The 72,089-nt window shown below is 36.2% G+C and overlaps 1 protein-coding gene across 1 annotated transcript; it reads left to right on the forward strand.

Annotated features, from left to right (window-relative positions):
• The first annotated feature begins 15,550 nt into the window (after positions 1 to 15,550).
• On the forward strand, positions 15,551 to 48,593 carry LOC18431771 (Tetratricopeptide repeat (TPR)-like superfamily protein). The gene is made up of 20 exons (XM_088866386.1): positions 15,551 to 15,700; positions 15,802 to 15,876; positions 15,953 to 15,983; positions 17,377 to 17,496; positions 17,579 to 17,619; positions 28,961 to 29,172; positions 29,683 to 31,913; positions 32,563 to 32,775; positions 32,866 to 33,630; positions 33,752 to 33,987; positions 34,967 to 35,177; positions 35,275 to 35,430; positions 35,555 to 35,712; positions 35,799 to 35,991; positions 45,476 to 45,873; positions 45,966 to 46,146; positions 46,290 to 46,528; positions 46,623 to 47,301; positions 47,643 to 47,715; positions 48,036 to 48,593. Exons 2-20 carry the CDS (start codon positions 15,821 to 15,823, stop codon positions 48,233 to 48,235), a joined length of 6,393 nt encoding a protein of 2,130 aa, XP_088722512.1. The 5' UTR covers positions 15,551 to 15,700; positions 15,802 to 15,820; the 3' UTR covers positions 48,236 to 48,593.
• Positions 48,594 to 72,089: the final 23,496 nt, after the last annotated feature.

The raw sequence follows: 72,089 nt of genomic DNA on the forward strand, positions 1-72,089 counted from the left end.
CAAACTTCCCTTTACGTCGGCCGTGCATAATAATAGGCCTTTTGACAGCTAAGACTAGATCACCGCGGGTGAATGAGTGGACTTTGACAGACTTGTCAAAAGCCCTCTTCATTCTCCCTTGGTTGAGTTCAAGGATCTGCTGAGCCCTTAGCCTCCTTCCATCGAGTGCATCAAATTCCTGATACTGGATCTTAACTCTCTCGTCTTCTGTTATTCCTTGGTTAATAGTGACTCGCAGTGAAGGAATTTGTATTTCAAGAGGTAAAACTGCTTCACCCCCATAGACCAGAGAATAAGGGGTGGAATGAGTAGCATTTCGTGTAATAGTGCAATAAGCCCATAGGGCATCAGGAAGCTTCTCATGCCAGTTCTTCCTTATTGTTTATAATGACTTTCTTAAAACGTTGCACAAAGTCTTATTGAAAGCCTCAGCTAATCCATTCGCTCGAGGGTGTTACATAGTTGAGTACCTCCATTTGAAATTGAATTGGTTAATTAAGCGATCGATGTGCTGACTCCTAAATTAAGGACCATTGTCAGATATAATCTGATCGGGGTCCCCGAAGCAATATATGATATAATGTCGAACAAAGTAGGCCACCGCTGTCCCAGAACCAGCTTATGGGGGACTGCTTCAGCCCACTTAGAGAAATAATCTGTTGCAGCTAGGATAAAAGTATGGCCCATTGTGGAAGGAGGTTCAATAGGCCTTACGATGTCCATACCCCATTGTGAGAAGGGTCATGATGCAACCATAGGGTGCAAAGGCTCTAGAGGCTAGTGAACCAGACTGGAGTGTATTTGGCATTCATGGAACTTTTTAACATAACTTAAAGCATCGACAATCATGGAAGGCCAATAGTATCCCAACCTATGTATTCATTCATAGAGCTTAGGACTGGACTGGTGTAGTCCACAAATGCCTGAGTAGACTTCTTTTAACACCTTATTTGCTTCTTGGATATCGACGCAACTAAGAAGAATGACATCAAACGACCGTCTAAAGAGATCATCTCCTTCATGGAGGGCATACTTGGTAGACATTCGACGTATGCTATTGCGTTCGGCACGATCTTCCAAGAGGCTGCCATGTTTTAGGAAACTGGTCATGAGCTCTCTCCAATCTTCTACTAGCTCAATTTCTGCACACATTGGGTCAAAGAACTCTGGTTCTTGGCTCTAACCCTTAGCTCCTTGACGTTGTGCTATTGCTTTTTCAGTCTTGATTACTTAATTGGCTGATAGAAGTGCTCCAAATGGATAAGGAGGGCACTCGGGGAAGATAGTTCTCTCGTCATCCGCATCAACCTTGGTTCTTAGTTTGATGTGTCTCCATAATGCCACCCAGACAAGTGTGGTCCCTGATGAGGATAATTGAATTGTAGTACTAAGCTTCGAAAGTGCATCAGCCTGTGAGTTTAGCCTCTTGAGGATGTGACTCAGGGATACATCCTCAAACTGAGCCATATATGATTTTGCAATGTCATGATAAGGCTTGAGAATGTCCTTTATCACATCATAAATACTTTTGAGCTATCAGATAACCAACTCAGATTCGTCATAGATCTTGAGCTACTCCAAGTCAAGATCGAAGGCTATCTCCAGTCCAATTATAAGGGCCTGATATTCTGCCTCATTATGAAATCGGCTTGAGCAAGGGAGAAAGAAAGTGACAATATTTCTCCTCTCGGTGTCAGAAATACTACTCCGACGCCTCCTCGATTCAACTGGAATGCTCCGTCGAAGTACAATTCCCACACAAGAGTAAGGTCTGAGCAGAACACTTATTCATCAGGGAGGTTGCTTGATAGAGGCGATTCTACTAGTATAAGGTGTCCTGTGAGAAAGTCAGCCAAGGCCTAGCCCTTGATGACCTTCTGCGAGACTTGTGTTATTTCGAATTCCATCAGCAATAATGCCCATTTAGCAAGGTGTCCAGACAAGCATGGGCGTGTCATGAGAAACTTTATAGGATCAGCTTTTGATATAAGTTTCACTTCATGACTAAGCAAGTAATGACAGAGTTTTTGTACTGTGATGATCAGGGCCAGACACATCTTTTATATCGAGGGATAATTCTTCTTGGCCCCTTGCATCCTGCAGCTGAGGTAATATAACGCAGTCTCTTTTCCCTCTTCATTGTTTTGTGCCAACAATGCTCCTGGTGACTTGTCTAACGCAGTCACATATAGAATGAGGGGTCTTCCCAATACTAGTGTAGAGAGTACTAGAGGGTTGAGTAATAATGCTTGATGTCATCAAGGGCTGCCTGACATAGCAAGGAGATTCATGTTGTCCATACTCATGAGATGCCCCTGGATATTAAAGGGGTAAAAATTGTTCCTTATAAACTAGAACAAAAAGGAATGAATCAAATTACAACAGTAGAAAGCATAACTCATGTAATTGAACAAAACAATTATACAAAACTATATTTAAAATGCCTAGGAAATACAAATTTCTAGAATAGAACCTTCGATTGGTACGGGAGAAAATGTAAAACAAAGTCCTGAAAATCTAGGACAAAAACCAGAGACCAAGAATGAGGAAAAGAACTAATTATGTTTAGGCCTCCTCTGTAACTTCCAAATAAAACTTTTAAGCTTAATCCAGTCACCAGTGAATTTTTAGACCAGCTTACTACCAAATTGGCTCAATTAGCTATTAAAAAAGATGACCTCAAGGTTTAGGACAAGCATTAACCCTACAAGATATAACAAAAGATTATTCGAAAGAGGAACTAGCCAAGATCGCAAAGGGGTTCTAACCTGGAGATAAATAGAATAACCTATGGAACTAAAACGTTCCTACTGCCCCCACAAAAATGTATTACCTTAGACCTTCACCTACAGACCTCCAGTATGAAGAAGAAGCCATAGGAGGAGCAGAATATACTGGTAGATCCATAGTAGAATGGAATATTGACGGAATGTCTGAACATCAGATCATAACTCTGATGAAGCATATGACTATGCATGCTACAACTTCTAAAAACAACGTGAATAGAGACATAGATATTGCTAAAACAATCGTCTCTAGATTTACTTAGCAGCTTAAAGGTTGGTGGGATTTTGTCTTGGATGAACAAACTAGGAACTAGATACTAAATGCTAAAAAGCAGTGGATAATCTATATGAACCCAAAAGATAAAAAAAGAAATTTGGTTGATGAAGATGATGTTGTAAATATGCTGCTTTATACAATAACTTTACATTTTGTAGGCGGCAATACCCTACAACTAGAAAAAAATAAGGATTTATTATCAAACCTTAGATGTCCTACTCTTTCCCATAATAAATGGTATAAGGATGTGTTCTGGTCAAGATTGCTAACCAGAAAAGATTGCAAAGGCAAATTATTGGAAGGAAAAGTTCGTCTCAGGACTTTCTAATTTACTTTTTGAAAAAGACAAAAATAGAATAAGGAATAAGCATGATGGGATAATACCATGGGAAGAATATACCTTGGGGCAACTCTCCTTTGAGATTTGTGCCGAAAGATTGGCTCTATGTAGTGATATTAGGCTAAGAAAACAACTAGAAAAGGACAACATAACAGGGCAGAAAGAATTAGGAGATTTTTGTGAGCAGTTTGGATATGAGAAATTGGGAACATGTTATACCTCTAAAAAGTAGAGTAAGGACAAAAATCATGAGAAAAGATAAAAGGAAAGTCTTTTAAAACAAAAAATAAACCTTTTAAAAAGAATAGGTCCAAATTTCCTAAAGAAGGTAATAAAAGAAAAATCCCTATATGTTATAATTGTGGTAAACTAGGGCATTACAAAAATCAATGCAGAATAAACAAGAAAATAAATTCTTTAGCAGTAGACGAAGAAATTAAACAATATATTCTTCAAATCATCACTAACAATGAAATCTGAAGAAGAAGATAATAGTGATGATGATTATAGATGCAATTATTATAAGGCTATTCTTAATATGAATGGTTTGGGGCTAAATGTACTAGCTAAGGAAGAAAGCATCATCATAGACCTTATCGATAAGATTGAAGATATTCAAGCCAGAAAACAGGCATTAGAACAATATATTAAAATGGCTAAACAAAGCCCTAGGTCTAAACCAATGAATCAATCCCAACAAGAACCTTATAATTTTAAGAATATTATGGATAGGGTCCAAAAAAAAATAACATAAGAAGGGAACCTAACTTTCAAGAACTCTGGCATGAACTAAATGAAGTTCGAAATGAATTAATAGCCCTAAAAAATAGGGTTAATATCCTAGAATTAGTAAATGACTTTTCCAAACAAGAACCAAAATATCAAGAGAGTGAAAAATCATTTGAAGAAATAATGGAAGAATACAAAAACAAACCTTAAGATATGAGACAAACCTCTAAATTAAATTTAGAAGAAAATGCTGCAAACACACTGGTGAAAGAAAATTTGAAAGACTTAGAATACATATATCTGATTGATAGGGTAATAACCCAAAAATGCTATACCCTAATCACAATAGTAGTAAGCAAAGAATATAGCTTTCAAATGATAGCCCTTATTGATTCAAGGGCTGACTTGAAATTGCATAAACGAGGGATTTATACCTACAAAATATTTTGACAAAACAACTCAAGTCCTCAATATAAAGTATTAGAAGCTGCTATATGTAATAAGGATGTGCTCTGGTTAAATTCTTTGTTATGAAATAACAAGGGAAATAGTGTATTAATAGAATAAATATGGTAGTCCCTTATAACTTAAAATTTAAATTTTAAGTTATAAATTACCAACAAAAAAGTTAAAAATTTAAAAATATAAGCAGAGAATTTCTATTGTACTTGATAGCTCCAACCTCAATTTAGTGAATATGACCACAAAAATTACAAAAAAAAAAAAACACCAATAAAAAAGACTCAAGCTTACATGACCGCGCCACTCTTTGAAATAATAAAAAACATTGATTTCATAATCTATTAAAATGCCTCTAACTATAACATAGATGAGTTTATTCCAATAAAAAGCATTAAGTGAAGGGATTATCTACAAAGAGACTATTAATCTTTTGTACATGGAGGTCACAATCATTCCCACTCATTGAATATTAGATTCAAACGTTTGGGGTCAGTTGCGGAGTTTGAATTTTTTTTTTGAAACTTTGTATCTATTCAATGACACTCTTACAACTACTCTTTGTAGACAATCCTTTAAGTAAAATAATAAAGTTATAACAGCTTCGGCGCATGATGAATAAACTCGGATATATTTGTTTCTCTGAGCATCGGTGGTGGCATATCCTCGTAAGTCGTTAAAAAAGAAGAAGAGGAAATGATCAAAATGAGGAGCTTCTAGATATTGCAAACACCGTATTCAAAGTAAACAAATAAAAAATAAAATCTTTTTAATCTTCTTTTCTAAATTGAAAAGTTTCACATAAGAAAAAATAATAATAAATTCCTGGTCTAATTCCATTTGAATTAAGATAAAAGGTCCATTTATTGTCTTAACTCTCCAAACCCAATAATTACCCAAAAAAAACTCCAAACCCAATACCATCATAAAAAAATGCAAACCCATTTGTTGTTTCATCAAAATCATTTCAGGGCACATAGTTAAACCTTCGAAGTGCGACCCTCACTAAACATGTGGTTACAAAGATATCTGATATTCTAGAAAAAAAAAACACAAAACGAAGCATAGAGCACAAAGATTGACTTTGAAATTGATTCATTGCCCTTGTTTTGTTTGAACTTTGAACGTACACTTTTATTGAACCTCCATTTATATATCTACAACTGTTCTTTGAAGGAACAAAACATTCTATTTAAATAAAAGTTATTTCTTATTTTCCTATTTCAATTATTTGTTATTCTTCTATTCCTCCATATCTACGCGCTCTCTCATTGCATAATCATGATGCTCACTTATCACATATAAATGTATTGTATTGCATGTCCATAAAATCATTTAATGAACACTTAATGTAACATCTATAGGGGTGCAATGGACCCAAACCCAATCTCGGACCCAATGGGTAGACCCAACCTGGGTCTGGGTATGGGTCAAAAATTGGACCCAGCTCCGGGTCCAAACCTAGGACTTGAATGCTATTGGGGTCCAAGTACAGGTCCAATCGGGTCAAGGTCTGGGTCTCACATTATATTTGTGGTCTGAATCTAGGTCCAGGTCCTATAATAATTTTTCAGATCTGGGACACGACCCCAAACAATCAATTGCTGCCTAACTCTCCATTGTATAACTCCCAATATGTCACACCCCAAGAATTTACAATACTGATATTCCTGAGATGTGACAGTCAAAACATATATATATTTCTTGATAGGACAAATTTACAGTGGCGAATTCTTACAAGGTAACAAAAGAAAGTTAAGCTAGCACAACAACAATATCTTCTAGAGTTGATCCCGACGAGCACTAAAAATGAAACCGCAGTTATCCTGAAAAATGTTTACCATAGTTTGATGAGTTTGGCTACTCAGTAAGTGATCATCATAATCCTAAAAATAATCATGGTTGAAAGATATCAATATTTTCAAAAAGGAGATCTATTAACAGAAATGCATCAACAGTTTCACTATCAATAAATGCATAATTAAGTATAATCCGAATAATTGAAATGCATATAACACTTTAACGGCAGTGCATAAGTCAAAGGATTTCACAAAATACCCTACTGGCGTCCCAAGTAGGTCACCTATATACCCCATCAGCGTCTTGATGGGTCCACTTAATCCCTATCGGCGTCCCAAATAGGTCCACTTAATCCATGCAGGTCCACTTATACCTCACCGGCATACCGGATGAGTCCACTTAATCCCTACCGGCATCCCGGATAGGTCCACTTATCCCTCACCGGCGAACCGGATGAGTCCACTTGCATAACCTCACCGGCGAACCGGATGAGACCACTTGCATACTTAAAGTATTTCTAAATCTCTTTAAACATTCAAAAGCAGTAATATCATGTACTCAACATATCACTGAAATCATTAATATGAATTTCACTGAAACCATTAATAACAGTCACTTTCAATCACATTTAAAAAATAACCAATCAAATATTTTGGGCTCAAATTTAGAAAGGTAGCAGTTCGTAAAGGCATTCTAGCATAATTGCCAGTTTAATATGTATAGGAAAAACTCTTATAGAATTTCAAGAATACGGAATTATCACAATTTATGGGATATCAATTCACAAATAACTATTTCACAACAATACTATAATCAATTGCAAAAATATCAATTTTTAAATAATAAGGCAGTCATTTGCACATGAATTTTACAATATCTAAATATTCAAAAACAGTAGAAAGAAATATCACAATTTTACTAAAAGCAGAAATATCACATTTAATTCTAATAATTTTACAGCATCTAAAATTTCGATTATGTTTTAAAATAATGAAATCGCGTGCGCATAAAATTTATCGCACCTAAAATTCATTTCATTTTTGAAAAAGAATGGATTATTTTTCGAGACAATGAGGTCACTTACACACAAAACTTATAAAATGAAGGTCCTGGACAGAAATATTGCTATTTGTTAAAAACAGACTATATTTCAGGAAGACGATGTCACTTACCTTAACTCCGAAACTGGGGAAGCAGATAGAACTAAGAAAACCAGTCTTCCGGTTTTTTTTTTTTTTAATGGGGCTTTTCTACAATTGATCATATTTCAAATTCAGAGAAAAAGGAAAGAACCCAAATGATTTTCTATCCACTGATTTCAATTTGTAGGAAGGAACGCTATTCACAGGTTCTTGCCGCCATCAATCACTATTGATCCTAGCCACTTTTTGTATTTAGAGAGAGGGTGGTAACAAATTTGTTAAAAGAGATGTGCATAGGAGAGAGAGAAAAAGACGTATAAAAAAGAAACACCTCAATGCAAGGTGTCGTTTAAATGAGTGTTCTTATAAACCTTTAAGGTGGTGGACCTAAGGTCCACCCAAGTAAAATTGGACCCTCAAGTATACTAGCAATGACATCTTTTATTTATTGTTAATATAAAAGCAACAATATCCTAACGGTATAATATTATTATCCTTATTATTATTATCATTACTAATATATGATTATTAATTTATTTATTTTTGTATTTATTTTAATTAATGTGGTTACATTCTTCCCCTCTTAAAGAAATTTAGTCCGCTAAATTTTTGTACCTGATTACTGAAAAAGATAGGGATATTTTTCTCTGATATCTTCTTCTCGTTCCCAAGTCGACTCCTCTCTTGAATGGTATTGCCATAATACACGGACCAAGGGAATCTCCTTCTTGTGCAACACTTGCACCCTTCTATCTAGTATCAAAGTTGGTTGCTCAATGAAGGATAAGTCCTTCCTGATTGGTAAAGGTTTATATTTTAATATATGGGATGGGTCGGGCTGATATTTTCGTAGTGATGATACATGGACATTTGCCAATTCGGGTGATAAGGCAAGTCTATAAGCGACACCTCCGATTCTTTCCAGGATCTCAAATGGTCCGATGTAACGTGGGCTCAGCTTTCCTTTCTTGCCGAATCTCATAATGCCTTTTATTGGTAAGATTTTTAGGAAAACTCGATTATCTTTCGTAAATTCAAGATCTCTCTTTCGGTTATCGGCATAACTCTTTTCTCAACTCTGAGCTGTCCAGAGCCTTTCATAAATTAATGCTATCTTATCTGAGGTTAACTGGACAATTTCTGGCCCCAAAAGCTTTCTTTCACCCACCTCGTCCCAACAGATGGGTGACCTGCATTTCCTTCCCTACAAGGCTTCATATGGTGCCATCTGAATACTGGCTTGAAAGCTATTATTATAAGCAAACTCAATCAAGGGTAAATGGTCATCTCAGCTTCCTGTAAAGTCAGCCCTCAACATATCTTCCAATGTTTGGATGATCCTCTCCGATTGTCCATCAGTTTGGGTATGAAAGGCAATGCTAAAGGTGAGTCTCGTCCGCATGGCTGACTGTAGCCTAGCCCAAAATTTAGAAGTAAACCGCGTATCCTTATCTGATATAATACTAACCAGAACTCCATGCAACCGCACTATTTCTTTAATGTACAATTGGGCCAGTTGATCCAAAGTGTACATCGTGCGAATCGACAGAAAGTGGGCAGCTTTGGTCAGCAGGTCCACAATGACCCAAATGCTATTATGTCTTGAATTTGTTCTAGGCAAGTTAGAGACAAAATTTATAGAAATGTGCTCCCACTTCCACTCTGGCATGGGTAAAGGCTGCAATAACCCAGCGGCCCTTTGATGTTCAGCTTTTACTTGCTGGCATGTTAAGCACTTAGGCACAAATAACGCTACCTCTTTTTTCATATTATTCCACCAAAAGGTTTTCTTCAGGTCCTGATACATTTTAATACTTTCGGGATGTTTCGTATAACGAGAATGATGTGCTTCTTCCAAGATAGCTTTCTTCACACTCTCATCATTCGGGACACAAACCCGACCTTTGAATCTTAGCAAATCCTCACTACATATAGAGAATTCATCTTTTTTTCCTTGCTTCACTTTTTCTATAATTGTTATAAGCTGAGGGTCTTTCTTTTGTGCCGATCGGATCTGTTGGATTAATTGGGGTTCTATCTTAATGTTGGCAATCATACTTCCCACAACATTAATGGATGGAGTCGGATGCTAATCCACTATTTCATCTAACAATCGCATTTCTTGAATCATTAGATGAGCTAAGACTCCTGTAGATTTTCTACTTAGAGCGTCAGCCACAACGTTAGCTTTTCCTGAATGATAATGGACTGTACAATCATAATCTTTTAAGAAATCCATCCATCTTATCTGTCGCATATTTAAATCCTTCTGAGAGAAGAGATATTTCAAGCTCTTATGATCCATGTATATTTCGAATTGCTCACCATATAGATAATACCTCCATATTTTCAAAGCGAATACTATTGCAGCCAGCTCCAAGTCATGAATTGGATATTTTTTCTCATATTCTTTCAACTGTCTGGATGCATATGCCACCACTTTCCCATATTGCATTAATACACAGCCCAAACCTTTATGTGAAGCATCACTATAAATCACAAATCCCCCACACCCCTCAGGAATAGTTAAAAAAAATACTGAAGTTAACCGAGCTTTTAGCTCTTGAAAACTCTCCTCAAATTCACTTGTCCATTCAAATTGGACATTTTTCTTTGTCAATGGGGTTGCGATTCGAGAAAATCCTTCTACAAATTTTCTATAATATCCTGCCAATCCCAAAAAGCTTCGAGCTTCAATCACATTACTTGGTTGTTTCCAATTAACAACAGCTTCAACCTTTGAAGGATCAACTGATAGACCTTCATTTGATACGATATGTCCAAAAATGTCACTTGTTCAAGCCAAAATTCACATTTATTAAGTTCGGCATACAATTTCTTTTCTCTTAATATTTGCAATACCATTCTTACATGCTGCTCATGTTCTTTCTGATTCTTGGAATAAAGTAAAATATCATCGATGAATACCACAATAAATTTATCCAAAATGGGCTTAAAGATCTGATTCATCAAATCCGTAAATGCAGCCGGTGCATTAGTTATTCCAAAAGGCATGACTAAAAATTCATAATAGCCATACCTTGTTCTAAAAGCTGTCTTGAGGACATCTTCACTTTTAATCTTAAGCTGATGGTACCCAGATCTAAGATCGATTTTTTAAAACACTTGTGATCCTTGTAATTGATCAAATAAATCACCAATTCTAGGTAATGGATACTTATTTTTCACTGTCACTTGGTTCAACTGTCTATAATCAATACACAATCTCATAGTCCCATCTTTCTTTTAACAAACAATACTGGAGCACCCCAACGTGACACACTGGGCCTGATAAAACCTTTATCTAATAATTCTTCCAATTGTTGTTTCAGTTTCTTAAGTTCTGCAGGTGCCATTCTATAAGGTGCCTTAGAATTTGGGGCCACCCTTGGTAATAATTCAATAGAGAATTCAATTTCCCTATCAGGCGGTAATCCTGGCAATTCTTCCAGAAAAACGTCGAAAAATTCTCGGATAACCGGAGTGGTATCCAAATTTATCTCTTCCTTCCTATCTTCTTTGTTATAGGCAAGAAAGCCTTGACACCTTTTTAGAAGGACGCAATTAGCTCGAATACAGGAGATTAAATATGATGGGGAGTCTTCTTTGATACCATTGAAGTCAAATACTGGTTGATTCAGAATACTAAAGGTAACCATTTTCTTGTAACAATCAATACTTGCATGGTATGCAGAAAGCCAATTCATGCCTAAGATTACATCAAAATCTTGAATTTCTAGGAGATTAAATCAACCAACAGTTCCTTTTCTTCGATCTTTCTTACACAAGACTTGTACAATATATTGGTGTCAAGTGAATTTCCCATCGGTGTGGCTACCTCTAGAATGTATTCTAATTGTTCTGGTTCTACCTTTAAGTGGCATGCAAAGTGTGATGACACAAATGAATGAGTAGAACCAAGATCAATCAAAACATGAGCTACTTTTTGGAAGATAGTAAAAGTACCTTGGATCATTGATTTTGAGGCCTGAGCGTCTTGCTCGGTAATCGTAAATACTCTTCCCTTCATCTGAGGTTTTGGAGCTATCTCTCCCTGCTTTGGAAGCTGTTGCGTCTGTAAGCTAGGACATTGTCTAATCTGGTGTCCTAATTTTCCACATTTAAAATAGGCTCCGGTATTCCAATAACAAGGGCTTGATCCATGGTTTTTCCCACATTTTCTACATGGTTCTATTGGGCTTTGGAGTGGCAAGGCCTTGGCTTCTTGTTTACCCTTTCAAACTGTTGTCGATTAGATGGTGTGGGTCTAACATGGCTTTTCTGATTTTTCGTCTTTTGGTAATCTTCAAAATCTTTTTCGACAATTTGGGCTCGATCCACTATTTCAGCATAAGTTCTCAATTTTAAGACCGATATTCTGCTTCTAATAGCTGGCCTGAGACCTCTTACAAATTTTTTCACCTTTCTTGCCTCATTGTTAATCATATGTGGTGCAAACCTAGACAATTCAGTAAACTTGGCCTCGTACTGTGCTACTGTCCGATTTCCTTGGATTAATTCCAAAAATTCCATTTCTTTTTGGTCTCGAAGAAAATCTGAGAAATACTTTTCATTAAATGCCTTTAGAAGTACTTCCCAAGTCAAGGGTTTATTTTCTTTGACTAATACTCTTTTTGCCATTCTCCACCAGTGTTGTGCTTCACCTTCTAACATAAAGACTGTCAGGGCCACTTTCCTATCATCAGGACATTCCATTTCCTCGAATATTTTCTCCAATTGCATAATCCATCATCCCTCGGCTACCAGTGGGTTTACAGCACCCTTAAAAGAAGGTGGGTTCAATTTCTTAAATTGTTCGATATTACTCCCACCATTTCCTGTAACTGACTGCCTGGGTGGATTGTTGTTTTCCATCTGATGTTGCATTAGAGTAACCATATTTTCCAAGGCTTTGTGAATTCCTTCCATATCAGCCTCAGCTATTCTAGATCTTGACTTTGTCCCGGTCTATACACATAATAAATGTGATTTTAAGTACATTCTTTTTAAATTTCCTAAGAATCTTAAACCTATTGCTCTGATACCATAATTGTCACACCCCAAGAATTTACAATACTGTTATTCCTGAGATGTGACAGTCAAAGCATATATACATCTCTTGATAGGACAAATTTATAGTGGCGAATTCTTACGAGGTAACAAAAAAAAGTTGAACTAGCACAACAACAATATCTTCTAAAGTTGATCTCGACGAGCACTAAAAATGAAACCGCAGTTATCCTGAAAATTGTTTACCATAGTTTGATGAGTTTGGCTACTCAGTAAGTGATCATCATAATCATAAAAATAATCATGGTTGAAAGATATCAATATTTTCAAAAAGGAGATCTATTAACAGAAATGCATCAACAATTTCGCTTTCAATAAATGCATAATTAAGTATAATCCGAATAATTGAAATGCATATAACACTTTAACGGCAGTGCATAATTCAAAGGATTTCACAAAATACCCTACTGTCGTCCCAAGTATGTCGCCTATATACCCCATCAGCGTCCTGATGGGTCCACTTAATCCCGATCGGCGTCCCAAATAGGTCCACTTAATCCATGCAGGTCCACTTATACCTCACCGGCGTACCAGATGCGTCCACTTAGTCCCTATCGACGTCCCGGATAGGTCCACTTATACCTCACCGACGAACCGGATGAGTCCACTTGCATAACCTCACCGGAGAACTGGATGAGTCCACTTGCATACTTAAAGTATTTCTAAACCTCTTTAAACATTCGAAAGCAGTAATATCATGTACTCAACATATCACTGAAATCATTAATATGAATTTCACTGAAACCATTAATAACAGTCACTTTCAATAACATTTAAAAAATAACCAATCAAATATTTTGGGCTCAAATTTAGAAAGGTAGCAGTTTGTAAAGGCATTCTAGCATAATTGTCAGTTTAATATGTATAGGAAAACTCTTATAGAATTTCAAGAATACGGAATTATCACAATTTATGGGATATCGATTCACAAATAAATATTTCACAACAATACTATAATCAATTGCAAAAATATCAATTTTTAAATAATAAGGCAGTCATTTGCACATGAATTTTACAATATCTAAATATTAAAAAACAGTAGAAAGAAATATCACAATTTTACTAAAAGCAGAAATATCACATTTATTTCTAATAATTTTACAGTATCTAAAATTTCGGTTATGTTTCAAAATAATGACGTCGCGTGCGCATAAAATTTATCGCACCTAAAATTCATGATAATAAGTAGGAATAATTATTTCATTTCATTTTTTAAAAAGAATGGATTATTTTTCGAGACAATGAGGTCACTTACACACAAAACTTATAAAATGAAGATCCTGGACAGAAATATTACTATTTGTTAAAAACAGACTATTTTTCAAGAAGACGATGTCACTTACCTTAACTCTGAAACTGGGGAAGCAGATAGAACTAAGAAAACCAGTCTTTCGGTTTTTTTTTTTTTGAATGGGGCTTTTCTACGATTGATCATATTTCAAATTCAGAGAAAAAGAAAGAACCCAAATGATTTTCTATCCACTGATTTCAATTTGTAGGATGGAAAGCCATTAACGCTATTCACATGTTCTTGCCACCATCAATCACTATTGATCCTAGCCACTTTTTGTATTTAGAGAGAGGGCGGGAACAAATTTGTTAAAAGAGATGTGCATAGGAGAGAGAGTAAAAGACGTATAAAAAAGAAACACCTCAATGCAAGGTGTCGTTTAAATGAGTGTTCTTATAAACCTTTAAGGTGGTGGACTTAAGGTCCACTCAAGTAAAATTGGACCCTCAAGTATACTAGCAATGATATCTTTTATTTATTGTTAATATAAAAGCAACAATATCCTAACGGTATAGTATTATTATCCTTATTATTATTATCATTACTAATATATGATTATTAATTTATTTATTTTTGTATTTATTTTAGTTAATGTTGTTACACAATATATATAAAGAAACTATATACAGTAAAACCATTTACTTTTGATACAAGGATGTCATAATCATTATTGACCTTTGGAAATGAAATCTAGTGATTGAGGATGTGTCCTTGATTGGGCACATAGTCCAAAAGACCTTTTTTTGAATGTGGTGACGTATTTCACTATATTGAATTTCACATCTAATGGTTAAAAATGATTGTGACCTCTTTGTACAAAAAGACAAGAGCGGTTTCTATAAGGTTGCAATGTTAAACAATCCAATTAAGGCTTACCTCCAAAATTTATGATAATGTATTTTGGTATAAAAAATAAGGATTATTTGAAAATCTATTTTTATATTATAAAATTTTAAACTTAAAAAATAGTTAAAATCAAGTAGATGTATAAATATATGAAAATCTTGAAAATGGACTGTCTAGACAATATGTTGCAAGATGTACTAGTTATGAGACTCAAAATCTTTTGTTTTTTCATATTTATACATCTCGATATCAAGATGATCAAATAGAGTGCTTTTCAACATTTAAAGAACCTTTGTCATGGATTTTTGAGATGCATATGTAATTCTACATTTTAAAGTTGCAACCTTATATAAACTTTTTTCAAAGGGGATAAATACTTTTGGGTGTGGTTTCCATAAGGTTGCAACCTTAAACAATCAAATTAAGGTGCACCTCTAAATTTTATTATAACATATAATTTTGATGTAAAATATTCTAATGATTATCTCAAAATCTATTTTCATATTTAATTGTAAAATTTTAAACTCCAAAAATGTTTAAAATCAAGTAGATCTATAAATATATAGAAATCTTAAAAATAGACGGTCTAAATAAAGTATTGTAAGATGTACTATTTTTAGAGCTTAAAATTCATTTTATTTTTCGTACTCATATATCTTGAAGATGATACTTTTCAACATTAAAACAACATTTTTTGATACATTTTTGAGGTGCATCCGCAGTTCTACATTATAAGGTTGCAACCTTATATAAACTTTCTCCAATACCCTCACGGTATATAGTCCAAAATATAAAAGCTGAGATCGCTGTGCGACGGATTTTGGGTGAAGGGTTTCTGGTAAGAGCCATATCAACTCTCTCCATACTCGCAAGGCGGAACCTACACGTTTCGAACCAAAAGCAGGGCGTATTTAAGAAAGAAGGGCCAAGAGGTGTGAATTGCAGAGGAAGCGAGCCATGGTGGGTTGTCTTAAACTGGGTTCTGTCCTTCTAAGTGTTTTTCCTTCTTTCTTTTCAAGTTTTTCCCCATCAATTCTCTCTTTCTCTCTGTTGCGATGCAGTTCTCCATTGCCGCCATCAATGACACCAACTCCGGTGGCCAGTGGGAGACTCTTGCCCCAACTAAGGAAGCACAGGTACTCTCTCTCTCTCTCTCTCTCTTTCTCTCTCTCCTTAGGTGTTTCTGTTCTTATGGAATTGTGTTACTTACAGTTTTGGGTTTGTCGGCTTCATGTGCTTGCTGGTGGGTAAAACGCTCCTCTCTCTCTTGTATGTTTCCTCTGGAATTATGCTTATTAGGAGCCCACTCATTTGCGTTGGTGAGGTCCGTCCAAATTGAATGGAATTCCTTTAGGTGTTTTTGCTGTACTTGTTCTCAATGTTTTGGAGTATGAAATCTTTAGGTTGGTTTTTCTGATGAATTTCATAGAAATACTTTATGAATTTATGAATCAAATAATTTACAGTGTGGTTTATCATTGGAGGCCTTTTGTATAAATTCTTTGTGGGGTTTCAAATTTTTGAAAATTATTCACTTATAGCAGTTAAGGCCTTTTGCCTAGGCCTGAGTTGATGGGTATCTCTTCATTGACTGATAAATACTTCACTGTTTATGAATGGCCTTGACAATTCCTTTTTCTATTGATCCCAGAGCTATTTTGGTTATGTTTTTCTTGAATAAGTTCAGGGAAAATAGCATGAGCAATTCATTTTTGAATATATCCAAAAGGACGACAAAACCTTGCCTCAATTCATTTATGCAACTCGCTGTTTGCTTCCATCGTCAAATGTGCTAATGGCCAGTGCTATTGATGCCTTGGTTTCATGCGTTTAACTTGAAAATTTTCTCAATTTTCTTGGGAGCCTCTCCTGCAGCTCACTGGAACATTTTTTGCTTGTCCAACATGGTTTATATCGTTATGCAATTGCATGCTTGTCCGTATAAGCAGGCACTTTTTTATTCATTTGCTTGTTGTGGAAATGGAGTAGTTGTTGCCTTAACCAGTTTGTATGTTGGTATCTCTTTGTGAAGTCGGCTTTGGAGTGAGTAGATGCCTGAATGAGTTTTCAAGCATAGATATTGTCGACATGCTCAAAGATTTTTGTTATATGTAATAATAAAAAAGAACTTTTGTTTGGCGAATACTAGCTGTCAAACATGCGATGGTTTGGAAGTATAGTAAAATTTCTGTTACCCAATAGAAAACTTATTATGCGTAAAGAATAACTGATTTTCATATATTTCCCTCCATGTTTTCCCTTTTCTTATAAATCTCGTGAATTTTCTTTCACCCTTTGTTTTTTTACTCTGAAATTTTTGCTGAACTTCCTTAGATTCTTTCATATTCCTCTTTGTGGGTGGGCAACCGTGTATCACCATGCTCTGGGTTTAGAGATATATATTACTAGAAGCTGATTACCCTCCATGTTCTATGTGGATGTGTTCTATTTTCTAGCATTTCACCAAGATATATAGATATGTTACTCTTCAGGATTATATGCAAGTCATTGGAGACTTTGGATAATAATCTTAGGCATACTATTTCTGCCATTATTTCTATTTGGAGTGATTCTCTTATGTATCCATCAATCATGATCGAGTGAATTAGCATAAGACCCACTTTCATTCATGTTAGGAATTTCATCTCACTCAAGAGTATCACGAAGGCCTTCTACAATTACAAGCTAAAGAATACTCAAAAGCTCAAAGAAATTTTGAAGCTGTCCTAAGAGATCCTCTCATGTCAAATGCACAGGTAATATTTACTTCAGAAAGGCACAGAGATTTAGTAGTGGATTCTTCGTAAATCTACTGATCTGTTGTTATTTTCCTTTTAGGTGGATGGTAATACAAGAGACGGTCATCTATTACAACTTAGGTTTGGACCTTTGAATCACTATTATTTTTATCTATTAATATGGTGCTGATCTATTTATTTGTGTGTCGAAGATGGTTGTGAGCTTACGGGAAGTTCATTGTTAGAAAGTGGGTCTTTGCCCATATTTTAAGTGTTTGATGTTTGGTTGAGTTTCTAATGTTGAATATGCCTTTTCTTTATTATTTTGGATGTTTATTTTGTAAAGTCCTTGTTGCTTCACATGTAAACCTTTAAAGTTAGTTTTGAAGGTGTGATACCAAGTCCAAGTGACACAACATGAATTTTCTCTTCATTTCAATACAACATAACTCAAGTACATCAAATTGTACATATACAATTCCAACTACTAAACTTGGCCTTAAATAAACTTTTAAAACAAAATAAGACTGTAATTGGTCCATATCCTTAGTTCATGATGCAATATACATCAACAAGATTGATTAAGCACTTGATCATATACATGATCTAAAACATACAACAATATACAAAAACATTGCCAAATTATACATAACCTTGGCATTTCATCATATACTTCAAATTCAAACTCCTTTCTCCAAGAATTGTGTGGGCATAGAATTTGATCATAGGAAGCCAATTATAGGGGTCATTGTGCCTGGTTTATAGCCTTGGGTCTTGGCTATGTACTATATAGGAGGACTTTCAATGGCATAATCACAAAGGCCAATTGCAACATAAAAAAAGGGGAAGCCTTTAAGCATCATATTATGTATACTTTCATGAGGCATTCTAACATATGAGAGGGTTTAACAAAATGGATTCAAAACCATTGGAAAAAGTGGGAGAAAAAACCGAGGCACAAATCACTCTCAATTTTGTGAGAAAATGAATAGCATGAGCATGGAGATTAAGACATAAATCTTCCTTTTAGAATCTCACCGAAATAATCAATTAGAGAGTGAATCAATCTGCCGATATACACTTGAAACACAGAAGAATTTGCAGAAATCAAATGATCAAAACTAGTGGGAAAACCATAGGAGAAATCGTGGCTCTTAAAACACAAGGCTGGCTCATAGAATTCATAAATCGAGCCACATAAATTTGGCATAATCTCCTCTTATGATAACAACAATTTGAAACATCAAAATGAAGATCTAATTGACTCATTTGGTTGTAAAAGTCTCAGAGAAATATCTGTAAAAAATTCTCAAAAAAAGCTCATGGAAACTAAATCAATTTGTGCATGGATGATGCCTTCAATTATATGGATCAAAAGGAATTAAAGTATCAAAGAGATTAATGATCTAACATCAAATTGATGAATGAAGCTTGCCGAAATTAGGAGTTTACAATAAGAATAATTAACTAGAATAAAAGGAAAATGATGTGTTCTTACTGATGAAGGCCTAAGACTAGATCATCCATGTCTTGAATTTGAGCTTTAATTATCATTAATGGAGCCTTCATGATGCTTCTATGGATTTCTCTCACATCACCTTTGCACACTTTGGAAGCGAGAGAAAGGGAGAGGAGATTGCCTAGGGCGTGCCACAGTAGAGAGGTTAGAGAGAGAGAAAGTGGCGTGCCACTCTAGTGAGAGAATGGGTTGTTTTCAAGTGTAGAGACTTCAAGGGGTATTTATAATGTTGAGTGTTGAGTGTAGAGATGCTTTAGATGTGCTTTAATTTTGGCCATTGAAGTCCAACATCCATGGCTACAAAGACAAGCTTGTTCCTAGCTCACCATCTACCATCAGGCCATCTTGATGTGTGGTATGGATTTAACATTCTTATCTTCCATTTTAATAACCATAATTCACTGTAATTTCCCTTGTATAAAATACCCTTGCTCTCATCATATAATTGAACTTAAAACGAGGTTGCAGGGCATACTCTTGAGGTAATTTGTCAAAGCTCCAGTAAAAATGAAATTTCAAAACTTCCGTCCATTTTGTAAGAGTATGTGGGGGCTAGTCAAATCATGCTGCATAAGTTAGGTGGTTAAGTGCACAACTACTACATACCCTTAGGGTTTAGATTGTAATTACAAACCCTATGCCCCTTCTAAAAGGGGTTCAGACATGTGCATAAACCACTTGCTTTGCACTTCTAATATGTTTCGAAATTAATTTTGTCAATTTTTAAAATAGCACAAAATCTAATATTACAAAACACATCCCCACATAACAAATTACACAATGACCTAGAAAGCCACCATGGGGAATGATGTCACCCCCACGTTATCTCTATTGGGGCTGATGTGGAGGCTCCCATGGCCCCATGTGGACACCCATTGGCCATTTGGGTGTCTCATGTGGGTCTAGTGGGTCTGTCCTTAATCGTATTTTGGTAAAAACAATTCCAGAAAACACTTTTTCTTATTTGGAAAAATCCAAAAAAATATCTAAAAATTCCTAAAAATCCTTTTAATTATTTTCCATCAAAAGAATCCATTTTCACAATGTTTAAAAACATTTTTAAAGGAAATTAGGATCTATGGATTTGAATTAGGAATCAGAGCACTCCACTTGGCTAGACATAGAATCGTAAGCCACCTTCTCGGTATGACCCAACATACTCATGACCCTATAACGTATAATCAGGGGCTCATGATATTGGCTTATCAAAGTCAAACCAATGAGTGACCCTGGATCCCAAGTACTAGTGGATTTCAAATGCACCCCTAGAAGACATGCATACACAAGGTGTGGGCATCCTCGCTTGGCACATGTGCATACCTCTTCTTAGTGGATCCCAGGAAAAGTCGATTTTCCATGCTTTGCTACTGTTTATGCACATGGTATGAGAAAGTTCTAAGAGTAAGGGTGTTACACTCCAAGAAATTTCAATACAGATATTCTTGAGATGTGACAGTCCAAAACATATATACATCTCTTGATAGGACAAATTTGCAGTGGCGAGGTCTTACAAAGTAAATAAAGAAAGCTAGCACAACAACAATATCTTCCAAGGTTGATCTTGACTAGCACTCAAAATGAATCCGCAGTTATCCTGAAAAAATGTTTACCATATTTTGATGAGTTTGGCTACTCAGTAAGTGATCATTATAATCCTAAAAATAATCATGGTTGAAAGACATCAATATTTTCAAAAAGGAGATCTATTAATAGAAATGCATGAACAGTTTCACTTTCAATAAATGCATAATTAAGTATAATCCAAATAATTGAAATGCATATAACACTTTAACGGCAGTACATAATTCAAAGGATTTCACAAAATACCCTACTGGCGTCCCAAGTAGGTCACCTATATACCCACCCCATCAGCGTCCTGATGGGTCCACTTAATCCTTATCGGCGTCCCGGATAGGTCCACTTAATCCCTGCAAGTCCACTTATACCTCACCGGCTTACCGAATGAGTCCACTTAATCCCTATCGACGTCCCGGATAGGTCCATTTATACCTCACCGGCGAACCAGATGAGTCCACTTGCATACTTAAATTATTTTTAAATCTCTTTCAACATTCGAAAGCAACAAATATCATGTACTCAATATATCACTGAAATCATTAATATGAATTTCACTGAAACCATTAATAACAGTCACTTTCAATAACATTTCAAAAATAACCAATCAAATATTTTGGGCTCAAATTTAGAAAGGTAGCAGTTTGTAAAGACATTCTAGCATAATTGCCAATTTAATATGTATAAAAAAAAAAACTCTTATAGAAATTCAAGAATACGGAATTATCACAATTTATGGGATATCAATTTACAAATAAGCATTTCACAACAATGCTATAATTAATTGCAAAAATATCAATTTTTAAGTAATAAGGCAGTTATTTACACATGAAATTTACAATGTCTAAATATTCAAAAACAGTAGAAAGAAATCTTACAATTTTACTAACAGCAGAAATATCATATTTATTTCTAATAATTTTACAGCATTTAAAATTTCTAACATAGTTAAAATATCACAATTTTATTAAACAGATTATTTTTCAAAATAATGAGGTCACTTGTGCATAAAATTTATCGTGCCTAAAATTCATGATAATAAGCAGAAATAATTATTTCATTTTATTTTTAAAAAGAACGGATTATTTTTCAAGATAATGAAATCACTTACACACAAAACTTATAAAATAAAGATCTTGGACGGAAATATCACTATTTATTAAAAACATACTATTTTTCAAGAAGACGATGTCACTTATACACAAATATTTGAGAGGGAGCTTTCGATAAAAATTCGGCTAGAGAGAGGAGTTCATTGTGTTTCGACCAGAGAGAAAAATCTAATAAGTTTTCTAAGATAGGAGTCTTCACCTCTTTTAATTTAAATTTTATTAATATATTATTTTATTCTTTTATTACGTTACAGGCATGAGCGTTAGCTTACGCTTTAAACGCCTAAAGCCCACGTCCTTTAGTGGACGTGGCAAGAGCAAGGAAGCAACAAAGCATTTAAACCAAAAGCTTTTAAAAGTAACGATGGTCTTTAAGGACCATCATGTTCAAACGAATTGTCATGTATTAAAAGTTTCGTTTTTTTTTTTTTTTTTTTTTTTTTTTTTTTTTTTTTTTTTTTGAAAGTTTAAGATTGTTACATTCTTCCCCCCTTAAAGAAATTTAGTCCTCTAAATTTATGTAATTACTAAAAAAGATAGGGATATTTTTCTCTGATATCGTCTTCTCGTTCCCAAGTCGACTCTTCTCTTGAATGATACTGCCATAATATACGGACTAAAGGAATTTCCTTCTTGCGCAACACTTGCACCCTTCTATCCAGTGTCAAAATTGGCTGTTCAATGAAAGATAGGTCCTTGATGATCGATAAAGGTTCATATTTCAAGATATGAGATGGGTTGGGCTGATATTTTCGTAGTGAGTATACATGAAAGACATTATGGACATTTGACAATTCGGTTGGTAAGGCAAGTCTATAAGCGACACGTCCGATTCTTTTCAGGATTTCAAATGGTCCGATGTAACGTGGGTTCAGCTTTCCTCTCTTGTCGAATCTCATAATGCCTTTTATTGGTGAGATTTTTAGGAAAACTCGATCATTTTTCTCAAATTCAAGATCTCTCCGTCGGTTATTGGCATAACTCTTTTGCCGACTCTGAGCTGTCTTGAGTCTTTCACGAATTAATGCTATTTTATCTGTGGTTATCTGGACAATTTTTGGTCCCAAAAGCTTTCTTTCACCAACCTCGTCCCAACAGATGGGTGACCTGCATTTCCTTCCATACAGGGCTTCATATGGTGCCATCTGAATATTGGCTTGGAAGCTATTATTATAAGCAAACTTAATCAGGGGTAAATGGTCATCCCAGCTTCCTGTAAAGTCAATAACACTGGCCCTCAGCATATCTTTCAAGGTTTGGATGGTCCTTTCCGATTGTCCATCAGTTTGGGGGTGAAAGGCTACTAAAGGTGAGTCTCGTCCCCATGGCTAACTGTAGTCTAGCCCAAAATTTAGAAGTAAATCGAGTATCCCTGTCCGATACAATACTGATCGGAACTCCATGTAATCGCACTATTTCCTTAATGTACAACTGGGCCAGTCGATCCAAAGTGTACGTCGTGCGAATCGGTAGAAAGTGGGCAACTTTGGTCAACCGGTCCATAATGACCCAAATGCTTTCATGTCCTGAATTTGTTCTAGGCAAGCCAGAGACAATGCATAGAGATGTGCTCCCACTTCCATTCTGGCAAGGGTAAAGGCTGCAACAACCCAGCGGGCCTTTGATGTTCAGCTTTTACTTGCTGTTAGGCACTTAGATACAAATAGTGCTACCTCTTTTTTCATATTATTCAACCAAAAGGTTTTCTTCAGGTCTTGATACATTTTAATACTTCCAGGATGTATCGTATAACGAGAGTGATGTGCTTCTTCCAAAATAGCTTTCTTCACACTCTCATTATTCGGAATACAAATCTGACCCTTGAATCTTAGCAAATCCTCACTACACATAGAGAATTCGTCTCTCTTTCCTTGCTTCACCTCTTCTATAATTGTTATAAGCTGATGGTCTTTCTTTTGTGCCAATCGAATCTATTGGATTAATTGGGGTTTTGCCTTAATGTTGGCAATCATACTTACCACACCAGTAATGGACAGAGTCGGATGCCAATCCACTATTTCCTCTAACAATCTCATTTCTTGGATCATTAGATGAGCTAAGACTCCCGTAGATTTTCTACTTAGAGCATCAGCCACAACGTTAGCTTTTCCTGAATGATAATGGATTGTACAATTCCATCCATCTTATCTGCCGCATATTTAAATCCTTCTGAGAGAAGAGGTATTTCAAACTCTTATGATCCGTGTATATTTCGAATTGCTCACCATATAGATAATGCCTCCATATTTTCAAAGCGAATACTATTGCAGCTAGCTCCAAGTCATGAATTGGATATTTTTTCTCATATTCTTTCAACTGTCTGGATGCATATGCCACTACTTTCCCATATTGCATTAATACACAGCCCAAGCCTTTATGTGAAGCATCACTATAAATCACAAATTCCCCACTCCCTTCAGGAATAGCTAAAATAGGTGTTGAAGTTAATCGAACTTTTAGTTCTTGAAAACTCTTTTCACATTCACTTGTCCACTCAAATTTGGCATTTTTCTGTGTCAATTGAGTCAATGGGGTTGCGATTCAAGAAAATCCTTTTAAAAATATTCTATAATATCCTGCCAATCCCAAAAAGCTTCGAACTTCAGTCACATTACTTGGTTGTTTCCAATTAACAACGGCTTCAACCTTTGAAGGATCAACTGATAGACCTTCCTTTGATATGACATATTCTAAAAATGTCACTTGTTCAAGCCAAAATTCACATTTATTAAGTTTGGCATACAATTTCTTTTCTCTTAATATTTGCAATACCATTCTTACATGTTGCTCATATTCCTTCTGATTCTTGGAATAAATTAAAATATCATCGATGAATACCACAATAAATTTATCCTAAAAGGACTTAAAGATCCGATTCAGCAAATCCATAAATGCAGCCGGTGCATTGGTAATCCAAAAGGCATGACTAAAAATTCATAATGGCCATACCTTGTTCTGAAAGCTGTCTGGGGAACATCTTCACTTTTAATCTTAAGCTGATGGTATCCAAATCTAAGATCAATTTTTGAAAACACTTGTGATTATTGTAATTGATTAAATAAATCATTAATTCTAGGTAATGAATACTTATTTTTCACTCACTTGGTTCAACTGTCTATAATCAATACACAATCTCATAGTCCCATCGTTCTTTTTGATAAACAGCACTGAAGCACTCCAAGGTGACACACTGGGTCTGATAAAACCTTTATCTAATAATTCTTCCAATTGTTGTTTCAGTTCCTTAAGTTCTGCAGGTGTCATTCTGTAAGGTGCCTTAGAAATTGGTGCTACCCTTGGCAATAATTCAATGGAGAATTCAATTTTCCTGTCAGAGTAATCTTGACAATTCTTCTGGAAAAACGTCGGGAAATTCTCGAATAACCGGAGTGGTAACCAAATTTATTTCTTCCTTCCTATCTTCTTTGATATAGGCAAGAAAGCCTTGACACCCTTTTTGAAGGAGGTGATTAGCTCGAATACAAGAGATTAAATATGATGGGGAGTCTTCTTTGATACCATTGAAGTAAAATACTGGTTGATTCGAAATGCTAAAGGTAACCATTTTTTTATAACAATCAATACTTGCATGGTATGCAGAAAGCCAATCCATGCCTAAGATTACATCAAAATCTTGAATTTCCAGGATTATTAAATCAACCAACAGTTCCTTTTCTTCTATCTTTATTGCACATGATTTGTACACTATATTGATGTTAATTGAATTTCCCATCGGTGTGGCTACCTCAAGATTGTATTTTAATTGTTCTGGTTCTACCTTTAAGTGGCATGCAAAGTGTGATGACACAAATGAATGAGTAGATCTAGGATCAATCAAAACATGAGCTACTTTTTGGAAGATAATAAGAGTACCTTACATCACTGATTTTGAGGCCTGAGCGTCTTGCTCGGTGATTGCAATTACTTTTCCCTTCTTCTGCGGCTTTTGAGTTATCTCTCCCTGCTTTGGAAGCTGTTGCATCTGTAAACTAGGACATTGTCTAATTTGGTGTCCCAATTTTCCACATTTAAAACAGGCTCCGGTATTCTTATAACAAGGGCTTGATCCATGGTTTTTCCCACATTTTCTACATGGTTCTATTGGGCTTTGGAGTGGCAAGGGCCTTGGCTTCTTGTTTACCCTTTCAAACTGTTGTCGATTAGATGGTGTGGGTCTAACATGGTTTTTCTGATTTTTCGTCTTTTGGTAATCTTCGAAATCTTTTTCGACACTTTGGGCTCAATCCACTATTTCAGCATAAGTTCTCAATTTTAAGATCGATATCCTGCTTTCATTAGCTGGCCTGAGACCTCTTTCAAATTTTTTCACCTTTCTTGCCTCATTGTTAATCATATGTGGTGTAAACCTGGACAATTCAGTAAACTTGGCCTCGTAGTGTGCTACTGTCCCATTTCCTTGGATTAATTCTAGAAATTCCATTTCTTTTCAGTCTCGAATAAAATCTGAGAAATACTTTTCATTAAATGCCTTTAGAAATACTTCCCAAGTCAAGGGTTTATTTTCTTTGACCAATACTCTTTTTGCCATTCGCCACCAGTGTTGTGCTTCACCTTCTAACATAAAGACTGCCAAGGCCACTTTCCTATCATTAGGACATTCCATTACCTCGAATATTTTCTCCAATTGCATAATCCAACCCTCGGCTTCCAGTGGGTTTACAGCACCTTTAAAAAAAAGTGGGTTCAATTTCTTAAGTTGTTCGATATTACTTCCACCATTTCCTGTAACTGACTGCTTGGGTGGATTGTTGTTTACCATCTGATGTTGCATTAGAGCAACCATATTTTCCAAGGCTTTGTAAATTCTTTCCATATTGGCTTCAGCTATTCTGGATCTTGACTTTGTCCCAGTCTGTACACACAATAAATGTGATTTTAAGTACATTCTTTTTAAATTTCCTAAGAATCTTAAACCTATTGCTCTGATACCATAATTTGTTTCACCCCAAGAAATTCCAATACAGATATTCTTGAGATGTGACAGTCCAAAACATATATACATCTCTTGATAGGACAAATTTACAGTGACGAGGTCTTATAAAGTAAATAAAGAAAGCTAGCACAACAACAATATCTTCCAAGGTTGATCTTGACTAGCACTCAAAATGAGTCCGCAGTTATCTTGAAAAAATGTTTACCATAGTTTGATGAGTTTGGCTACTCAGTAAGTGATCATCATAATCCTAAAAATAATCATGGTTGAAAGACATCAATATTTTCAAAAAGGAGATCTATTAACAGAAATGCATGAACAGTTTCACTTTCAATAAATGCATAATTAAGTATAATCCAAATAATTGAAATGCATATAACACTTTAACGGCAGTGCATAATTCAAAGGATTTCACAAAATACCCTACTGGCGTCCCAAGTAGGTCACCTATATACCCACCCCATCAGCGTCCTGATGGGTCCACTTAATCCTTATCGGCATCCCAGATAGGTCCACTTAATCCCTGCAAGTCCACTTATACCTCATCGGCTTACCGAATGAGTCCACTTAATCCCTACCGACGTCCCGGATAGGTCCATTTATACCTCACCGGCGAACCAGATGAGTCCACTTGCATACTTAAATTATTTTTAAATCTCTTTCAACATTCGAAAGCAGCAAATATCATGTACTCAATATATCACTGAAATCATTAATATGAATTTCACTGAAACCATTAATAACAGTCACTTTCAATAACATTTCAAAAATAACCAATCAAATATTTTGGGCTCAAATTTAGAAAGCTAACAATTTGTAAAGACATTCTAGCATAATTGCCAATTTAATATGTATAAAAAAAAAAACTCTTATGGAAATTCAAGAATACGGAATTATCACAATTTATGGGATATCAATTTACAAATAAGCATTTCACAACAATGCTATAATCAATTGCAAAAATATCAATTTTTAAGTAATAAGGCAGTCATTTACACATGAAATTTACAATGTCTAAATATTCAAAAATAGTAGAAAGAAATCTTACAATTTTACTAACAGCAGAAATATCGTATTTATTTCTAATAATTTTACAGCATTTAAAATTTCTAACATAGTTAAAATATCACAATTTTATTAAACAGATTATTTTTCAAAATAATGAGGTCACTTGCGCATAAAATTTATCGTGCCTAAAATTCATGATAATAAGCAGAAATAATTATTTCATTTCATTTTTAAAAAGAACGGATTATTTTTCAAGATAATGAAATCACTTACACACAAAACTTATAAAATACAGATCTTGGATGGAAATATCACTATTTATTAAAAACAGACTATTTTTCAGGAAGACGATGTCACTTACACACAAATATTTGAGAGGGAGCTTCCGATAAAAATTCGGTTAGAGGAGTTCACTGTGTTCGACCAGAGAGAAAAATCTCATCAGTTTTCGAAATTAGGAGTCCTCACCTCTCTGAATTTAAATTCTACTAATATATTATTTTATTTTTTTATTACGTTACAGGTGTGAGCGTTAGCTTACGCTTTAAACGCCTAAAGCCCACGTCCTTTAGTGGACGTGGCAAGAGCAAGGAAGCAATAAAGCTTTTAAACCAAAAGCTTTTAAAAGTAACGATGGTCCCTTTGGACCATCATGTTCAAACGAATTATCATGTATTAAAAGTTTTTTTTTTTTTTTTTTTTCTTATTTTATTTTATTTTTTGAAAGTTTAAGATTGTTACAAAGGGATTTAGGCCAATGCCCTCTATTGGCCTTAACCTTCCCATAGAGGGCTAATCATCGAGCTCAAATCATCATACACATAAAATTACATCGCCCTAGCCCAATCATCTAGTCATGAGACCCAATCGAGCTCAATAACAATAACAATCACCGACCCTGACTAGAGGTAACCCTGAAACCTCTCGGTAGCTCTCATATATACACCAATCCTCCTCATAACTGTCCTAGGGTTTCCATGATTCTATGCACGCCAAGATCTTAGAGTCATATTGCTCTTTTCATTCCCATTGTGAGCAAGAGCTATAACATGTCAGTGTTACAAGGCCATAACTCCAACAAGTTTATTCTTTCAGCTAAATTTTTAGACCACCTTTCCTTGCTTTTCATTATCAAGATATAAATTCAACAACTCTTATATCTTTGTTTTCTTGAAAATTACAATTTGATTTACAAATGCTCTCCTGCCTAATGGAATCCCTCTTTAGCAAATTTAGTATCATTATTAAATGATCTTACATCTGCATTTTCAGAATTAAGCCATCGGTTTTCAACACCATCATGTTTGTTTGCAGGTTTTTGGCTCTAAAGAATTTAGCCACTGTGTTCCTAGAACAAGGCTCTATGCATTATGAGAGTGCAATCAATTGCTATCTCCAAGCTGTTGAAATTGATACAAAAGATTCAGTTGTCTGGAATCAATTGGGGACATTGTCATGTTACATTGGCTTGCTCAGCATAGCACGTTGGGCATTTGAACAAGGGCTTTCTTGCAGTCCCAACAACTGTAAGGAGTTTATTGTAGCCTTTTGTGTAAATTTTTCTTTAGGAATGCGGATTCTGGTTTAAAATTTTGTTTGTGAATCGGTGCAATGCTTTTCTGATGTTTTGCATTAAGGTTTCTCTAGTGCCATGAGTTCCCTGGTTACTTGGCACCTTGTGTTGTAGCCATGCCATCATTGATTTAGATGGTGTAGTTGTGACCCATTTTGTCTTGATTGTAGCATGAAATTTCAATTTTTATGGCTACTCTCTGGAATGGAAAGCATACTATCATCTAGTGGATAATGGAAAACTCAAAAGTCCATTGGGTCATCACCATCCATTAAGATGATGGATGCTGATGGAGAGAGTAGGACTCACCAGAACACGATCTAACCCCAATGGTGGTTCCCATTGTTTTCCCATCTCTACCCATCATGTCTATGGATGTCGATGATCTAATAGGTCATTTTTTCTTTAGTCAGTTGGATTGTATTATTCACAGAAGTTTATTTCATGATTCTACATGTTGCAGGGAACTGCATGGAAAAGCTTTTGGAAGTGCTGATTGCTATTGGGGACGAAATTTCATGCCTATCTGTGGCTAACTTGATACTGAGGAACTGGCCATCACATGCTCGTGCTTTGCTTGTGAAAACTGTCATTGAGGAATCAGAGCGAATCCCATTTGCACCTCGTGGTATTGATCGACTGGAGCCAAAGCATGTTAGGTTAAAGTTCCCCAACAAGAGAAAATCTATTGATGAGCCATATGATGGGGCTGACATAAAGAAAAAGAGAAATCAGACTGTAGAATTACTTTTGCCTGAGGCATCCTTGTCCTCTCTTGTGGATGCAATTTTGAAAATCTTACGTCCACTGAGTGCTAAAGGTTCTGAGAATAGCCCCATAAATGAAAAGCAAAGTAGAAGTGCTGAGTTTCCTTCTAGGAACAATGAATTGCATGGAAAGGGGGAAACTGATGACCTGAATATGAAGGGAAGGTACACAGATATGCGAATGAGGATAAATGTATCTTCCAGTTCAGAAAATGTTGGGGATCCATTTATTGGGAAAGGTATGGGTATGTTATTAGCAGGAAATCAATCATCCACTGCCGAGAAGAACCCTGAAAAAATATTTCATGGAAAAGAAAAGGAAGGCAGTACAGATGAAGAAGTGCATCCCCAAGAGAGGCGAAGTACTCGTCTAGAAAGGCTTCGAAGTCGAAAACCTGAGAAAGAAGAACTGGATTACCCCTTAAGCAAAAACCGCGCAGAGGCTGCTTTTCAAATTCTGAAACCATTTATTGTTGTTGGATTGGAGAAAAAGGATTACAATTATAATCAGACAAATACTGTTCTCCTTATGGATACTTTAGAATTTGGTGTTAATGATATCAGCAGATTCTTTATGGAGGTTTCCGGCAATTATGGTATATATCATCTTAGTCACATGCTCCTTGAAGAGGTTGCATGTAGAAAACTTCCATTTCAGGATTTCTTTTTCAGATTGCTGGAGTTGGAGAGGTTGACTAGGTGCTGGAGTCAAGATAGGACATTTGCGTGCAGCCTTTTTCTTTCAGAAGTGTATTACGATCTTGGTTCTAGTTCTGCAAATGAGTCCAAGCGTGCAGAGCTCTTCTCTGAGGCATTTTATCACCTTTGTAAAGTCGTTGAGCTCATTTCTTTAGATATCCCTGCTTACTCAGCCCTCAGTTCAGAAAATCTTAAGGTTATTTTCGGACGTCCAGTGGGCAAGAATGACTTGAAAGTGCGTTTTGATGAGAACACCAAGCAAAACAGCAACTATGGAGATCCAAATGAAAAGACCCATCAGATTAACAACTGTGGAGTTTCCAATGACAACATCAAATATAATAACATTGGTGATTCAAATGAGAACATTCATCAGAATAACACTTATGGAGACTCAAATAAGAAATGTCAACATGATAACAACTCTGGAAATTCAAATGAGAGCACTCTTCAGAATAACTCTGGAGACTCAAATGAATTAGCAGCAAGTAAGTCTTTTGAGGAATCAACTGTCATAGATTATTCAGTCTTACCCTTGGATAATTCCTTCTGGGTTCGGTTTCACTGGTTAAGTGGTCGCTTGTTGACTTATTCTGGCAACGATGAGAAAGCTTATGAAGAATTTGAGAGAGCCTTGTCCCTATTGAAAAATGCTGGAAATATGAAGGAGACCCTGCCTTTGGTCTTACTTCCTCATTGTAAACTTGTCAAAGCCATAAACATTGAAAGACTTCAGCACGAGATTAATCTGTTGAAAGTGCACAGTTTGTTGAGGAATTTGGGTGGTAAAACGATGACTAGGGAATCATATTCCGGGTTGGCTAAATTGTTCTCTCCACTGTTGCTTTCTGCTCAAGATATATACCTTGACCAAATATTTGGTGCTTACAGTAGTGTAAAAGGGGTTGCATCAGTTGAATTGTCTGCACTAGATATTCTAATTTCTGCATGTGAAAATGCAGTTCCCTTAGAAAATGAAGTGTATTTAAGTTGCCATCGAAGGAAGCTACATATACTTTCTGTCGCAGCCGGTATTCTAGAATCAGTGGCCTCTTGTAACCTTCCTAAAAAGCCAAATGGTGATGTGGTGGATCCCTCGTACGAACCAGAAGCTCCAGAATTCTATATGAGAGAGTGTTGGAATCACATGGTTGCTCAGGAAGTTAATGCAATATACCTATGCTTATCCCATTTGAAAGATGAAATGGATGAAACGAGTGGTATATCTGTAAGTGTTGATGATTTAGTTGCTCTTTCTGATTGGACAGTTAGATGGTGCATTTCTTTTTGTTTATGTTTAGTTGGGAATTCAGAAATTTATCCTGTTTAGTAAGACTGGTCCAATGTGCTTACATACTTCTGCATCTAGTTTTGATACATAAACAATTCGGGTAGTTGAAAAGTTTAAAATGACATAATTTCCTTGAACTATACCTTATCTATATTCTGTAACAAATGATGGCGTAGCTTATAGAACTACAATATATATACTTTTCATGTTCTGATTTGATTTTTGTTCTTTTGACTATATTCTGCTTTAATTTCTATTACAGTTATGCATTTCTTTTTCTTGTTGTGTTTTTTTTTTTTTGGGGTGGGGGTGGGGGGTTGGTTTTGTAGTTTTTTATTTATTTTTATTAATGTTGTTTTTTTTTTTTTTTGGGGGGGGAGTGTTTGTATAGGCGTTTGATATGCTTTTTCTAATATTTCTCCCATGTGAGAATATGTCTTATGTGATTCACTGTACCCGTCACTTGTTCTATTTGGGATCCTTAGTTTCTTTCTCGCAAATCATAGAATAATTTTCTTTTTCACCAATTCACCATTATCATTTGAATTGGGGTTCTGTGAAACCAAGTTATTATTCATTTTCGCAGGAGAAATTTAGTGCCCCCGCTGGCTTACTTGGTGATATTCAGTATTTTCTGTTGGTGATCATTTGTAATCTGTGTCAACGTTTCACCTATCAAAAATCATCTGAAGTAGGAACGGATTATAATGCTCAATTGGAAACGAAGTGCTTTATGGAGTCCGCAATTGCATTCTGTAAACTTCAGCATCTTGATCCTGACAACCCTGCTAAAAGTCAAGTAAGTTGCTGCTGGTTTACGAGAGTGCTATCTCTTTTCGCGTGCTTTAATTGGAGGTCATGATACTATTGGTGTTCCTTGACGTTTCAGGTGGAACTGATTGCTGCAATGCATGAATTGCTTGCTGAATATGGCCTATGCTGTGCTGGTAAAGATGGCGATGGTGAAGAAGGGGCATTTCTCAAACTTGCAATTAAGTATCTTTTGGCATTAGATGTAAAGCTGAGATCGAATTCTCACTCCTCAAGTAGAAAGCAGGAAAAAGCACAAGGTTCTGAGGTTTTATCTGTTTCTGATCCTACAAGTTCATTTTTTTTGGAAAGAAAGGAGAATGAGGCCATTGATATAGAGGCTACTTCAATGGAGAAGCATGAAACCAAAATGATCATTGAGCAAGATCCTCCAAATGCTCTGCTTATAGAGAGCTTCCTGAATGCATCTGAAAAGGAAAAGGATGGAGCCCAAGGGAAAGATGGAATTAGCGATAAGTTAATGAAAACTGATGGCTGTAATGCTGATAATGGAAATCTCACCACAGATGCTGCAATGAATAAAGTGGAGGAAGCACAAGGGAAGGATGGAAGAGTTGACAAATTAAAAGAAATTGATAGCCATAGTGCTGATATGCGAAATGTTACCCTAGATGCTGAAAGGAATAAAGTGGAGTTGGGAATAGATAATGCACTAGACCAATGTTTCTTCTGTTTATATGGTTTAAATCTTAAGGGTGGTCCAGATGCTTCCGATGATGATGATCTAGCCATTCATAGAAACACAAATCGTGGAGAATATCAATCAAAGGAACAATGTGCTGATGTATTCCGATATCTTTTGCCTTATGCAAAGGCCTCATCAGTAAGTTCTTTTATTGTGTTCTTGTTGGTTTGGCTGCTTGAGATTGATGCTACAATATTTTTAACAATGGTAAAGCCCTTTATTTTCTCATTTCTCTTCTGATATTTCTTATTCATTTCAGAGAGCTGGTTTGGTTAAACTTCGAAGAGTATTGAGGGCCATATATAAACACTTTCCACATCCCCCTGATGATATCTTGATGAAACACTCTATTGATAGATTCCTCGATGATCCTGATTTAAGTGAATGTAAGCTCTGTGAAATGGTGATTTCCTGTGAAAGTGTGGAATCAATCATTACATTTGTTTTTCCGGATCGAAATGCAACTCAATCGGGCAAGGCATTTCTGATTGGAAGGTGAATGTTCTACATCCATATTCTAAGACCCTGTTAATTTAAATTTTCTTACAACTAGTGGTTGACTTGTTCACTGCCAAATCTGAGTCAACTTGCCTCGTTAAACAGTTAACTTGGAATATCTTGGATGAGTTTGTCACATTGGCGGTCATTTTTTTCTGAAGTGGGAAGTGTTTTTCATGGGATTGTAGCCAGCGTATCACCAAGTCAAACCACATTACAAAATGCCTTTTAATGTGTTAAAAAATTCAAACGCATTATATAACAAAAACTTGGGTATTTTTCATTTCTAAAACAACGCAACTTGATGAACTTGAGTTTATTCGGTAATTTTTCTTAGGTGTAAACAGTGTTGCATGGATACCGACATGTGTATCTTTGTCTCTGTGTGTCTAGAGTGTCAACTACGGAAGGTGAAAAAAGATCAATACTTTTCACACATCTTTATAGTGTTATGTCAACTTTTTCCTTTGTAAATGAAAATAAATACAATCTATACACCAATATTTTAAAAAATAAATAAATTGCATGCACCTGATGGTCTTGGCAATGTCATCTTAACAGAACATCATGGGATCAAACCCCTCTGCAACGTTTTGATGCTGATTAACTTAAAAAAAAGTGTAAAATAATGTTGAGAAAAAATCAAGTTTTGGACTGGGTGGAGCTCGAACTCATGACCTTTCTACAATATAAATTCACACTACTGCTTGGGCACTTTGAATTTGATGACACAAATGGAACATAATTCTATATAATTGGCGATATGGTACTCAGAATCAGTGACATCACCTGACATGTACGGTCACGGTCAGGACCATGTCTAAATGTGGCGACCGCTATACCATGCCCCTTGTGGAGGGTTGGGTAACACTGGTTGTAAATGAGTTATGAATCGTTGATTAGAACCATAAATTTGGGGTCTTCATATTTTCTAATGATGATTTGTATGCTTGTTATTCTAAATGTTCTATTGCAGCTCGGATTCTTATCAAGACGTTTATGGCAACTTGTATTACTTCCTAGCTCAGGCTGAGGAAATGAATGCAACTGATAAATGGCCTGGGTTTGTTCTTACCAAGGAAGGGGAGGAATTTGTTGAGCAAAATGCTAACCTCTTTAAGTATGATTTACTTTACAACCCCTTCCGCTTTGAGAGTTGGCAGAGGCTTGCAAATATTTATGATGAGGTAAGATATAAAGTAGGAGAAATATTCTATTTTTTTAATGGTTAGACATGTCCTATGCTGCCTGCCTTCATCTTGCTGCTTTTTGCTTTGAAAATAGGAAGTTGATCTCTTGTTGAATGATGGGAGTAAGCATATAAATGTTGTTGAATGGAGGAGAAGTGATACTCTACCCCAGAGAGTTCAAGCCAGCCGTAGGAGGAGTCGTCGCTGTTTGTTAATGAGTCTGGCTCTAGCAAAAACTCCTGTTGAGCAGGTTTTTGTTTATGGATTGGCCTCTAATATTTACTGACCTCAAGAATGGAAGTTGTTTAGCAATATTTGCTAGCTTTTTTGTTACTATTAGTAGCTTTGTGTTGTAATCTTTGTTTTTTTAACAGAGCCAGATTCATGAGTTGTTAGCTCTAGTCTACTATGACAGCCTACAGAATGTTGTGCCCTTTTATGATCAGCGCTGTGTTCTACCTGTGAGGGATGAAACATGGACAATGTATTGCCGAAATTCAATGAAACACTTTGAGAAGGCATTTGCATACAAGTAATTGAAATCAATGCAACTATTTTCTTCCACTTTTTTTTCTGTGTATACAATTGGTATTACTTCTCCCAACATTTTCTTTGCAGGTCAGATTGGTCACATGCTTTCTACTTGGGTAAGCTCTGTGAGAAGCTGAGCCATACATATGAAGAAGCTTTTTCATATTACAGCAAGGCATCCAGTATGAATCCATGTGCTGTAGATCCTGTTTATAGGATGCATGCATCACGTATGAAGTTACTTTATGCTTGTGGAAAACACGATTTCCATGCTATAAAGGTCAGATTCAAGCTTTTTGTGTACTGGTATCTCGAACAATGGATTTGGTTACATCACAGTGTTACAAATTCCAGCATTATCTTCTCCATTAATGTGGTGTTTGCTAATTCTTTGATAGATTATATGCATTTTATGTTCTTAAAGGACATTGGTTTCTTGCATGAAGGGAAAGTTATAGCAATCTGAATCGATCAAAGAACTCATTTACATATATGCGTGGAAGATTGCACATAAGAGTAAGAAAAACAGTTTCCAAAGGTCTGATGACTAAATATATTTTTTAGTGTGTTTTTAAATCATCTATTGTCTTCATTATAGAGCCATTGGCTTACCATCCAATTGTAGCTATCGTGTGTCAAGCTGGCTAGAAACTAGAAGAAATCCAATACCATCTAATGCATGCCCTCCAATGGATCTGGTAATGCAGAATTGGCACTCATAACCTCATACAGTTCAAGATCACTGCCCCCCCCCCTTTCTTCTATTCCTTATTTTTCAAGTTTGCTTGCTGAGGTCTTCTACATGGAGAATTAGATGTTGTTTGTCTCTCCATTATGTTAGTGTTTCCATTATATATGTTTCGTACATGACATCTTGGACTTTGATCTATGTTTTGGCACATACACATGCCCCATCGCTGAAGCATGCTTCAAAGAGACTTTGAAACCATAGCCCTAGCCCAGACATCAAAAGCTTCCCAGGCATATGCCCCCCAAAACCCAAAAAGGAAAGGAAGAAAAAAAAAAAAAAAAGGCCAAGCATCATCCTTTTCTGTGAGACTAGAACGTGTCCCCCAATTGAGCATCCTATTGCCTACCTATCCTTAACCGTCCCTCCAATCAAATACCCCCCCGTTGACACATCAGCTGCATCCCTGCCTAGACTTTTCAGCCTACGATGCATCTGTCAGCTACATTGAGCCACTTGTCAAATCTCCCATGGCTCGAAGCCCTTCTAGTATCACATGCGCCGCCTTTGCTGTGCAACATTTAATGCATGCTCCAGGTGCATTTGCCTTGCTAAGGCATCTCGATCCCCTCCCACATCCCAATACAGGCCCTTCCATAGCTGATGGGGACAACACTTTACCTCCCCTGATCCTAGGACAAGTGTGCCCCTGCCAAACCTTCCAACTATTGCCTCTCCATACCCTACCATCATTGCTTCAATCCCCTCTATGAGCCACTGGCCCTCATTTCTAGCCTTGTGCCAGCATGGGGAATTCCCAACACTATTGTGGTTGCTACTGAGAGCTGATAAGTGGGCACTCATCAATTACAACACCTTGGCCGACTGTCCCAATCTGTTGATGGAAGGATGGGACCCGAAGCCTCCTCCCGTCAGAGCGATTTAATTTTAGGGGCTGAAGATTTGACTCAAGCTAGAGACCCGACCATATATTGTTTCTCGTCCTGACGGACCTATCGACGATCCTTGTAACCTCCAGGCACCCACCAGATGCCCCTTTGTTAGTTATTTTACTTCCGCCGAACCCAATCAGCCCTTAATTAAACCTGCCAGCTTGGACTTCACGTGGCACCTGGTCTTCCCCATAAACCCTCCAAACGAATCCACAGCAATGCGACGAAGACAGTGGTAAGGCCCACACTTAATGGACCCAGACTGGTGTTTCCCTTAAATCCCTTCCTTCTCCCTTTCTTACAATCAACCCCTTTTCCTTTCCCCACTCTGGCTCAGTGACATACTGATGATAGAAACCTAACTCACCTAGCCCTTGCCCCATTTAGTCTCTTCCACCCACCTGGCAACCCAACCCCCCCCAAAGAAAACCACCCCCCCCAAAAAAAAAGTAAAATAAAGGAAAGCCCATTCTTTCCCCATTCCCTCCAGTTCCACTGTCTTTTCCAAGGAGAACCCCCTCTTTCCTCTGTTGCTGCCAACCCTTTCAGCCCCTGCTACATACCCCCTTCCTCTTCTTAGGCATTGCTAGCCCTAGAGCTCCTAACAACAAAAATACAACAAACAAGTAGATAATTGACAGAGAAGAGTGAGAGATTTGAGGTTGAGAGGGTGAGAGAGTTTTAGAGAGAGGACTGAGGGAGAGAGAGAGAATTATATTGAGAAGAGGAGAGAATGAGAGCGGGGTCAAGGTGGTGTCTCCCACACCCCACTTAAACTTTTGAATAATAACAATAAAAGTTGAAGTACAATATTACCCTTTTGAAAGGAAGAAAGACAAATTTGTCCTTATGAAAGGAGAAAAGAAATATAAGTGGTTTAGAACTTAAATACAAGAAAAAATAAATATAAAATTTGGTATTCACAACACTTCGCCTCATGCTAGTGCATAGATATCAGTCATGCATCGCTGCAGATCACTAGTAATCTAGGTTTCTGGCCAGCCTTCATAAGAATGTTTTCTAGCGGGTCTTTTGTTCTAACATATGGCCGACAGATTTCTCTGGTAGCAACTCTTTCTCTTAGAAAATGTCGATCCACTTCTATATGTTGAGTTTATCATCCTGGACCAGATTGTGAGCAATACTTGTAGCTGCCTCATTATCGCAATACAAGGACATTGACCCCTTCACAGGAAATCCAAGTTCTTGTAAAAGAAATTTTAGCCAGAGTAATTCACATGCACTTGATCTAGCTACTGACTGCTTCTTACTCCTCCAAGTTATAAGGTTACCTCCAACGAAAGTGCAATTGCCGTTGATCTTTAGTCCATAATAGAACCAGTGATTAGTAAACAACAGTCCTTTACCCAGTGATGATCTTAGGTGCCCGATGACTTCGATAGCAACCTCAAGGTGGGTAGTCCATGGAGCATGCATAAACTGACTAATCATGCTCACAATATATGTAATGTTTGGGCATGTAAGTGAGATATATTAGTCTGCCCACTAATCTTTGAAATGTATTTTAAGAGCTTCACCCATTTGGCGATCAAGTTTGCGATTTTATTCTATAGGAGTCTCAGTTGGTTTAGTGTTGAACTCTGTCTCCTTAAGAAGTTCCAATATGAATTTCCTTTGGGAGATAAAGATTCCTTTCTTACACCTCGCCACTTCTATTCCAAGAAAATACTTAAATGAACCTAGGTCTTTGATTTCGAATTCTCTCACAAGATAACTCTTAAGTAGCTGAATTTCCTGATGCGGCTACCATTTAAAACAATATCATCCACATATACAATCAATGTAGTAGTACCGGTCTTGGTATGATAAATAAGGTATGGTCAACATGGCTTTGACTATACATGATTCTTTGAACCAGTGTTTTAAATTGCTGGATGTGGTGATGCAACTTGATGTGGGTGCATCACCCCGATGCGGTCAATAAATATAACAAAATTTAATAAAATCTAAAAAATTAGGTTAATGCATGAGAAAAAATATTAAGGTGATTTATCTGATAGTAGGCATTTGATTTATTCATTAACTCAAAAAGTATCAGCTATCGGAGATTTTGTATTCACTATCCTGTGATAGATTTGCCCAAAAATACCCCCCATATAAGTATTTCCTCAAAGAGTACAAATAACACAATTTTGGTCTTTCAAATTTTTTAATTTTGCACATTTCCAAGCCGTATCCTTGTTACTAGGAGATTGTGAAGAAGACATTGCTCCAAAAAAAGTATTATTGTACTAGGAAATAAAAACTTACCAATTATTTGAAGAAAATATCGATTTCTTCTTGGCCCTTGAAATCTTCAATTTGTTATCAAAACTTTGCGAAAACTTCCTCAAATCAACACCCAAAATAAACAAATCGACAACCAAAGATCATCCAAGACGATCATTAATCCACTACAACCTGAGAGTCCTGAGCTACATGTTGAAAATGCCAAGTAGGAGTCCCTACCTGACAATGTGGGTCATGGGTTTGTTGGGTCATTTTGAGGTTACTTTTGATTCTCAGTCTTGCTACGTGGAGTACTCCATTGCCCAATTCATATCCATATGATCTTAATTTTCGTCATTAATATTTTAATATGATGCGAAATTTAGTAATTACGATGGAGTATGCTTTGAAGGTTTTTTGGAATTTTTTTTGGGGATTGTTTTGAATTTGTCTGAGTTAATATTGAGGTTTTGAGATTTGTTTTAAGGAAATGACACACAAGGACACCCCCGGTCCCACACGTGACACCTAAATGGCCAATGCATGCCATGTGGGGTCTGAGATGGCATCACATCACAACGACATGGGAATTATGTGTTGATGATGTCAAGGCCCATGGCGAGACTGATTGTCTTTTGTGTGATTGTGACTCCTATTATTTTGTGACATGTGAAATTCTGTGAAATATGAGAAAATAATTTGACTACATGTTTGATGTGTAGGATTTGTTTTCTGTGTGCACATGGGGGGGGCGCTTCTAGAAGGCCCATAGGGTTTGAAATTATGATTGAAACCTTAAGCCCACATGGAATTATGCATATAACTGTTTATCCTATGTGGCATCATGATTGGGTGTACATGCATACCAATGTGACTTGGATTGGAGCGAATTATTAAATTCAAATTGCTTCTAGAATATGCTAAATTATTAAACGGGCATGCCCTTACTTATGTTTCTTCATTTTTATTAAATTGAGTTAGCATGAACATTTCTAGAAGCAAGTTGAATTTGATATGGATTTAAGATTAATGTAAGGATATTAGGAGTGAATTTAGGGTTTATTAGGAGGATAATGGTGTTAAATCTCATCCACTCATCAAGATGACATGATGAGTGATGAGCGGTTAGGATCAAGCCCTCTCATACCATGTATAACTTATTTTAATGGCCAAAAATAACTCATCTAGAAGCATCTCGACGCTAGCCTATAAATACTCCCTTGGTTGCTCATTTGTGCATTCATTCTCTCACTAGTGTGGCACGCCGCCCTTGGTTTTCTCTCTCTTTCATTTGTGTGACGGTTAGGGTAAGAAAGTGTAGAGTGAAGAGTGAGAACTAAGTGAGAGAAATTGAGCTTGAAGCTCCACTTGTGCTTCATCTCAAGCTTGGCGGTTATACCTTAGTTTTTTGGTGATTTAATTGGGGGGAATTCTTCATCGAGCCATGCATCCTTGAAGCTTTTTGGTGGCTAGAATTCTCAATTTACAAGGTATCATAACTCTTTACCTCCTTTATTCATGAGTATATCGGTTAAGATTGATCGTAGATTATGAGCCCTTGATTCCTAGTTATTTGAGTTCATTTAGGAGAAATTTGGATTGAGAAATCTTCAGATTTCTATGCCATTTTTTGATCCAAATCAATCAATTAAATCACCCCCTTGATGATTTAATTTAGTGACATTTTAAGGGGAAATTATGCCAAAAATTTCCCATGCCCAAACTTCTTTGAGTTCTCACCAAATTGATTGAAGTTTATGCCTCTCTCACATTTTTCCCATGAATTTTGTGCCAAATTTTTGAGCCTCTCTTGATTAAAAGTTCCATACAAACGTGTGGATTTTATGATGCTTAATTGCTTCCCATTGAGATGATGTGAAATTCGCCGGATTCTTGTTGCCATCGGGATAGTCATTCGATGGTATGTTGTTAAGACTTTGGTCATAAACGGACATAGAGAGGATGATTGATTGTGTATTTTGGAGATTGTATTTGTATTTTGGAATTGATGTATACTTCTGCCATTGTATTTTGCATGGTGCTGAATTTTATGGCACTTGAGTTTTAACAGGTTTGTGCTCAATCCCCTTGCATAGTTTGGTTGAACTTTCATTAAGGGACCTAAGTAGAGTTGTATTCCTTGGCTTTATGATTATGTGGGCTATAATTCAATTTTAAGTGGCTGTAATTGAAGGCAAAAGTTGTCATGTCATTAATTGTGTTGTATTTGATTTTGTGTAGTCCGTTGTAAGAGAATATTTCTAGTTTTGTAACTTTGACATGGTTCCATACACTTAACAGATTGGTCTCTGCTAGATGAAACTGCCTATGGTAGATTTATGCATGAAATGGAGAAACTGGATGTAGCGCCCGTATGAGGTAGTCTAGCTTCTTTATTTTGATTAATGGGCCGCCTGAAGGCTATTTCAAAGCATCCTGGGGTCTTCACCAAGGAGATCCCCTATTGCCATTCGTGTTCCCCTTGATTTGGGAGGTTTTCCCAGTCAATCTCCAGGTTATATGAGTCCAGACTCTCCTTTGAGGGTTTCCATACAGCCTAGGGGGCAGAGATCAATCATCTTCTTTATGCAGATGTTGGCATAATTTTTTGAAATTCTTGGCGACATTAGGTTGATAACATATGGATATTTCTTAGAGATTTTGAGCTTGCTACGAGCATGAGTAGAATGAAATTGGTGGGGGATAGGTTGGAATTGCAGGAATTCCATTTATTAGCGCAATATTTGGGATGTGGATGGAATGTATACGTGCAGCTCCCTTTTGATTTGGTAAGCCTAGGTGGCACCTTCGGGTAATATGTTAATAATTTACGTAGCAATTAGTTGGCTAGAAAGGCAGGTTCCTCTCCTTGGGAGGAAAGATAACTCTTATCAAAGCCACTTTAGCCAATATCCCTATTTTCCAGATATCTGTGTTTCGTATGCTTTCGTCAGTTGAAACAAATCTAGAAAGACTAATGAAAAGTTTCCTATGGAAATAACGAACACAAGTACCACCATATTGCTTAGAATAAGGTTTGCTTACTGAAAAATAAGTGTGTTATTAGGAGGATTAGAGAAAGCGATTTAGCCTTACAGGGGAAATGGTTGTGGAGGTTTGCCACAGAAGATGTGCAGCTGTGGTAAGAGGTCATTCTAGCAAAGTACGGGGTGGAAGATGGAGGTTGGCTACCCAGGTGTCTCCTTTATACGGTTTCAGGGGCATGGAAGAGTGATACCAGGAATCAGCAAGCATTCAAGGTAAACAGCAGGTTCATGGTTGCATGGTGACTGCATATTCAATTCTGGAAGGATTTGTGGGTGGGGTACAAGCCATGGGAGTTAGGTGGCCTTTCCTTGCTGTGACAAGGAATGAGGACATCTCGGTGGGGGGATGTTGTAGAACTGAGGGGTAATGAAACTATTTGGTTGCTGTTCTCCCTAGTGGTCCTTGTGGATGAGGCATGTCAGCGGCTTATACCCATCAATTCTCTCTGGGGCTTCTTCGCCAACTCTAGACGAGATAATTTCGTTTCGGTCCCTGTCTTCACACCGGGGAATTTTTCGGTCTCCTTGTTCTACTTATCTTTGTGACCTCTCCGAAATGCATACCCCACTCGCCACAATGTTTGGCATTGGCAGGTTTGGTCCTTCATTAAGGCCAAGCCTTTGGCTGGATCCTGCTCTCGGGCTGGACAATGATCATCGAGTAGTTGCAGAAAGGGGGTCACCACCTCCCTAACCGATACATCATGTGTAAAAGAGAAGAAGAAACAGTAGAACACCTCTTTCTATGTTGTGAGTTTGTGTATTTTTTGTTGACAAACCTGCCACAATCTCTGAGGCCGTGATGTCCCCTTCATACCCAAAATTGGCAGACTACTGTGGACAGCATTACTGTTGGCATTATTGTGGGGCATATGGAGAGAATGAAACAGTTGGATCTTCAAGGGCAAAGCTTCTCCCTGCAATCTCTAGCCTCACAACGTCAGAAACCTCTGAAGGGGCTATGTGTTTACCCCATCTAGCTCATCTTGGGGCCACTCTCTTACTTAGTAGCTGTCCCTTCAAGCACCTTCTGTCAACTTTTGTCATCCCTAGTTTCGCCCATGCGAATGATCATTTCAAGCTCAATATATATGGCTGCTCCTTGAGGAACTCAGGACCTGCTGGATTTTGTGGATTCCTTGGGAATTCCAAGGGAGTTATCCTCCTCTCCTGTTTAAGATTCATAGGGCATGTTGACTCCACTATTGCTGAAACAATAGCAATGGTTGAAGGCCTCATACAAGTTCGCCAAACCAATCCCTCTCTGTCTCCATTTTTTGGAAGGAGACAATGTCATTGCTTGGACTTAAGACTCTACATGTTCTCCATGTAGATTGGCATATTATTTTGCTCTTGTTGCCGTCTTATGCAGGGGACTTCGAGTAACCTTCGGCCATGTGCCCTGAGAAACTAATCAGGCGCTGACGAATTGTCCAAGCTTGGGGCTCCACCACACGGCCAGCATGAAGCATGAATCCTCTCCCCTCCTCTCTCTCTCTCTCTCTCTCTCTCTCTCTCTCTCTCTCGCTCTCTCTCTCTCTCTCTCCCCTTTCAAACTTCCCTCTCTTGCCCTGTTCTTCTCTCTTTTATCTTTGCTCTACACTAGCTCTGCACGATCTTTTCTCTCTCGCATCCTCTGGCACCTCCACAACTTTCGTTTCTCCCAACACCTCCATGCCTTTGTCTTGCCCTTGTGTATCGTTTTTGTACATGAGCCTCGTTTTTTGGCTGCTATTTCTTAGAAGTGATATATGATCATTTTCTGAAAGGGGGTTTTCCCATTTTTTTCTTTTTGTACAGAGCTCCTGTCCTGTTGTTAGCCTTTCTTATGCCATGCTTTAATTTTGCACATTACTTTTATAGAGTCAAATGTACGCTAAAAAAAAAAAAACCAAAAAAAGGGAAGAAAAAAATTGCGATATTCTTTTTCTTTGAAAGTGTTAACTGTTCTATTCTATTGAGAAAAGATAGAGTTACTGGTGTTTAAAAAATAGGTTTTCCCACAAGTCGGGAGCTCTATACAAAAAATAAGCTGCCTGCTCTGCACAATAAGTATGTGGGTAGCCCTGTACCAAAACTGACCAAGGATGTTAGGTAAGCACTAATTACAAAAAGTCTCTTGTGCGGATTGTAAGAAATTGCAATATTCATGGTTAATATACTTCCTATAAGAAATTGTGATATTCATGGATTCTTATGCGGTCAAGTTAGCAACAAGAGGTTTCTGTTGCTTCCTCTGTGACTCTTGCAGTTTACAACTGTCCACATTAGTTTAGTTGTATTAGTGGAAAATTTTGCTGTCATTTTGGAGGTAAACGATTCTTCTTTTCCTTTTTGAATTAGTGACAAATCAGTGATCCCTGGAAAGGTGCTCCACAAGGTGTCTGAAGGATCATAAGAAACTTCTGAAAGTCTTATGAAGAATTCTAACCTACTTAGAGAGATCTCTATAGAGTTGTATACTGTCCACATCCTTCGTAGTTCTTGCTTGACTCATGGTAGTAACTTCAGAAGCTCTATTGGCCTCTCCATGTCATATGGCGTGGTTTCTAACCTAATTGCAGGCTCTTAGTAGCGTAGGAAATGGTTTATATATTCCCTATGTTTCTTACATGATTTCTGAATTTTGGTGTAAATTTGTTGAGAACATGTTCTTGATGTTCATGTTTGTGTTATGTCTATGTGGTCAATTGTTGCAGGTAAGTGTTAAATACTTGTGTACTTGGTCGTTTGTTATGTGTATTAGTTTTGTAGTTGGCGGTATTTTGTTGAGTTGCTGCCATCATTTGGAAATGAATAGTGCTATCACTATAAATTAATCTTCTGTTTATTTTTTTACTTTCTCAGGTTGTGGCTGCACATTCTTTTCATCAATCAACAAAAGATACCATCTTAAATTTATTAGGGTGGACTGCTGAGGATCTTGAACTGCTGTGTAAAACCAATGTATTATCATGCGTTGGGGCATGCCCTGACCAGGAGGAAAAGCTTATAACTACCACTCAGTTAGAAAAGGCATGGAGCATTCTTTTCAATGATTGTATCATGGCCCTTGAAGTTTGTGTGGAGGGGGAACTGAAACATTTTCACAAGGCCAGGTATATGCTTGCTCAAGGATTATATAGGAGGGGTGAGGATGGAGACCTGGAGAGGGCAAAGGAGGAGTTATCATTCTGCTTTAAGTCATCTCGATCATCTTTTACCATTAATATGTGGGAGATCGATAGTATAGTTAAAAAAGCAAGGTAACAACAAGATTCTTACCCTTAAAGAAGTCTTAATCTTGTATTGGTAAATAAAATGTCGAAAACTAAGATAGAAATCTTACAATTTCTAGGCGGAGGACCCCTGGTATAGGAGGAAACAAAAAGGTCTTGGAGTTGGGATTGCCAGAAAGCTCTCGGAAGTTTATTACTTGTATTCGAAAATATATATTGCTGTATTTAACTCTTTTAGAGAAGACAGAGGATTTCGGCACTCTTGAACGGGCCTACTCATCTCTTCGAACAGATAAGAGGGTGGGTCAACAATTGTTTCATCAATTGCTGTTCTTGGGGAGTCAAAAGTTTCATAAGTTTGAAGTTTGAACTCTTTTCCTATTTATTGACATTTAGAACAAATATTCCGCCTGCTAATCTCTGGTTTTTCTTTTTTGGTAAAGTTTTCATTGTGCCTGGAAGATATAGTTCCTGTTGCTCTTGGTCGGTATGCCCAGGCCCTTGCATTATCAGTCAACCGGAGTGTGATTCCTGCTACTGGCAATGCTGGTTCTCTCGACCACCTTCTGGAAAGAATATTCAACATATTTTTGGACCATGGAAGCTCATGGACTGATTTTGCCTCTTTGCCTGAACTGGGCAATTCATTATGCCCAGAGTTTTCAGTGGATGCTCTTTACAGGTGATTGTATTAGAATTTTAGTTCCGAGATGGCATTATTTGTGCAAAGATTTTTTGTTGTTTATTAACATTTTGTTGGTTGGCATTCCCAATAGTTACATACACAAATATGTCCAATCATTGGAGAGAGATGTCAGGCTGGATACACTCGAATTAATCAACGAGAAGATCAGGAAACGTTTCAAGAATCCTAGACTCTCAAATACCCGTTGTGCGAAAGTATGCAATCATGCTTCTGCTGCTTGGTGCCGGTCTATTGTTTTGAGCTTGGCTTCCATTACGTCTTTACCTGAGGAGCCTTCGCCAACCCAAATTGTAGCTCAAGCTACTGGTGATTTAGACCCTGGCTGGCAGCTTCATGTTGATATACAAGACAATGAGCTATGGAATACAACCATTGAAGACCCAAAATATCAGAAAAGTATGGAAGTTAAGAGGAACAAGATGTTAAAAATCAAAAACATCCCTGTCAAGCAAGCGTCCGCTGAAAATATGGAAACTGCTAGTACTTTGCTAAAATGTACATATAATTTTTATCGCGAGAGTTATTGTGGCACCCTGCCATCTGGTGTAAATCTTTATATAATAGCAACATCTCGATTGGCACCTAGAGGGCTATCGCTACGAGGCACAGAAGGTGTTCCCTTCCGACCTGTTGTTGAGACACTTGATCTAAGCATTTCAAGGAAGCTATTGTTATGGGCATACACTTTGGTTCATGGTCATTACTTAAACATTCACGCCGTTGTCAAGCACTGTGAAGAGAATGTGAAAGTATGGGGCCCCATGCACCTTTACATTTATGTCTCTTATCGAAGCTGTTTCTATTGGTTGCTCTTGGAGGATATATACAATAGTGCCATGGACTATGGAAAACCATTGCCATTGGGTTATCGCCCTCCAATAAAATGATAGACGGTTTTGAAAAAATTATTGGACCCACCACTAGTGTCATATTTGTTTTTGATGGGCCACCTTCTCTGTCCATCGCCGTCTTATCATTTCATTGGATGGTAATGACCCATTGAATAGAACATAGTAAAATTTCTATTAAAATAGAAGTTCTCTGTATTTGTTATCTGTAAGTATTGAATGTGACCTGCCACTAAATGCAGACGAGGATGAAGAAAGGTTCTTCAACATCCTTAGCTCCTCCTGCACTGACAACGTCTACTTTACCATCCACAGGTCGTTGTAATTCTTAGCTTTGTTGCATTTTCCAATAGCTTAATGCAAAGTATACTGTACAGCCTATGGTGGTATATGGTTTATGATATATACTGCATGTGGACATCCCCCATCCATTTTCTATGATGGGCGGTGGAGTAACATAGTTCCAGATGCTGGACATTCGCCCTGGTATGGTTAATACATACATCATCTGGAATAGGGGGTGGGTTTCCCATTGGTGAACCATATACCTTAAACCACTGGCATATGATACTAATTCACATAGTGTATATCTTTGGATCGTTCTCATTTTAGTGATTTTGGCTATGTAAAAGCAGTTGCAGGAGTCATCAAAGAGATTAATAATGAGGACACTAGTGAACCTGTGGACAAGCAAGGAGTTGTTTCTTCTAGTAATGGAAATGAAAATACAAATGCCTCTTTGGCGGTTACCAGTTCCAATGATATTCGGAAGAAGACTCCTCAACTCCATCAAGGCAATGCTCTCGAAGAACAAAGCGCTCCAGGAAGAATCTGATGGCGCTTTCTTGGGCATGGCACTGGGAAATTTGGCTCACTTTGGATGCCTTTGCTTACCTATTTCACAATCCATGCATGTAAACATTGGTCATGGAAAATAATGTTTGGGGGGAGAAAGATGGTGTTTGAGGGTTGTAGGAATGCTTGGATGATATCCTATTATGAGAGTCATTAGTGCACTAATGATAGGTTTAGCTCATTGCATAGGATTAACAGTTTGATGACAACTTGTTAATCTTAATTGGCTGCACTTAAGGAAATTAAGGCAGGAGTTATATTTGGATCTCAACTCCTATTGACAATGAATGTGAGAATTACAAAATATGGTTATCTATAAAAAGAGGTTAACCTCTCAAGTAATAGCAAGAGAAAATGATGGAAAATTGGTGAACGAGATTCACCAAGAGGACTTTCAAGGTAGCTGGTCACCGGATGGCTTGGTCTATAAGTTTTGGTATGGAACCTTAAGTCCTTCGTGTGATTTAAAGACAGATCCAAGTAAGTTGTTTATTTATTTTATTTTATTGGGACTAACAAGATGCACCTCAAAAATCAATCAGAAAAGGTTGTTTTAATATTAAAAATCCCTTTAATTGATCATCTTAACATCAAGATGTATGAATATGAATAGAAAAAATATTTTTGAGTCCCATAAATAGTTCATCTCGCAACACATTATCTATACTGTCCATTTTCAAGTTTTTCATATGTTTATAGATCTACTTGATTTTAACCATTTTTGGAGTATAAAATTTCATAATTAGATATGAAAATAAATTTTTAGATAATCCTAAAAAATATTTACACCAAAATTACATGTAATGATAAAATTTGGAGGTAAGCCTTAATTGGATTGTTTAAGGTAGCAGCTTTATAGGATCTACACCCATGTTTTTTATTTTTTTTGTATTTTTTTATTTCTTAACACTCTGTTGACTGGCTGAGACTTACATGATTAGGACGGTTGAATTGGTCATTGGCCGGTTCGATTTTTTGAACAATTATGTCTACTTCTTAATATGACTATCATATGTACATGTCGTGTGATGGTCATGATGAGGATTTGCCAATTTTCCTTTTAGGCCTACCAATCACATACAAGGGTCATAAAGTCCCTTGGCCAACTACCCTGGCCATCTCTCCGATCTCATCAAGGGTTAACCCTTCACACCCTTATCAGTTGTGCTATGTACCTATGTATCATAGGGTTTTAGAACTTCACTCAGCTTAGCTCGTCCAGACTAGTTTGAGTCATGGCATCAATATTGTTGTTTATATTTAATTAGTCAATTTTTTTTAAGATTTTTTATTTATTTTGAATCTATTCAAATTAGCTTCAAAAGCCATCTTTTGTTTGCTCCAATATCGATGAACACATAAAAATCCATTATTTTTCTCTAATTTTTTAACAATTGTTTTGATTATTAGTTTGTTTTTAAGCTATTGAAATAAACTTGAAAACCTCTCTACTGGTTTGCGTTTTGTGCTCCAATATTGATTGATTTAGTGCATCATTGAGGTAATATCGATGAACTATAAAAATTTCGCTAAATCTATTTATCCTCTCTAATTACTCAACAAATGTTTTTGACCATTGGTTTGTTTTAAAGCTATTGAAATCAACTTCAAACGTACTCTAGTGATTTGCATTTTTTTTGCTCCAATATGATGTGGTACATCCCAAAGGTAATCTCGACGAACTATCCATTTACCACTGAATTTGGTATCAAAATTGTCTTACATCAATGATTTTTTTTTTTTTTTTGCCCGACCATTTTCAAATTGTCAAATTTTGAAATATTTTTTTGAAATACAAAAAATAGACATTGTAAAAAAATAGAGAAAATAACGTATATATCTTATATATTTAGCGTTATTATCGAATTACAGCAAAGTCTCAGTCATTACATGTATACCCGTTATTTTAACTTCATAACATTTTTTAAAAACCAGATAGATCTGCCCTTTTTTTTATTTTTGAAAAACCGAAATGTTTAAACATTTCGATTTTTCAAAAAATGAAAAATTAGATTTTTTGAATTTTGAAAAGCTGAAAAATAACCCATTTTGGTTATTCAACAACCGAAATTGGCTTTCGTTCTTCAACAATCGAAAAGTAACCCAATTCCAATTTTCAGTTTTTGAAAAATCGAATGCACGACATTTTTGTTTTTCCAAAACCAAAAATCTATCTTTTTCCCGTAAGTTACTAGAAAATGAAAGATAGTTTTCGGTATATCCAAGTTTATGTTTTTGAAAAATTGAAAACAAGACATTTTCGGTTTTTCAAAAATAAAAATTTTCTCTCTTTCCAATAAATTTTTCTGTAGGTTATTGGAAAATGAAACAAAGTTTTTGGTTTTCGAAAAACCAAAAAGATCAAATTTTTGGTGCCTGAATAACATAAAAACATGATATTTTCGACTTTTCAAAAACAAAAAATTTATTATCTTCAAGTAAATTTTCCAGTAAGTTACTAGAAAGTGAGAGATAGTTGTTGGTTTTTGAAAAACTGAAAATATCCAATTTTTGATTTTTGAAAAAACTGGATTGGGTTACTTTTCGGTTTTTTAAAAACTAGAAAAGGGTAGTTTTGTCTTTTTTTTAAGAAAAAAATGTCATGAAGTTGAAAAATGAGTATAGATATAATAATAGAAACTTTGCCGTAATTCTCTAATAACGCTAAATATAATGTGGTGTGGGTATACTTACATACATACAAATATATATATATATATATGTATATATGTATATATATATATATATATATATATATATATATATATATATATATATATATATATATATATATATATATATATATATATATATATATATATATATATATATATATATATATATATATATATATGTATATATATATATATACATATATATATATATATATATATATATATATATATATATATATATATACATATATATATACATATATATATACACATGGGAAAAGATGGGATTACCCCACTATCTCATATGAACATATGAGCGTAACGGCTCAAATTGAATCAGGGTCAATCTGACGATCACGGATGTCTAGTAGTACTTGAAATTTTTTTTCTACAGATCCAAATCACTTACAATTTTAGGTGTGTGTTCTTCTCATCAAGGCGCACCTAATAAAAATATAAAACAATTATTCGTGAAAAATAAAATGATCAAAATACCCCCCAAAACGTTTTGAGGGTATTTTGGTCAATTCATTTCATGTAAAATATTTTTTTGATATTTTTAGAAGATTCACCTATTTTTGATAAGCACACGCTTAAAATTTCAAGTGATTTGGATTTGTAAAAAAAAAAAACTAAAATTCAAATACTACCGGACATCCGTGACCGTCAGATCGTCTTAGAATCAATTTGGAACGTTGGGTTATATGTTCATACGAGCTGGTGGGCTAATCCCATCTTTTTCCTATATATATATATATATATATATATATATATATGTATATATATATATTCTTGTAACATAGCATTGATATGTTGATGCTCATATTCCGTATTTGAAATAAAGGAAGTAGAGCTTCTAGCAAGAATTTTAGAGCTCTGTGAATTCTAGCACTTCTATGAGGGTAAAATTTGATTTGGACTTCCCCATTTGGAAATTGTACGATAGAGTTGACATTAGAATTTTGCACAGGTCTTGAAGAAGTTTCATTTTGTAAATTCCATTGTGATGGTAAATTCACTTGATTCCAGGTTATCGTCTTAGGAAGAATTAAATTTGATTTTTCAAACTTAAATATTAGTTTGAGGCTCTTTCAAACTTAAATATTAGTTTGAAAGAGTAGAACTTAAAGTTTGAGATCTGCTCCTAAATAGACTAGCCATGGAGTCAATAACACAGTTACCTTTTCATGTTTTACAGTCAATGGGATAAATGGACTAGCGACTTATCTTATGCGTCTACGTGCTCAACCACGACTTAGGGTTCTACAGGATTAGGCGTACTGTCTTTTACGACTTTAATGGCTGGCTTATTTTGGTTGAGATCAAACTTTAAATAATAAATTAATAACTTGGCTCTAATACCATTTAAAATTAATTATGATAAAATTGAAGCTGATTTTAATTCTAGCTATAATAAAGATGTCAGAGAATGGTTTCTTAATAAAGGAACTGATAGATCTTCTCAATATATTAAAGAAAAATATATTGAAGCTACGTATAACGCTATAGGAAACATGTTCTTTTTTAGATGGTTTGGAAAAGTGTTTGTTAGATAACATAAACTAACATTTCCATTCGAATACATAGGAAAGAGGTATGCTAGAAAATCTCCTAATATTAATACATTAAATTTTCAATACAATTCTTACAAAACTACTGAAGGAGAAATAAAATCTAGATATTTTCCAGAAGATTTTATATTAGATGTTAAGGGAACTACTGCTATCCTGTATAAAAAAACTTCTGATAGTCCTAATATGGAAGGATTTAAAACAATTATAAAACAAAATAATTATACTAATCTCTATCTTAAATCCATAGAAGAGCAAGCGAATAGAATAGAGGATTTAATATCTAAAAAAGATACTCTGGAAGATAAACCCTCATTTTCAAAACAAATACCATCTTCCATAAAAACTACTGCTCCTTTAGTTTTTAAACTCTCACGTGAATTACCTAAAAACAGGTTTAGATTACAGCCTGTAAGTTCAGAATTTCTTGATGAAGTTATAACAAGATTAGGAAATCTAAAAATAGATGAAAAAGGTAAATCCATTGACAAAATTCCAGAGACCTCCAATAACATGATTGAGGACATTATTGATGATTGTTTTGAACAAGATAAAGACAATCTGGAACAAATGTTTAAACCAATGGTTTAAAAAACGGATCAGTGACTCGGATCGGGCTTCCAAAAAACCGATCCGGATCGGCGAATCAACGATCCGGATCGGGAATCGGGTGAATCGGTCAGAATAAAGCTTAAAAAAAATCCGAAAAAATTATTAAAATTCATTATAAATATTGTTTTTTAGGAATTCAATAAGAAATGAAGGTACTCCATTAAGAATTTTCATGTTTTTGAATGAATATGCGAATATTGATATGTTCTTTCCCTGCATGAACCGCCATTCAGCATTTAATTTACATCACACAAAAGGATAAACATATAATTATCATGGAATAAGTATATCAACATACATGGACTACAATAAAGCATAAAATTAGTAACATATGATCTAAAAATAAAATGATAGACGACGTTATTGTTCTTCTTGGTCACGCTGGTGCCATTGATTGAATTTGTTTAACAATTCATTGATTCGATCTAAAAACGAATCATCGATATTAGCAGGCGTCTGACTATTCCCAAATCCCTGAGTGTTAGTGTTTTGTTGTGTTCCCAATCTAAAATCCCCGAAGATTGCCCATCCTTTATGCTCACCTGCATTGTCGTGCTCATCCCTACACTGTTGCTGTTGGGACTCGATATGTGAATAATATGGCTGGGATAGGGTGGCCTCAGAATCATTATCTCTCTCATTTTCCCTTTGAATAATATGGATTAAAAAAAAAAATAACAAATTTTCAAAAAATCGATCATGGATTAAAAAAAAAAATCACAAATTTTCAAAAAATTCTATCATGGATTCCAAAAACAAATTCGATCATGGATTAAAAAAAAAAAATCACAAATTTTCAAAAAATTCAATCACGGATTACAAAAAATTCGATCATGAATTACATAAAATTCGATCATGGATTACATAAAATTCGATCATGGATTACATAAAATTCGATCATGGATTACAAAAAAAAACAAACATAAAAAAACAAAAAATTTAATCGTGGATTACAAAAAAAGAAAAAAACAATTTGATCATGGATTACAAAAAATTCAATCATGGATTACAAAAAACTCTATCATGGGTTACAAAAAAAGCAAAAAACAAAAAATTCAATCATGGATTACAAAAAAAAAAACAAACATTTCGATCATGGATTACAAAAAAAAACAAACATTTCGATCATGTATTACAAAACATTCGATCATGATTACAAAAATTCTATCATGGGTTACAAAAAAAAAAAAAAAACAAAAAATTCTATCATGGATTACAAGAAAAAAAAACAAACATTTCGATCATGGATTACAAAAAATTCGATCATGGATTACAAAAAATTCTATCATGGGTTACAAAAAAACAAAAAATTCGATCATGGATTACAAAAAAACAAAAACAATTTGATCATGGATTACAAAAAATCGATCAAGTATTACAAAAAAATCTATCATGGATTACAAAAAAAAAAAAAAAAAAAAAAAAAAAAAAAAAATCCGTACGGACTCGCCGATTCACTGTTCCGAGTCGCCGATTCCGTACAGTGAATTGGCGAGTCACTGTACAGAATCGTCCGGTTCTCTCTAGAACCGGACGATTTCCGATTTTTCAGCCGATTCGATCCACTTTTGCGATTTCCGAGGCATTTTTTAAAACACTGGTTTAAACAATCAATCAACACTGAACTTGCTGAAATCAATAAAGTAGGATATGAGATTAAAACCAAACCAACAACTCGTATAAAAATGTATTATCCGAGACCTTCTCCTGTTGATATCCAACATGAAGAAGACATGCTAATGGGATCTGCCATGTATGATGGCAAATCAATTGTAGAATGGAACTTAGATACTCTTAGTGAATATCAGACTCTTACCTTGCTCAGACACATGATGATGTATGCCACAGCTAGCATCAATAATGGAAATCAGGACCCGGATGTGGCTAAATCAGGATACTGAAAGATGAGTGCGTGAGCACTCTAATTTATACTATTGCCCTGCATTTTATAGGGAATACAAGTATGCTGACTCAAAGACAATCATATCTCTTGCAAAACCTTAAATGTCCTACACTTTCCCATTACAAATGGTATAAAGATACTTTTACATCCAGGCTCCTTACAGTTGAAGACTGTAGAGCTAGTTATTGGAAAGAAAAATTCATTGCTAGACTTCTTAGATTATTTGCCGAAAAGGTTAAGAATACGCTAAAAGCTAAAAATAATGGTGAGTTGAATTATGATCTCGATACTCTAGATGAATTGTCTGCTGAAGTTTGTACCACAGGCTTAGAAGTATGTACAGATCTAAAACTAAGGAAACAATTAGAAAAACAAAACCTAACAAGAAGAAAAGATTTAGGGGATTTCTGTGAACAATTTGGTTTTGAATCCATAAAGACAAAACCCCATAAATCTCAAATTGATAAGACAAGATCTTTTAAAGAAACTGATATTGATGAAGATAATAAAGAAAAATCTTCCAAGCATAAAAGAAAACCTATCATTTGCAGAAAATGTGGTAAATTTGGACATTACGCTAATAAATGTAGAACCAAAAGACAGATTAATAATTTAAATATAGATGAGGGCATTAATTTAAATATAGATGAGGGCATTAAAAGACAATTCTGTCAAGTTCTCCTAACCTCAGATGATGATTCAGAATCCTTTTCGGAAGAAGCTATTAATATTATTGATGAAACTGACTCTTTTATTGAGGAAGAAGTAGACAATAATTCTGATTGCCAATGTGATTATTATAAATCAATGTGTCTTATGAATGGATTAGAAATAAATACTCTAACTTAGGAAGAAAATATTATTCTGGATATTATTGACAAAATCGAAGTTAGTCTGAGAGTTTTAGTTTGAGTGTATGTCCTGAGTTTGTGAGATCGAAGTGAGTCCTAGTATTTAGCTTGAGTGTATTCCTTTTAGTTCATTCCCTGCTCTGGGTCTATAAAAATTGGGAAAGTTTATTAGCATATGTGTGACTGCTTTTGGAAGAAGGTACCAGATTATATCCCTGAGCATTGAAGTTGTTTGCAAGCTTCTGTATATGCAAAATGTAAGTTTTTTTTTTTTTTTTCTATTGTATTGTTTTATAATTTTGTTTTATAATAAAGTTTGTATTGCACATCTGTCCTGTTTCAATTCTTACTCGTCCTGTTTGTCGATTTAATATTGGTTGTTGGTTGTTTTAAAACGGTATCAAAGCGTTTATAATTAATTAGCATTCTCTTGCCATCATCAGTATTTAATATTTGTCTTTTAATTTTTTATTTTATAGATTCGGATTATGTTCTTTCGAGAGCTTGAAATATTCAACAATCCTATTAGGATTTGGGGTTTCAAAATGAGTTAGTATAAGCTTTTCAAGTTGTATATTTTGTGGGTGAAGATAAGTATCTTCGAATGAATCCCACCATTTTATCATATATTCCCATCTTAGAATCCAAAGGATTTCATATAGTGCTATAAAATGCATACAGGTATCTACTTGATTTATTCCTCTATTATAGGTATGAAAGAGCTCATTTAATTCTTTTGGGTTTTTTGGATAGATGTTTGGAGTGGGTCCCCAATACAACATCTATTTTTTAAACCATTGCGGAAATACACTTATTTTAGTATTTAGTCAGAATTGTAAAAATCAACTATGGGTCCTTTGAGGATTTTGAAATAGCAATACTACATCCCAAGCTTTAATGTAGTCATAATAATTATAGGCCTTGACTTTTATAGTTTCTGAAAGATATTTATGTTTCAGGGGATCAAAACTCCATTCTTCATGAGTAATGATCTCTAAGATCTGAAATTTCGAATAGCCAATAATTTTGCTATTCCTATTATAATGGATAATCCTTATTGACTCTGTTTCAGTCCATATCCTTTCATAATATTCTCGGGTTTTATACCCTGTTTCAGGATGCATATTATCTATAAGACAAAGATCAGCTATTTGATTAGACTCTTTGAGAGCATGCTTATTTTCAATAACCATTATAAGTATTAACGCCTATTCAGTATAAGGTGTTCTAGGCTTCGTATTTGGGCTTTTGGGCTTTTCACTGGCCTCTTTATTATAAGGAGAAGATCTATTCTGATTGTTGCTGCTGGATGTATTAGCCTCTATTTTCCTTCGAGTGTTTCTGTAAGAACTCACATGTTAAGAAGTCAGGTAGGGAGTTAGACCCTCCCTTTATATACTCTATTGTAAAATCGAATGAGGAGAGAATTGCTTGCCATCTAGCAAAAATTGTTTAGATGCTATATTTTTAAGATATTTTTCTAGAATATATTTAGCGGCTTTGCCATTGATTCTTATTAAAAATTCTTGATTTAAAATATCACTTTCGAATTTTGTAACACGTTTGACAATTGAAAGAATTTCTTTTTTGATGGTTGAGTAATTTTGCTGTGTTGGGTTCCAAATTCTAGATGTATACCTTACTAATTTTTCTATTTTAGTTGGTTGAAATCTTTATTTTAAGATTCCACCATAACAGAGTTCAAATGCACCTGTTTCAATAATCTTGAAAGCTTTTGAATGAGAAATAACTAAACAAGGTAGTTGTTTAGCTTTTGCCTTTATCATTTTTACTGTGAGAGTATGCTGCTCCCCCCAATCGGGTGGAGTTTTTTGAAGTTTTTGAAAAAGGGGCTTACAATCAGTCGTCAGATTTTTATAATAATCTGCAATGTAATTAAGAGACCTCAAAAACCTTTGTAACTGGGTTTTATCCTTAATTTCATCAGAAAATTTGTCTGCAAATTGAAGAACTCTGTCAAAACGAGTTATAGTACCTTGGGAAATATTGTGTCCCAAAAATCGGATATATATATATATATATATATATATATATATATATATATATATATATATATATATATATATATATATATATATAGGCGAGCATGAACAGTGATTTTGCCTACCCTCATCACCATCCGAACTTCATCATATGGTCACAGTTGTCTGGTAGTGTTTTAATTTTCATTTGTTTTTTACAAATCTAAATTACTTAAAATTTGGAGAGTATGTACATCTTAGTGAGGCGCACCTAATAAAAATATGAAAAAAATAATTCGAAAAATATAAATAGACCAAAATACCTTTGAGAATTTATGGGGTTATTTTGATCAATTTATATTTTACGAATTAATGTTTTCATATTTTTATTATGTGTGCCTCACTAAAATGTACATATATTCCAAATTTCATATCATTCCAATTAGTAAAAAACAGAAAAGATAAATGAAACACTACCGTACAACTGTGATCGTGCGATGAAGTTGGGATAGTGATGAGGGTAGGCGAAATCACTGTTCATTTTTTCCTATAGCCATTTTCTAGTATTTTCATATATATATATATATATATATATATATATATATATATAGAGGAAAAGGCTTCTGTGAGCCAATGAGCTCACAAGAAAAAAGGAGCCCAATGGCCTGGGCCGATTTAACGATCACGGATACCCGATAGTATTTAAATTTTTAATTTTTTTTTACAAATCAAATCACTTGAAATTTTAGACATTTGTTGATAAAAAATAGGTGAATATTAAAAAAATATTAGAATACTTTACCTAAAAGAATGACTAAAATACCCCCATAAATTTTCGGAGGTATTTTGATCATTTTTAATTTTTCAAATTATTTTTTTATATTTTTATTAGGTGCGGCTTGATGAGAAGAATATTCACCTAAAATTTCAAGTGATTTGGATTTGTAGAAAAAAAACATAAAATTCAAACACTCTCAGCTGTCAGATTGACCTAGATTCAATCTGGGCCATTAGGCTTATACTATTCTGTGAGCTGTGGATGTACTCTAGCATCTTCCACACACACACACACACACACACACACACACACACACATATATATTAAAAAAATTACTATGAGAATTTTGTATTGTTAATTAACTTACATTTTATAGGTGAAAAAGGAAATTTTAGTCAATTTGTACATAAAATATAAGAATATCTGAATAATATAAACCTAAATTTATACCTCTAAGTAACATAGACCTTGTTTTGGAAGCAATTAAAACATATATATATTTCAATGCATTTTTTTCTTGAAATAAGTTTTTGCTTTTACATTAATAAGTCTAAGAGATGATGATGGAGGATCGATTTTGGCATTATGGAGAGAAGCTCGATGATAAGGGGAAGGGGTGGGTTTCGTGTAATGTTTTGTGGATGGGAGGTAACATGCGACATTAATCGCCTAATACATCACCTCGCTAAAATTCAAGGTAATATAAAGCCATGTGACAATGTTCATGTGGATGCTAAGGAAGTTATTCAAAAGGTAATAGAGATTGCAAAATGGAAGAAGGTACGCAGAGAGAGGATTATTGCGGATGTAGGGAGGGGATTTTATCAACCCACTCCTCATGACGATGAGGAGGAAGAGTTTGAGGCTCATATGAAGTAGGTTGCTACTCTAGCAGTGTATTTACTAGACAGGCAAAACCTTCTGGTTCTCACGCTCCAGAGCCTATAGTACCTCATGAGCCTTTAGTGTTGAGACAATCTCTTTAGTCCAGAGCCTATAGTACCTCGATCTTATATAGACCCCAATGACCCCCACCCTGATGCGAGCCCTCTAGACTTGACTCCTAGGTATCCCAACATCATCAAAAGAAATTTAATCTCTGATGGAGAAAAAAAACCAGAACTATGAGGAAAGAAATTGTGAGATTCTTTTATCGTACTACCACCCCATTTCTAGCATCTAAGTCCCTATATTTTCGTCCTTTGGTCAATGCTATAGTTGATGCCGGGTCAAGAACCAAACTTTCTACAGTAGAGGAACTTGCAGGGAAGCTCCTAGATGATGAGTTACCCTAATACAATCACTTATTGAAAAATTAAAAGGGTTATGGGATAATACTGGGGTCACACTTATATCAAATGGCTGGAAGGATACGCAATGGAGGCATATAGTGAATTTTTTGATCTATTACCCTAAGGGTAATTTTTTCCACTCTAGTATAGATCTTTTACATATGATGAGGACATGTAGATTATTATTCAAGGAGCTCAATAAGGTTGTAAAAAATATTGGGGAAGATAAAGTGCTACAGTTAGTCATAGATAATCTCAAAAGATATATAAAATCAAAGGAACCCCTGATGATAAAGAGACCGCATTTAATTTGGACCCCTTGCATGGTGCATTGGATATATTTAATACTAGAGTATCTTAAAATATAAAGAAGGTGAGAAATTCTATTAAGAAGTCACAAAAGATTAGTACATTTATATACAATCATTTTTATATTTTAGCATTAATGATAGTGCATTGCAGAGATCCTATCAGACCTGCCATGACAAGGTTTTCCACGACATACTTAACAATGGAATCGATCTTGAAGTGGTAAAAGGGATTGAGAGAGTTGGTTGCATCAGCAGAGTGGACTGATTCAAATGAAGGGATGAATGAGGCTGGATTGGAGGTATAATAGATTATGAATAGATGTCGATTTTGGGCTAGATGCAACAAGGTCATTTGGTGACTGCACAACTAGTGATGGTAATGGGGTTGATTGATTCCGATCGGAGGCTAACCATGTGATTACTCTATGAGGCACTAGACTGGGCAAAATGGGTTATCAGGGACCCTTATAAAATTCATGAAAAGGTTTGAGAGATTATCGACTTTAGGTAGGCGAAGCAATTGCATCACCATATACATGGGGTGGGTAACTCAAATTTTAAAGTTCAATTTCATGATTTATTGCCAATTTATTATTCATATTGGGATATCTATGTTGATGTTTATGTTTGCATTGTTTCCAGGCTTCTTCTTTAACCCAGATTATCATTATAGATCGGGTTGAGTAATCACCCATATATTATACGAGGTGTGAGGATGCAAGGACCCAGATGAGTACGCGACGATAATGAGCATACGACGATAGTGAGCACGCGGCGATGGTAAGTGCGAGGCGATAATGAGAGCACGACAGTGTGCGTGCGACAACAAGAACTCACCGTCCACGAGTGAACAAGGGGCATCGCAGAGTGCATAATGCCGGCTGCGGCTGTCATGCATGATTAAGTGTTCGCCACTTGTCCAGCTGCATGGGACTTGGTTGCCACCCTTTAGCTTGAGCTACCACCTTCCACTTGAGGGGATACTTAAACCCTTCCCTCTACCTCACGTCCTTCACTTTTCACTCCTCCACATCTCTCTCTCTCTAAGACAAGTTTTGGGGAAGTTCACTCCTTCACTTTGGAGCAGCCATTGTTGGAGTTGAAGGACTATAGAAGAAAGATTGGAGGGAACCCTTGTTGGCTGTGTAAGTGGATTACTACCCCCATTCATCAAGTTGTAAGAACATGAAATTGAAAATATGAGATTTCAGCATGAATTTCCATGGACAAGTATGATGTTAAGCATGTCTATTGTGTTCTGTTTTTCCAGCAATAAAGTCTTCTTTGCATGATAATTTGGGCACTGCTATCACTCTCGTGGATCCTGAAATTCTGTGGAATAATGCTTGTGTGAGTCTAGCATAAGATATGAAAGGTTTCATGTTGTTATCTTGTATGGGTTTGAAGTTAAGGAGTGGTCTTTGGAATGTACCATGAGTGTACTGTGTTTTTCCAGGGAACTTACATGCTTTTGATATAAGATTTTAACTAAGAAAATGATATCCATTTGGCCTCAAAATATGACAATTTAAAAGGTCTATGATTCTACTCTGAGTTTAATGTTTATGTCCAATTGAAATTCTTAATAGTTTGGAAGATGTGTTTCATTTTGTGCTCATATGCCACTGCTAGCAGACTATGATAATTTTCGAAAACATTGCTTGTAATGTATTAAAATTTACTTGACCTATTGAGGTCCAAATAACCCAGAAACATAGCCATTTTATAGATGCATGAGTCTTCTATGATTTTCATGTATTAACCTTGCCTAAATTCTTTGTAAATGAGAAGCTATGCTAAAACATTCTCCAGTATGTCACTATTGACAGATCTCAAAGAAACTCAGAATTTTGGTCTCTGTTGCCATGAATTATGGCTAACTAACTGGAGTCCAATTATCCTGAAACCGTAGCCATTTGAAAGACTAAAATTTGCATGTTGAAATTGTTTCGAAATTCCAGCTAGGTTGCAAGCTATGATTTGAATTGTGAACATATGTCACTATGGGCAAACTTCAGCAAGATTCATAGCGATATACTGAACCCTTAATTAATTAAGTAATGCTTAGTTAGTGAATTGGAATTGGAATTTAGTTAAATTCCCCTCATAATTTGGGTGCTATGCCTCATTTTGTATATGCGTATGTTTGATAAGAGCAATAACGAATTTAAGTTGTATATGAGTTATGCACATGTCATGTATCAATGTTTCTTTTGAACATAGCTTAAATCCTTTTGCAAGGTGATAAGACACCGAAATTCCATACTTATGATCCTACGAAGGTTGAATGTTCTTGACCTTTTGTAAAGAGTAAAGTATGAATGGATAAATGTTAGGCATTCTTGTACGTGGTGCAACTGATATATGTGACTATCTGCTGCTACGCAATGGGTCCTCCATTGATAGTATACTTTCTGATTCTGTTATATGAATACTAATATCTAACTGCTATGCAATGGGTCCTCCATTGATAATAGACTTTCTGATTATGTTATATGAGTACTGATATCTGACTGCTACACAATGGGTCCTCTATTGTTAGTCGAGTATACTGTAACTCGACCCATATGATAGGAGTGGAGTCAAAAGGTGACTGTAAATAATATGGAGGGTCGCCCCCCCCAAACTGTCATGGGAACTATGCATTGGGTCCTCCAATGGTAGTGTAACGCGTTCTCGCCTGAGGGCATAAGAGAGGGTCGTATCTTGGAAGGCCTCAGCCTATCGAAAACCCCAAAGCGCACTAGGGATGTGTGTGTGAGTAAGGATATTACGAAGTGGGACCTCCACTTGTCATTATCCTCCCTCCAGAATGAGGGTAAAAGTCCCATGTTTCAGAATTGGCATAGCCTGATCAATGTGGCTTCTACTTCGGGAGTAATTTAATTTGTTATGCTTATCTGAATTCTCTATTTTGTATGAACACCTGACTGTAACTGTGATATGCATAACGGTTGATGCCATAGTGAAAACAAGTAAAACTTTGTTAGCTGTGTCTTACCCTTTTTTATACAGCAATTATATGTACTCTGATGTATGACCATACTCTGTGTGAAAAATGGGATTTCTGATGGATTATGGGCATGTTATTACGTATATACTGATAGTCAGGAATTCAAGGGCAATGATCTACTTACTGAGCTTATTGCTCACTCTGCTTATTTCATCTGTATAGAGTGTTAGTACCTGACTGTGTGTGGCGAGCAGCTGACTGGTCATAGCAGGCATTCAGAGTTCCAACTGGTTTAGGATTTCTTTTTGGCCTTGTAGGTGTCTGGTGGTGTTGCCACATGTTGTTATGTTTGATGTAATATTTTGAGAAAAATGTTAGACTTGTATGCCTTAAACATTTTTCTAAAGACTTTTGAAGATGAATGGAGTTAATGGTTTTAATTTATTCAGTTTTCAATGCTTGTTGCATTAAATTTTATTGATTTCTTGTGGTTTGCTTTGATTCCGCACTCTTCACATGTGTTGATGCCATTCGCACCTGAGTGACCTACGCGACCTCTGGTCGCGATCTCTCACTTTGTCGCCTTCCAGTTTGGGCCAATAGGGGTCAGGGGGTGGGGTCGTGATAGTTATGGTATCAGAGCAGCCATGTTAGGATTTGTAACAATCCTAAACTTTCAAAATAATAATAATTCCTTATAGTGTGATGGTCCATATAAGTATTATGGTCCTTAGGGACCATCACCACTTTTGTTAACATTTTCCTTTCCATTACCATGTCCTTTAGTTGACGTGGGCCTCAAAGGCTTCACGTATAACATTATCGTCACACCTCATGTATTAGGTGGAGCTTAATAAAATAGTATAATAATATGTCTTAAGAATTTAAATTCGGAGAGGTAAGGACTCCTACCCTAGAAAACTTTTGAGATCTCTTTCTCTCTCTAGTCGAAACACAGTGAGCTCCTCTCTCAAGCAGAATTTTTTTCGAAAGCTCCCTCTCAAATATTTTAGGTAAGTGACTTTATTATCTTGAAAAATAAACCGTTCTTTTTAAAAATGAAATGAAATAATTACTTCTGCTTATTATCATGAATTTTAGGCGCGATAAATTTTATGAGCAAGCGACCTCATTATTTTGAAAAATAATATTTTTAATAAAATTGCGATATTTTATCTATGTTAGAAATTTTAAATGTTGTAAATTCTTAGAAATAAATTTATTTATTTTTCTTGTCTATTGTTAGAAAATTTTAGATACTGTAAAATTATTAGAAATAAATGTGATATTTCTTCTTTTAGTAAAATTGTGAGATTTCTTTCTACTGTTTTTGAATATTTAGACATTGTAAAATTCATGTTGAAATGACTGCCTTATTATTGGAAAATTGATGTTTTTGCATTTGATTATAACATTGTCTGTGAAATGTTTATTTCAAATTGACATCCCATAAATTGTGATAATTCCGTATTCTTGAATTTCTATAAGAGGTTTTCTATACATATTAGATTGGCAATTATGCTAAATTGTCTTTACATACTGTTACATTTCTAAATTTGATCGCAAAATATTTGACTGGTTATTTTTGAAATGTTATTGAAAGTGACTGTTATTAATGGTTTCAGTAAAATTCATATTAATAATTTCAGTACTATGTTGAGTACATGATATTGCTGGTTTCGAATGTTTAAAGAGATATAGAAATACTTTAAGTATGCAAGTGGACTCATCCGGTTCGCCGGTGAGGTATAAGTGGTCCTAGCCGGCGCCTGTCGGGATTAAGTGGACTCATCCGGTACGCCGGTGAGGTATAAGTGGACCTGCAGGGATTAAGTGGACCTATCTGGGATGCCGATAGAAATTAAGTGGACCCGTGAGAACGATGATGGGGTATATAGGTGACCTACTTGAGATGACAGTAGGGTATTTTGTGAAATCTTTTGAATTATGCACTGACATTAAAATGTTATACGTATTTCAATTATTCAAATTATACTTAATTATGCATTTTTTAAAGTGAAACTGTAGATGAATTTCTGTTAATAGATCTTCTTTTTGAAAATATTGATATCTTTCAACCATGATTATTTTTAGGATTATGAGGATCACTTACTAAGTAGCCAAACTCATCAAATTATGGTAAACATTTTTTTCAGGATAACTACGATTTCATTTTGAGTACTCGTCAGGATCAACTCTGGAAGATATTGTAGTTGTGTTTAAACTTTCTTTTGTTACTTTGTAAGAATTCGCCCCTATAAATTTGTCCTAAAAAGAGATGTATATATGTTTTGACTGTCACATCTCAGGAATATCAGTATTGTAAATTCTTGGGGAGTGACAGGATTCTTGGCCTAGGGAGTTTAGAAGTGCCTTTAGAATAGGTTTGGGTAGATTAGTAATTGATTGCTGGTGTCTCAAGTTGAAGATGTCGAGGACGGGGGCCAACAATGCCAGTTCTAGTAATGAGAACACCGAGGGCCTCAGTGAGTTTGTTAGGACCTTAGGGGCCATGACACAAATGATGAAGGAGGCAATGCTGGCCCCGTCTACCCCCAACCCTGATCTAAAAGACGACAACTTAATAGAGAAGTTTAGGAGGCTGGCTCCTCCGACTTTCTTGGGGCTTGGGGGAGTAGAGAAAGTTGATCGATGGAGAAGGAAAATAGAGAAGATCTTCAAGGTATTACAGTGTACAGAAGAATAGAATGTCAGACTGGGGACCTTTATGTTAGAGGGAGACGTTGAGCACTGGTGCAGTTCAGTTAAGCAGTCTTGGGAGGAAGCAGGGCTGGAAGAAAATTGGGGAAACTTTGTTGGAGCCTTCAACGAGAAGTACTATCCTGATTCTGTGAGGGAAAAAAAAGAGTTATAATTCATCGAGCTGCAAGATGGAAATCTAACTGTGGAACAATATGCAGCCAAGTTTGCTGAGCTGTCGCGGTATGTGTCACATATCATCAATTCTGAGGTGAGTAAAGCAAGTTTGAGAGGGGCCTTAGGTCAGACATAAGGGGGTGGGGGGGGGGGGGGGGGGGGGGGGGGGGTTGATATGGGCTTAAAACCTTCTTCCCATTGGTGGATTTGGCCATGAAGATTGAGAGGGACTGTGAAGAGTCCCGAGTTAGAGGAAACTGTAGGATGGGCCAAGCCCAGTTTGGAAGTTCGGAAAGAAAGGCTCTACCACCCCCAAGGAGGAACTTCAGGGGAAGAGATAATCCGTGGGGTAAGAAGATTCAGAAGACCTTTCCAGGTGGCATAAGGGAGAGCTGAAGCCCAACGTGCCCACATTGAGGGAAAGATAATCACTCAGCGGCTGATTGCCGAAGGAAGACTGGGGCGTGCTTTAGGTGTGGTAAGCCAGGCCACTAGATTAGAGATTGCCCAGCCAAGGGACCAGAGAACTGACTAAAGACTCAACGTCGGGTGTTTGCTCTTACCGAGCAGGAAGCTAAGACACCAACTTCAGTTATCTGAGGTACACTCTCCTTTTGTGGAATTAAAGCAAAAATCGTAGTTGATCCTGGATCTACACACTCTTTTGTTACACCTCACTTTGCATGCCACATAAATGCTAGACCTTCCTTTCTTGACTAGACATTGGTAGTGTGCACACCTATGGGAGGATATTTAGACACTGATACTATTTTTAAACATTGTGGGGTCTTTTTTGAAGGGTGTGTCCTGCCTATAGATCTAATATTGTTAGATATCCAAGAATTTGATATTATTTTGGGCATAGACTGGCTATCCACGCACGATGCTACTGTAGATTGTCGTGATAAGACTGTAACCCTTAGACGCCCTAACCAACCTGAGTTGAAAGTTTTTGTCGTCAAGGATGTTTCCCCTCTGTATGTTATTTCGGCTATTCGGGCTTCCCGTTTATTGACTAAATGATGTGTTGCGTATCTAGTATACGTAGTGGAAAATAGGGATGATCAGCCTAAGTTAGAAGAAATACCAGTGGTGGGAGAATATCTGGAGGTCTTTACTGAAGAGTTAACCTCTCTGCCCCTAGTTATAGAAATAGAATTTGAGATAGATGTGGTCCTTGACACTGCCCCCATCTCTAAAGCCCCTTTATAAGATGACACCAGCTAAACTAAAGGAATTAAAAGAACAGTTGCAAGAGTTACTGAAAAATGATTTCTTTTAGCTTAGTGTGTAGCCTTAGGAAGTACCCGTCCTATTTGTTAAAAAGAAAGATGGGTCTTTGAGGTTATGTATAGACTATCGGTAGCTGAACCAGGTCACTGTGAAGAATAAGTACCCCTTGCCAAGAGTTGATATCTGTTTGACCAACTCCAACGGGCCCAAGTATATTCCAAGATTGACTTTCGGTCAGGTTATCATCTGCTGCGAGTCAAGGAAGAAGATGTCCCTAAGACCGCATTTAGGACTTGTTATTCTCATTACGATTTTTTAGTGATGCCGTTTGGACTAACTAATGCCCCGGTCGTTTTATGGATCTGATGAACATAATTTTTAGACCCTTCCTGGATGACTTTTGTAGTAGTCTTTATAGACGACATCCTTGTGTACTCAAGGAATTGATAAGAGCATGAACGACATTTGAGGATGGTTCTCCATACCCTAAAGATAGAAAATTTATATGCCAAGTTGGGGAAAAATGAGTTTTAGCTTCCATGCGTGGCCTTCCTTGGGCATGTTGTTTCGAAGGATGGGGTCGCGGTTGACCCTTGTAAGATTGAAGCTGTACTAAAAAGGGGAAATCCAACGAATGTGATGGAAGTCTGTAGTTTTCTGGGTCTGGCGAGATACTATAGGTGTTTTGTAGAAGGCTTCTCAAAGATAGCGCTTTCCCTGACTCGCCTAACCTAGAAGGAAGTAAAATTTATATGGTCAGATGATTATAAGAAGAGTTTTAAAGAATTAAAGAAGAGATTGACTACGACCCCAATATTAATCTTTCCCGAAGGAAACAAAGGCATTATGGTCTACACTGATGCTTCCCATAAGGGACTGGGGTGTGTGCTAATACAGCACGGAAAGTTATAGCCTATGCCTCTAGACAATTAAAGCTGCATGAGCAAAATTACGCAACCCATGACTTAAAGCTCACAGCCGTGGTATTTTCCTTGAAGGTTTGGAGACACTATCTCTATGGGGCCAATTTAAGATATTTACAGACCATAAGAGCCTCAAGTATTTATTTTCTTAGAAGGAGTTGAATATGAGGCAAAGGAGATGGATGGAACTATTGAATGATTATGACTGCACCATTAATTACCAACTGGGCAAGACCAATCTAGTAGCTGACGCTTTAAGCCAGAAACCCTTGATATCAGTAGCACATCTGATAACCCGAGAGATGAAACTGATAGAAGATGCAGTGGAGTGGTGTCCAACACCATAGTTCTGGATTAGGAATAACTGTGGGTATAAGAGTAGAACCTCAGCTTTTTCAACTGATCAAGGTAGCCCAAAAGACAGACCGCCAACTTATGAAAATTTTGGAAGACTTGAAGTAGGAAAGAAAGGAAACTTTCTCTATCAACAGTGATGATATATTAAGATTTAAAGAACGAGTAGCGTTCCAAATGATGAAAATATAAAGAGAGTCATTTTAGAAGAGGCACACCACTCCTGTTACACTGTACACTTAAGAAGCATAAAAATGCATCAGGATTTAAAGAAAACTTTCTGGTGGAATAACATGAAGAGGGATGTGGCACAATTGTTTCTAAATGTCTGACCTGTCAGCAAGTAAAGTGTGATGACCTAGACTTTTCCTGGCTGGATGGTGTGCAGCGCCGGCTGTGTAGAGCCCAGCGCCGGTTGTGTAGAGCCGAGCACCGATTGAGTAGAGAGCACAACACCGGCTGTGTAGAGACCAGCACCGGCTGTGTAGAGCCTAGCGTCGGCTGTGTAGAGACCAGCGCTGGCTGAGTAGAGAGCCCAGCACTGGCTGTGCAGATAAGCAGCGCCGGCTGTGTAGATAAGCAGTGTCGGCTGTGTAGAGGGCCATCGTCGGCTGTGTTTCTGACATGCATGAGTTGTGAGTGCTACTTGTTAAATGCATGCTGATTTAAGAGCCACTTGTTCAGATTTTGAGCCTCTTGGTGACATTTGGCCGGCCACCTCAAACCCAAGAGTACTTAAGCCTCTTCTCTCACCCACACCACTCATTCTTACTTCATCTCTTTCTCTCTCTAAGACACAAAAATTGAAAGAAGTGACTGTTGTTGGGCAGCCATTGTTGGGCAGGTGAGAGATGTGAAAAGAGGAGTAGAGAGAGCACCATTATTATTCAGGTAAGTGGATCCATCACCATTTCATGGTAGTCGTAAGGATGCATGAGAATTTATGCATGTGAAATGAGCAAGGAAAGTGTATGTGATGTAGAAAATCCTTACACCTTTGTCACTGAAATTTGGGGGTTTATGTTCTATAATGAGAGTGGATGCAAAGAATGAATAAACTATCCTTAGATTATGTGAGAAATGCATGTTATGTGTGTACATTGTGAAAAAATGGTTGTTATCATGTTCCTCACCATGGAATGAAGGCCATGGAATGTGTTATTGAAATATGTTATATGGCACTCTGAAATTCCAGAAATATGTGTGTTCTTGTAAGAGGCTTTTGAACTACCAAATAGGGTCTGATTTGACCTCAAACCACTCCCATTGGAAAGATATATGAGTCTAGTAAAAGTTTTGTTTTTTCCAATTTCTGAAATTCTTTACAAAAGTAAAGTTATGTATCAAAATGAGAAGGTATATCATCATTGACTGTTTTCCTGGATTTTCACTAATATCACTGTGGTCATAGATTTTAACTAACCAAACGAAGTTCATTTTTGGCTAAACTACAGCCATTTAAAATATATTTTAATGGGATAAAACTTGCATGAAGAAACTATTTTAAAATTCTTCTTAGATTGAAAGTTATACTTCATTTTATGATGGTATGTTATTGTGGGCAGTATTGATAAAAAATCCAGAACTATCACCTTGATTGGAACAAATTTTTGAACCACCAAATAGAATCCAAATTCTTTCAAAATAGATTTGTTAGAAAGATATACATCTTGGCTCAAATTTTTATTTTGAAATCGTCACAATTTGCCTCACGGTTTGGGAGTTATAGTGATATGAAGAAGGGTATATCGCTGTCCCCTGTACACATTAGGGTGCAGCCTCAACTCTTTGAACCTTGAAAAGGACAAGCGGGATCCAATTATCTTTTAAAAAATCTCAATTAAAAGATAGGTATGTTTAGTACAAATTTAGTTTTGGAATCACCTTCAAACTCTAAACGGTCTAAAAGCTATGACCCTAATACTGAGCACATGTCATTGCCCTTGATGGTAGGAAATCGAGCTGTAAGGCTTAACTGGAATAATGTCGTTATTACTATGGTAATGTCATTATGATATTGCCTAAATGTATTATGCCCCTATCCAAGGTGATATTGTTGTTATCATGATAAAATACTGACATCGTTAGAATGATGGTATCATGTTGCTTATGTGATATGTGAATGGATACCTACTGTGTGAATGATGATATCATGGTGCTTATGTAATATGTGAATGGATACCTACTGCGTGAATGATGGTATCATGTTGCTTATGTAATATGTGAATGGATACCTACTGTGTGAATGATGGTATCATACTGCTTACGTGATAGGTGAATGGATACCTACTGTGTGAATGATGGTATCATGCTGCTTATGTGATATGTGAATAGATACCTACTATGTGAATGATGGTATCATGCTGCTTATGTGATATGTGAATGGATACCTACTGAGTGAATGATGGTATCATCTTCTTTATGTAATATGTGAATGGATACCTACTGTGTGAATGATGGTATCATGCTGCTTATGTAATATGTGAATGGATACCTACTGTGTGAATGATGGTATTATGTTGCTCATGTAATATGAGAATAGGCACCTATTGTGTGAATGATGGTGCTGGCAGCTGCCTGATGGGAGGGCACCTACTGTGTGAATGACGGTGCCGACATCTGCGATCTTCCCCTGACTCCCCATGATAGGATGGGACTCAGGATGTGAATAATTGGGTGGGTCGTGCCCCCCAGATTTATATAGGCACTACGCATTGGTCACCCATGGTAGTGTAACGCTCTCTCGCTAGAAGGGCATACGGAGAGGGTCGTGTCTTGTAAGGCCACTGCCTATCGAGAAACCCAAAGCACACTGGGGATATGTGTGCATGTGAGGGCATTACGAAGTGGGTCACCCACTTGTCATTGTCCCCCTCCTGAATGAGCGTACAGGTTTCAAGCAACATGATTGGCTTAGTCTAAGCGATGAGGCTTCTACTTCGGGACTAGGGCCTTACTAGTTTTGTACATAAGATTTGATGTTCTTTCTGTTCTGCTTTAAGTACGATGATTATGGCTTATATATTTTTTATTGAACTGCCTTTATCATGCTACTGTTAGAGTGTTGAGAATCATGTTTACCTTGTGAATGTATGTGCATTGCTTATTATTGTCACTTTTATAATAGTTGGAATGCAATGTGTAGCTCTGCTTACTGGGTTGTTAGTTCATTCCTTTTCATTTACGTAACAGTAGAGTGAAGGGTGGTGGCATTTGTGCTAAAGGAGGGTGGCAATTTGGGGGTTGAAGTTCAAAATTAAGAAGTTTTAAAGCCGTCTTCCGAGGACCTTCACAGTATGTTTTGGTGATTTTAGCAACATGATGTATATTTTATTATGTGTATTTTGGGCTAGTAGGGCCTTGGAAGAATTGTAAAGACTTTTAATATTGAATGAATGAGATGGTTGTTCTTTTGGATTGATACTTGTCTGATTATATGGACTTATTTTAGTTTGCCTTTGCGGTTGTATGGACTTATTTTAGTTTGCCTTTGTGGTTTACTCTTGATTCTGTGTTTTT

Source organism: Amborella trichopoda, chromosome 5 (assembly GCF_054954075.1).
Source record: "Amborella trichopoda isolate Santa Cruz 75 chromosome 5, AtrichopodaSantaCruz75HAP2 v2.0, whole genome shotgun sequence".
In the NCBI taxonomy this organism is placed as follows: Eukaryota; Viridiplantae; Streptophyta; class Magnoliopsida; order Amborellales; family Amborellaceae; genus Amborella; species Amborella trichopoda.

Excerpts from the sequence above, each read along its gene's own strand:
- LOC18431771 (XM_088866386.1), top strand. The coding sequence starts at position 15,821 with ATGACACCAACTCCGGTGGCCAGTGGGAGACTCTTGCCCCAACTAAGG. Across the intron at positions 46,147-46,289 it reads CTCTTCGAACAGATAAGAGG|TTTTCATTGTGCCTGGAAGA; the intron begins GTGGGTCAACAA and ends TTTTTGGTAAAG. Across the intron at positions 47,716-48,035 it reads GTCTACTTTACCATCCACAG|TTGCAGGAGTCATCAAAGAG; the intron begins GTCGTTGTAATT and ends ATGTAAAAGCAG.